This window comes from Anarrhichthys ocellatus, unplaced genomic scaffold, assembly GCF_004355925.1.
Source record: "Anarrhichthys ocellatus isolate YVR2014 unplaced genomic scaffold, GSC_Weel_1.0 scaffold38, whole genome shotgun sequence".
NCBI lineage: Eukaryota > Metazoa > Chordata > Actinopteri > Perciformes > Anarhichadidae > Anarrhichthys > Anarrhichthys ocellatus.
This window is the reverse complement of record NW_022280068.1, coordinates 4,114,702-4,184,074: the sequence shown is the minus strand read 5'-3', so window position 1 is coordinate 4,184,074 and position 69,373 is coordinate 4,114,702. Positions and strand designations below refer to the sequence as shown.

The following is a 69,373-nucleotide window of genomic DNA, read 5'->3' as shown; positions in this document are numbered from 1 at the left end:
ATCAGGTCTCCCAAAGGAAGACCACACACCACGTTTAAATGCTGTTTACAGACATCTTTAAATAGTCAAGCATATTTCCTCATGAATACAATGCAGCACAATCAGAAAGACACTGCCTAACATTTAATTACAGTGCAAATTCAAGTAGGGGCTTACAAATTATCCTAATGATTTAGATGTGTTTAGATAGCTTGTTTGACAGGTTTTTTTTATGTCTGTCACTGCTTGCATATTTTTTTGTACAAGAGTTGTTTGCTATGTACATGAAAATGTTTGTGGTTCTTTAAACACTCTTGCAAGAAGGCTTGTTCTGAAGTACTGGCATTTACTCTTGTCATCAATCCAGCAAAAGCCCTGCCATGCCAATGTGGTGAAATAACATCTATTTATATAACTGCAGCACCTTTGACCTTTACGTGTTAAGGCGGCTGTTGTTTTCAGATAAAACCCTTCCACCTACACTGGTTACTCACCAATAGAAAGCACACACAATGTACTAATCAATCAATGTCAATGTCAATGCTTGGCACTCAGTATAAAGACTTAAATGCTGGATACCGTTTTGTACCAAGAGTAAATGATACAGGACGTGTGCCTGCAGATCCAGCTACAATTTGGAACAAATTCAATTTTGAAAGCGTCATAAATGCTCGTGGAAATGTTTTTGAGCTTGCTCCTCAAGCCAACATACTCTTTTTGTTTTTCTAACTATTTTAATTTTGTATTTGTACTGCAGGACAACAGTGTTTAGCAACACCAGATACAAAATATTCTAATTCGGTATACCTTCATTACATTTTGTAACTTTTCCAGTGTGAATTTGTATGTGTGTACAATCAGGACACGGCATTAAGTGTCTTTCACACACGGCACGGTTTGCACGGCGTGCCCACTCTTTGCTCAACGCAGCGAAAAGCCATTGAAGAATAATGGGCTTCAGAGCGCAGTTGCCAATGTCATATTCTGTGTGAGGCCCTTTTTAGGAGCAAAATGGTGAAAAGCTTCACCCATCTGATTTTATATATTTTAACCACAGACCATTTTGCAACTACTTCCTACCCGCCTACTTGCGGCCTCCTTGCACGGACCACACCCATTTTCGAACATCCTTAATCTCAGCTACAAACCTGTAGTTCAGATTAAAATTAACATGTAGTTTCGTGGCTGCATCTTGCACGGTTTTGACGCTATCACGGTCAGAAAAATCTGTCCACCATAAACACCTGGCAAAGGCTAGTCAAAAGCTCTTCTGTGGTAGCTCCCGCAGGTTTAGTAAGTAAGTACGATTTTTTTGGTCTACTACTATTTACAAGGTCAGGAATGGACTTTTACATTCATCCATTTAAGAAATAGTCCAACATTCTGGGAATTATGCTAATTTGCTTTGCCGCTGAATGTTAGATGAGAACACCACTCTCATGTTTGTATGACAAAGAGAGGACTAGAAACTAGTGGAAATGTAATAAAATGTACCTATATGTCATATCTTCTTTGTTTAATTCATACAACAACAAAAATGAAGAGTAAAACCGACGACCACTGTGACCAGCCAAGATTCAATGTGTTAATTAGTGAGCTTTAGTGCTGCAGGTAGATTTTTATTACCGTTGGACAGAGACGTTCAGTTAACGAAGGTACATGAGAGTCGTATCAATCTTTCGGCAGGAAAGCACATAAGTGTCATTCCAAGAATGTAAAGCTATTAATTTCACTCAACACTTTTTATTGCTGGAATAAAAAAAAAAAATGCCCCAAGTCCTACACACCCTAAACATACAGTATCATTGTGTCTTGTACTTTTAATTACAGTAATTAGTCAGGACACCAGTCTGTATTCAGAAGCTCACAGTTTGTGTGTGATTGTATTTCTGTGTGTACAACTTGGGTCTTTCCTTAAAGGACAGGTGTTTTGTATACAAGATTTCCACCATATAAAGTTGGTTCTGATTCACTGGCCTTTGGCTGGTTTGACTTGTCTCTAGTCCCACGGGAACCACACCGCTGTCCCAGACAAATCCTCCTGCCAACACGCCAGCCTCCAGAGAGCTAGGCCGGCTAAAGCCTCACTTCCCTTCCAGAGGCAGAAAAAAATCCCAACAAAGTAAACAGTGAGCACCTAGTAGTCAACTTCCTTATCCTTGTTAATTATTCAAAATCCCGGGGGAGAGAACGGCCCACAGTTGTCTTCGGACTGAGTCACTTTTTTTCTCATACAGGCACTCACTCACTCACCACGACGGCCCCCCCTCTCCTCCTGCCTCCCCTTTCAACTTCAAACCCAGTCATTTCTGCAAGCTGCACTTTGATTGTACCAAACACCTGTATTTTTCAAGGAGAGACTTCCTTGCGAGCCCCCGCCTCCGATCTTTGATTGTTAAACAGCAGTGGCGCCGTCATTACTGTCTGTGCGACTGATGCCGCCCAGCTTCCCCTTCTGCCTTTTAACCGGAACTTTAATTGCTCAGAGAAAATTTGGATGCTTTATTTTATCTAATTTTCAAAAACCCTTTTGTGTGAAGGGTTGTAAAACTTTAAATGTGCCTTGCTGGATTTACCGGATGAACTGGATCACAGATTTCCTACCAACTTTAAACAGAGAACTCAAACCAGAATGTTCTTTTCGGAGCTTAAAGTTGGTAGTAGCCAGATGGACACAGACTCACTACATACCAGTAATCCTCCAGGAAGACAGACAGACAGACACTTACACACACCTTTGCAGCAGTAATACCATGCTTTATTAGACGGCCTCTCCTGCCATCCTGTCTCCCCCCTCAGATTAATATCCTCTGGGCTTCTCACCAGCTGTTTCCTTCCCATAACACCCCTCATCTTCCTCCAGCCGGCCCTCCACTTCACATGGCAGGGCTTACAAACTGGGCCACAATGCCTGCGTGGCTCTAGGAGAGGTCTTTGGGTTAGCACAGTGTGTGTGTGTGTGTGTGTGTGTGTGTGTGTGTGTGTGTGTGTGTGTGTGTCGATATGTGAGTTCATCAAGCGGGATAAAGGCAGGATCTCTTGTCCACGCAACTGAAAACAGCCACTTAAAGAAGGACAAACACAGACAGCCTTAATTTTATGCATTATCTGGATTTGTTGTCTAGAAGTTTTTTGCTAATGGTGCAGCCACTTCTCCACACTCGAACTGAAGTCAAAAATATGTTTTTACAGAACTAGCAAAGCCCAGGAATCTGTGTTTTATATCCATTTCCATCAGTTCATCACTCAACACCACTGTCTGTTGACAACATGATTTGATTTATTAATGTATTTACAAGCTTTTTTTCCTCCACTAGTCTGTTATAGTTTCACTGTGTCTGTGCTTGTTTCTGTGCTTGAGCGTGTGTGTGTGTGTGTGTACTGTATATGTGTGCGAGGTCTCTTTTTCTTTTGGGTGTGTCTGCCTTTGGCTCAGGTGGGTGTTTACTTCTCATGGTGTTTTTACTGTTTGTGTGCAAGGGCAGACAGGATGTGCAGTGCTTGTCAGCATGCTCTAGGAGATGAAAGGCCGGAGAGGGTGTGGAAGAAGCCGAGTGCCGTTCAGGTAACAGGTTGTCTTTACAGAAATCTCTCAAGTATTTAGTCCTGTTGCCTTCAGCATTCCTAGTGAGCCACGAGTGAGCACCACTCACCACCAAGCTGCTTCAAAAAATAACTCAACACCTCCTACAAATCTGGCCATAACTGAATTCCAGTAAGGTCCAGGTGCTCGATCTCAAAACACAAACATTAGTCAAACATTTGGGAACAGATTGGATGGCGCTCCTTGTTCCATATGCGCTCAGGTGTGCGTGTGAGCTGTTATTACTCTACTGCTATAAAACTGATTGCATCAACAAGAGACACGCCATGAGTCAGTTTTAAGAATGGGGCCTACTGACATGCATATTGATGAGCAATAGCTACTGACACGACAGCAGTCTGATTTGGACGTTGACATATAATGCTGTAAGTCACTGCAATGCAGTCGGGCAGGTTTAGGTTAGTAGAGTTATTACTTACAGCCACCACATCGTTGACTTTCTCTATTGTCTCATCAATTGTTAGCACAGGGGAAGTTATTACTTTGACTCCATGTTGTCTGTTTACTGTTTAATCAATGGAATTGTTGTGAACAACAGCCGTCGCTTTGAACTGTGACCCAAATGACCACAATACATATTATTTATTTGACCAGTACACAAGATTACAAAGTTAGCCAAATAATCGTGAATTTGCTTTCACTTCATAAGTCAGACATCTTGTGTTGGCTTATTTCAGTTTGGGAAGAAGTTTTGCCCTAACCAATCAGTACTGAGTGACACATCTATTCTATGGATGTCATTTTCACACCATCAGCAGCTAGCTTTAGCTAGCGGTTAGGAACAGTTAATGTAAAGATTATTTAGCAATTGTTGGCTACTTGGGGGCAGCTCAACAAGCTGTAAACACAAAATGAATATATAATCTCTTACAGTAAGAGATCAATACAGTTGATAAGACAAACTTGTTCGCAAACAGTTGCCTATTTACACATCCAGAAAAGCAACAAGAGCCTTGTGTTGTGTTTTTGTCCCCTGTCCAATAGTTACCCACCTGCTTTTTAGCTCTGTTTTGGTCTCCACCAACTCCTGAGGGAAATGGTAGTGCTTTAGTAGCTAAATACTCCACTATATTTACTGTACTATCTAGTTTATGGTGACCAGACGTCACGGTTTGTCCAGGATTGTCACAAATTAAAATAGTAATAATATACTTATTGTTTTCAGAGCTTACATAAATGTTTATCTTGTTCTGTCCCACTCATTTATAAGTAATGCACCACACTTCTGAATTCAACACTGATTTGATTACTCAATATGTCGTTGTCAAGGCTGTTGTTATGACGCTCTTTGGCTGATATGCCGAATTTCTCTAAGTCTGAAGAAAAGCATAAGCTTGAAACGTCACTTTTGGATAATCAATTGCACTTAAGGCAGCAACAGTGTGAGGACCTTTATTTCCATTTCCATTGCTCTCTTCTTTTGGTCCACCTGCCTGCAACAAATTTTGAGGTACTTTACTTGAGTATTTCTATTTTATGAACAATAGCAAACATGTTTTACTAATACTTTGTTGACCACTTAAAAGCTATTAATATGAACAACATTTTGGTTGCCAGGTTATGAAAAGTCCTATCTTTATAGACCACATGCTTTGTCTTTTTAGTTAGCTTTTTATTCAATCGGAATAAAGGATTATGATCTACTAATGCAACCGTGTGTAGGATTTAGGGAGATTTATCAGCAGAAATGGAACATAATATTCATAACTATGTTTTCATTGGTGTATAATCGCCTGAAACCATGTTTCTACAGTAGCCCAGAACAGACAAACCAAACACTGACTCTAGAGAGAGCCGTACACATTTTCAGCTCTGGTAGTGTTTCTTGTGAAAATGTGAATGCTAGGTTCAGCTCATCCTCTTGAGTCACACATACATGAACTAATGCTATGATTATATGAAACAATATTTTGCAATATTTATCTTCTTACTATTTCATTTGCATATAAAAATGAATGTGAAAACTTCTTGGTAATAACACTGGGTTATAAAAACTTGCGTCATGGAGGGCTCCCCATGAGCTGGAGTGGATAGTATTGGCTGGGGGTTTGCAGCCCTGACAAACTACATCACGAGTCAGGGAGCCGTTCACAGGTGTGGACTGGACTCCTGTGTGAGACGGTGAGCTGTGCTTGTGGCCAGACGAGACGAGACCTTTAAGTACATACCGTTGGATAGCTCGGTCACGTGACTCTGTATCTACAACCTGCCTTCTCACAGCCGGCCGCCCGCTCTCACCATTGAATAAAAAAGGTAAACAAATTCTATAGCAGCATTCGCAGACTAGAGCTAGTTCACAGACTCATAGCCCAGAACTCCACGGTTGTACTAAACCCCCATAAAAAAAGGCGGAATGACACGAAGCTACAGGCGCGTCGCTGCTCCGGAGAAAGACGGGGAATGGCGGTATGTGTGGGCATTTTGCTCATTCAGGCCTTATCTGTATTAAACACTGATCACAAACCGAGTTTTTAACTCCTCCTCCCAAATTAGCTTCATCCACGATCGGCGCACTTTTTGGCGACATTATTTCCGGATTGTATGCGATTCATTGTCGCAAATGCGCGACGAGAGCTACAATAGACCAACGTGGCGGTCGGATTTGTGAAGATTACAGTCAATAAAGTGCTGTGCACAAGGCTGCGACTAATCCCTGTGTGAAAGGGATGGGCAGTGCACCGGCGGAATCTGACTTTCTGCTAAAAGCTGGGTGGGGAATGGAGGGAGACTTTTCCTCTCGACTCCACACATGCACATTATGGTCAACAGGGTGTAGTCTCACTTGGGTTGAATGTCAAACGCGCTGTCAGACTCGTATGATTAGTTCGAAGTCCGATTGTGTCAACAGTTACTTGGCTGAATCGGTGCGTATTTTATATGTCACCACTTTAAACTCTCCCCCAAGAGCCACCCGGACGTCTAACGGGGGTATTTTTGTGTTGTTTCTTTATTGCAGGATGGCAGAGGTTCCCATGTCATGTGATTGTTTTGTTTCTTTGCCTCCTGGCTCTCGCGATGACCATGTTATTTTTGGGAAGAATGCAGACCGTCCCCGGGATGAGGTGCAAGAGGTGGCCCACTACCCTGCAGAATCTCACCCTCCAGGCTCCATGCTGGAGGTAAAGCAGTCCTGGACTCCTGCAGTCCCACATCACATCTGATGCTGGTACAACAGACTGACAACAGGCCTCATGAATCATTGAAAGAAATACACACGTTTGCAGATATACTGCATACGTCCACAGTCTGGTGTATTGCAGACAATTAATTAATAAAGATTCAAAGCATATATTTGCTCATATTACATTGCTATTCCCAATAACCCTGTCTGAACATGGTACAATATTATACAAGAGACTTGATGGAGAAACATTCATTCCTGTTCATGTTTACGGGAAAGGAACTAAAAGTTTTAACCCACTGATTAAATGCTTTCTCCTTTCCACCTCTCCCTGGTGTTGCACTGTTGGTGTAAGAAATACTGACTGATACACTGTCAGATCAGACATGGTACCGATGTTGGTGCAATGATATATAGGAACATGTTCTGTCCAGATGTGTTAATTGACTTCTAGTTTTTGTCCAACAGCTCTTTTGGCTTTTCTGTTGAGTAAAAAAAAAGGGGAAAATCCCAACACTTTCATCTTTGAATGCACTGGTACTAATAATTTCAGAGTTGATATAATGGTATCTAGTCCTGCAGTTTGGGTTTTAATTGTCCAGGTTTTGACATATCTGTCTCTGAGATTTCTGCCTCAGCCTAAATACAGTGGAGGTAAAGGTTATTATGTTCTATAAACTAAATTAAATTAAAATAGAAAATAAAAAAGACAAAAGACAAATAACATCGTTTTTGCTCTAGTCAATAAAAAAATATTCTAATCACGGGAATGGTTTAAATTTGCAAACCAGTTGTGATGTAAATTCATGCACAAATTCACCAATATCTGTTCTTAAAATGCAATCTGACTTCAAACTTCATAATACCAGGAACCTTTGTCTCCCTGTCTTTTCATTCTGAATGAGACTAATGGATGCCTTAATATATCGTAGAAAGGCCATATACCTGATGGTATTGCTGCATAGAGATGTGTGAAGCAGGAGCTGATAAGATTCATTTATGTACAGCAATAGAAAGTCATTTTGACCTTTGAGTTTCACTGATGTGAAAGTGTTTGTCCAATACATCTGTGTCCGCTTTGCATATAAGGTACATATTTCACTGAAATTGTTTGTGCAGAAAGGGACCTTCATTTAAACAACAGCATTCTTTTTTTCTCAGTCTCCATTTTTTTTTGTCTGCAGTGCACATACATCCAGATCCCTCAAGTGGAGCAGACCCGCGCCGTCGTCCTCAGCAAACCTGCCTGGATGTGGGGCGCTGAAATGGGAGCCAATGACCAGGGAGTCTGCATTGGGAATGAGGCTATCTGGACCCGAGAGCCCGTCGTCCCCGGAGAGGCTCTGCTGGGCATGGACTTTGTCAGGTGAGCACAGAAAACCTTTTTGATACTGTATTGCTTAAAAACAAATCATTTTGGATAAAAAAAAAGCTTACCCAATCTCAGCAATAAAAAAATAAATACAAAAATCTTCAGAGCTGGCTGGAAGCAACTATTGACCGCATCCTAATTAAATACAGTTTGGATTTTGGATTTTCAGTATAAGTATTAACTTAATCCTTTTAGGCTTTGATCGGAAGGGTGTGTAGATTGTCGTGAGCATGTTATGACAGGTATAGTAAATACTGTATAGCACAGTATCGCTTATCTATTCATCTCTGTATATAAAAATAGCAGTATCATTGCCTCTAAAATACATGGCAGAAGAGCGTGTAAGCATTGCCTTCAAGCTTAACTGGTCTACACTGTTAGTTAAAAAGACACAATAAATACATAGATCAAAGTAGATACATGCTTGAAAATGAAAGAATAACATTTATAACTACATAACTAATGCCCTGTAGAGACAGACTTTATTCTTTGAAGTAATCCTGCATGACTTGTGATCATCAGACTGGGGTTGGAGCGTGGTGACAGTGCCTGGTCGGCGCTGACAGTGATCACCAGCCTCCTGGAGCAGCATGGCCAGGGGGGGCAGTGCAAGGAGGACCATGTGCCCTTCAGCTACCACAACACCTTCCTCCTGGTGGACCGCAATGAGGCCTGGGTCCTGGAAACTGCTGGGAGGCTGTGGGTGGCACAGAAGGTCACAAGTAAGCATGGAGGGTTAAAAATCTAGGGTGCAGTGTGAAGGGTACATGTATAGCAGACGTGGGGTTATTCTTTTGCAAGTCACAAGTACGTTTCAAGTCTTTCCCCCAAAATCCCAAGTTAAGTCCTAAACTTTAAGTTTTGAGTCCTAAAGAAGTCATAATGTGCTCTACAACCAAATGTAATGCCATTTGCGTCTCCATCTGTAATTTTCGACCCACACGTTTTGGAATTATTTTTTACCAACTGCCACTCAGTAACATAATGTTAGTTCTTCATGGTTCTCTCCTGCAACTTGATTGGATGCTGTAGCATGCAAGATTTTACAGCACGTGACATCTTTTAGCTATTCACTGAGTGAAACCTCAGGAATAGCAACGGACATAAAACGCAATAGGTACCACTTGTGCAGTAGACAAAAGCAACAAGAAACAAGTTACAATATATAAATGTGAATTACAATATGCAGCTACAAAGCACTCAGAATACAGAGTACACAGTATACTGTACAACCAACAGCTGAAACACTGACTGAGACAGATCAATGAATGAAGAAAAAAAGTAATTTCTGTCTGTGTGCGTGCACTGCCTAGGAAGTAGTTGTTGCAATACTTTGCATGTGCAAACTCACCGATGCCTAAAGGCATGTATCGCAGCTTGAATATGGTTTTAATATTTATCAGTTTATTTTTGTATGCATGTTTCCGTTAATGCCAAGTTAAAAAACGGCAAATGTTATTAATTATACCCTTATACTTATAATTATACTTCAAAGGCTTGTTTTGCATTAGCAAAATGGGGTGACATTTGTAACCCATCGAAACAAGTCCAGAGTCACTGGAGCCTCAAATATGTATTATCCAGGGTTGAAAATAGTTAAAGTAAATGCACTATTTAGTCTTGTTTGAGTAACATTTGCAAAAACTACAGTGCCCATTTCCATTACGAAATTACTGATCAGGCTGTGGCAATAAACCAAAGACAAATTAAAGATTTTCTGGAGTCACAAATCACCAAAATCAGTCATGGCAATGCATCCAGTAGTTGAGATTTTTCAGTCCAGACCTCAGTTGTGGAACAACCAGCAGACCGCCTCTGTCATTCCTACAGCCGCACCACTAGCATGGCTGAAAGCATTTTCAGGACAAAGACTAAACCAGACAAAAATTATGCATGGGGTGCTCGGATGGTCACTCAGCAATTTCAAACACATTGCACTCATAAGTAGGAGACTTGCATCTTTACATGCTAACAGCCACTCTCTCTTCTCAGAGGGTGTGAAGAACATCTCCAACCAGCTGACCATCGGGACTGAGGTCACCGCAGAGCACCCAGAGCTGCGGGGCGTGGCCCAGGCTCAAGGCTGGTGGGACGGTGAGGGGGAGTTCAACTTTGCTCGGGTGTTCAGCCCCGAGAATCCGCCTGCCAGGATGGAGCTGGCAAAACAGCGCTATAAGGGAGGCACAGAGCTACTCCAGCAACATGACGGTGAGGGTGGTCAAGTCCTACATTTCCCAGAATGCTTGTGGACACCCCCCTTTCAACATTACTGTCCATGCAGCATTCAGTGATAGGTATAGACAGCAGTGATTAGTTACAGTTTCTGTGTCTCTCCTGCATTGTCTCTGGTCTCAGGCTCAGTGACGGCAGAAGTGATGATGTCCATTCTGAGGGACAAGCCCAGTGGTATCTGCATGGATTCTGGAGGTTTCTGCACCACAGGCAGCATGGTATCTGTCCTGCCCAGAGACACCAGCATGCCCTGCATCCACTTCTTCACTGCCACCCCAGACCCCTCCCGGTATGTCTAACTAGATTAGAAACATCTGTTAAGACTATAATAAACCATGTATATCACAACATATTCAGGAATGAAATTATAATTAGTCTATTCTGTCACACTTTATAGCCACCTACTGGAAACACAATACTGTAGTAATCCCTTCACATGAAAGCTTTTAAATGTGCTGTTCTAAATAACTTGTGTCTTATGCAACACTTTTATAATATAGGAAAACCTCTTTATCACAAACTGAAGCAAATTGAGCTCTTGTTGAAAGGTTTTAGCACTGATTCATATTGTATTTGCGTGTGCGCTGTTCTGCGTGCTGTTCTTTAGAAATTCTCAAAAATCAGGGAAACAAAAGGGTAAAATATATGAATAACGTATTATTTTATGTTTACATCTGGCCAAAAATAATGATAAACTCAACGCAACTGATTGACCTAACTACAATATCTTTTTCAAAGCTTTGTTCCAATGTTATGTATATCTTTTAAATGTTACAAAATGTGTTTCACGGTGCCTCAGTGGCTGTTTAGACACTGCTGTTTCACATCAGGCACTCCCAACAAAAGTAAACAAACATGTTCTAAATGTTGACATTTCTATTGTTACACCCACTGCATGTCATTATAAGGAATGACAAAAGTAGAATGTTTTTATTACGGAGGTTTATATTCGCTCACCTTAACCTTCTCGCAGTTGACTTTCCAGCTTTCACTAGCAGGGCAAGGACTGGCTTCAAATAGCACGCCAGTGCACATTGTAATCAAAACGTCTACTTAGTGAGTTAACACATTCCAAAGTTTACAGGCATGATTATTTTCACTGGAAACAATTAACAATCACGTCAAACCTGAAACACACCCTGACTGCCTGACTGGGATTTGACCTGAGTAAAGTTAGTTAAACAAAACAAACAAAAAGAAAACTATTTTGCCCCAATGGCAAAATCCATATCTTTTTGCCCACTATTGGCTCATTCAAAAGAACCCTCCCAAAAAACAACAAGCAAACAACAAATAAAGTCTCACAGCAAGAGCAGCTAATGGACCACTGATGCTCTGCAGAGAAACAAATATTAACAATCTTAAAAAACGCTTCATAATAATACATGACATACAGATTAGATGTTAAATATTACATGACTGAACTTAAGAAAACCTGAAACGTCGGTCTACTTTCCTACCAATCGCCTTCAACCCAGCAGGGAAGGCGGGTCTGAAATACATGAATACAATTAACACCAAACATTCAACAGGATTAAACACTGCACAAAGAAAACAGCCTTAAACCTACCAATTTGTTCCTGCACTCTTGTCTTCCCTCCACGCCAACATGACACCCACATCACTCCACCTGCCTGAACCATGCGCAAACTGCGTTCTTCCTGCAGGTAGCACTATATCTGCAAACCACTATTTAGAAAAAAAGTCCCTTTTTTTCACTTGGGGCCACCTGCCACATTGTTATATATTCTAAATTGTGGGTGTATTCCTGGTGTGTGGTGGGTTCTGTCTGGGGAAAAATGGAAGTAATATGTTTTAACTTTATGGCATCAGAAACAAAGCTGTTAGCATAAGCAGCAATAGGTACATAGAAAAGACAGTGAAAGGCTAAGAAAAAAAAACTAAAAGTGGCTTATATGCTGATTGATCAGTTGAAGCTTTAAATTAAGTTTAAATTTCCTGTCATTGAAATGTCATTTCAATTTTAAACACAGACATTGAGAAGGTGTTTCAATGCTTATATTCTTTCCCTCCCCATCTGTAGCTTTTCCTGCATTCTGTCTCCACTTTGGGTCGAACAGAGTTTCTGTATCTGTCTTTTTCACTTCCCTGTCCCTACTCTTACCTTGGTAGGTCTGTATTCAAGCCTTTTATCTTCTCGGACTTTTCTACCCCTGTGCTGAGGGTGGTCTCCCCACAGTTTGGCCCAGATGACCCTGTCAGGAAGCAGCCTCGCTTTCAGAGCCAGGTGGACCGAAGACATGACCTGTACAAGGCCCACCAGGTGGCGCTCAGCACCATGGAGACTAACCCGGTGGGCACTGATGGATGACCTAGGTCAATGATTGTGATGTGCAGATCCTGGCAAAGTTGGAAGCTCATTTTCATTTCAAAAATACATCCAAAGCAGAATCAATTATATTAAGAGTGGAAGTTGGTCAGTTGTTGGTGATAAATTACAGGCGAGTCGCACACTGACACACTGACACTCCCAGAGCAGAGCAAAACACAACAGGACCTCACAGTTAGTGCACACAAGACACAGAGTGTAGACTAAACATGAACACACTACAAGTACACATTCAAAACCAAAGAGCAGGGTTTCAATCACGACTACCTCACGACCTCACGGGAGGTATTCGTACTTCAAAACAAAGTGACAATTTCCATTGAAGCCATTCAGCTGACTATCATATGTTTTAACCAGCGATGCTACATACTTGCTTAAAGCAATGTTTTTTTGAGTATGTTGGGCATTCACACTGAAAAATGTAAAAATTACAGGTGCAGTGTTTAGGATTTGGTGGTATCCAACAGTGAGGTTGCAGATTGCCACCAACTGAAACTTCTCCCATGTGCCAAGTGTGTAGGAGATCTACAGTGGGCGACGTGAGTCAGTGTTTGGTTTGTTTCTACTGGGCAACTGTAGAAAAATGACGGGCGGCTTCGTATGTAGATAAAACGGCTCAATCAACAATTCTTATTTTCAGATGATTATACACTAAAGAAAACATACCATTTCTGCAAATAGATCCCTCTAAGTGCTACACACTGTTCCTTTAAGTACATATTGGCTTAAAAGTTAGTATAAAAGTTCATTATTAACCTTGCAAACAGTAGTCTGAAAAATCAATCCAAAAAAATAATAAAAATATGTTTCTCTCCAGTGTTTAGGAGAGAAGGTGAAGAAAAGTGTTTGCCAAGATAATTTTTCTGTTCCTTAAAAAAATGAATGTGTGAATAGATGGGGAAAAAAACTGCCGGTTAGATTTTTCTTTGTTTGTCAGGATAATTTTCTGTAAAGTGTTTGTTGTTTTAATACTAATTTCAACGACAAGAGGCCGAAGTGCACCTCTACTCCACATTATAAATAGGACTAAACACATTCATGTTTTCCCTAAGAGCAAATACATTTGTAGCGAATAGAAAGATATGACAGTAATGTTACATAACTTGCAAACACGTAATATTAGTGTGAGTATTACAACAACCAACACTTTTTTCACCTGTCAAATGTATTTATTTTCATCTGCTTACCCAGATGAAAGAAAAGTAACCTTTTTTTTACCTGTTCTTGAGTCATAGACAGGAGATAAGTCTATTTAGATCAGACTTATTTTTCTCACTTGCCTCTCAGGGCGTCTGTAATTTTGTAAAGTTAGTGAAGTTTGATTGGCTGTGGCATTTCAACGTTTGCTTGATGTATTTTGGTGCATGGATTTCATCATTTTATATTTTGTACAAAGTAGTTAAGTGGATAGATTTTGTTTTTGCAAACTTACTGCGGAACAGTATACTCAGGCAATTAGTCTATACATTTTGTACATCATCAGTATGGAGGGTGGAATTGAAACACGACTGTTGCCTGCTGTGTGGGTGAGCAACAAGAGTATGTAGACACCCAGATTAGCCTGTCGAGTAAATGGAGGTGTGTGATAGCTGGTGCTCAACTACTGTCATTTAGTCTGCATCTCCCACCACAGACGCCTGGTTGAATTTCACTCAGGACTTTCAAAAGGCTAAGAGTGAGATCTGGATTCTCGTAAATGTACGTGATATTAAATACAAGGACTTGTCCATATTTTAGGATTCAGATCAATGACTCCATTGCTTAAGCATGTTAAAACATACACTATGCAAATACTATTTGACCCAGTTCTTACGGTTATTTTGACATCTCTCTGTCTTTTCCTCTCTGTGTGTCAGGACGAGGGTTCAGCTGTCTTTGAGATTCTGAGGGAACTGGAGTCGCAGTGTCTGAGTGAGATTTCAGCCATACTGAGTGGAGAGATATCAGGAGAAGAACTGGGGGACTTGTTTTTTGATTCCGTGGACACAGAAATAAAGTTCTACCAATGAGGAGGTGGGAGGCTTCAGGAGCTGTATGTGATGTGCATGAATGTGTTCCTGTTGTGAAGGGAAAACTTTAGACTGCAACTTGGGAGCGGAGAAACTCAAACCCTGAAGAGACGATTACTGTAATATAGTGATAAATATCCATGACTATGATAGAATAGACTTTCAGTAGCAATATGGATTAAAGAATACATTGGGTCTGGACATAAACCAGTAAAAAATTGTATAAAAGTAGGAAGAGTTGAGCTAAAGTCAGTCATTTCCATGTGTTGTGTTAACTTATGTAGGGTCCTTGCATAACTTAAGAACACACTAGATAATATCTGAATCAAACACAATTAGATGATGATTTTTAAGATAATTTCTGCTGCTTTAACACCTTTGCCATTTTTGCGTGCAGAAATAGAAGTAGCCCTGTTTGGAAATGTGACTGTGTTCCCAGCAAAGCTCATTAAGTGCTTAACCTGTGTGCTGTGTTCAACTGTTGTGTTTTACAGCACCCTCAGGTGGACATCCCTAACGCTAGCAGAGTTCCAGGAGAAGGCCCCCGGTCTGTTGAAAACCCTGTGTTCCTCATCTGATTGGGCTCTGCCTCACTCACACAACACGCGTCCATGATTAACACAGACTAAATGTCGAAACTGCTCTGATTGGAGCAAATGTATCATCTGTATCAACCATGGAGCAAAGAGTGCACCTTTATTAGTGAGTATAATGATGTAGACTACACAAGCGCCTATGTAGAGCTGTGTGAAGTTGCACAAATGCAGCGTGGCATTTGTTTAACATTTTTTTTGTTGTTGCAAATGAATGGGTTGTCATTTGATGGCTACCTGTAGGGAAATATCTAATAAAGAATGTGGATAGTCTGTTCTGTGTCTGTTGTGAGCTTCCTGGCCACTGTATTTGTACGGCTGTTGGTATTGGTAATGCTGGAGTACGTCTCCTTTACATTTTCTCTGTCTCAGCCCTCTGTCCAGACTCAAACAGCGCTTTTGCAAGCAATACACAGCATTAATATTAAGAATTCAACTTCTGTCTCCATCCTATTTATTTTTATCATTACTCTGCCTTGCTTGAAAGAGAAGTGGATTATGCATTATTTGGGGGATTTATGTCACTACTACCTCCCTGACATTAATTGCAAAGTGATGTAAAGTGGGTTTTTATTTTTTATTTGTCCAGCTGCTTCATGTATTGTATTCAAGTGTCCCATTCAAGCCATGACAGTATAATAGTCCCCCTAAGTGCTATACATTGTTCCTTTATGGACCCGAACCTAAAACTGCTAAAAGGCATTTGGCCATTATTGATTTTATGATTTACGCTTGTGCTTTTCCTAATGTGACATGTCAAAGTGTCTTCTATAAATACAAACAGGCCGATAGACAGTTACGCATTACTTCACTAATAATGTGCAGCTCTGTTTAAATTGTAAAATGTAACACCTTCCTTGAACCATAAACGGTGAAAAACCCTGGAGCTATATGACAACAGCCATAGTGGCTAATTTGCTTTTCTTTATTTAACTTGCAGGGGGATTTTTGGGTGGATTTCCCCTGTAGCATTAGGTTGTTTTCAGCCTATCTGCTGTTTGACACTCCAGTCCAATAGGTGTCGCTAATGCGCCTATAAGCTAGTTTACCAGTCGCCAATGGATGAACCCAAGGAAGAAGAAGACGAAGCATTATGTTCGGTTGTTCACACTCCTTCCAGGAGGTGGCGGCAGTTTAAATCTCTGCGACTGTCTAGGAGGGTAACATAACGGCTTGGTGGTGAGCGAGGTACACCAACTTGGCGACAAATGTTAGCCAAGTGCTAAACTATTTGTTGTTGTCAAGCCTTTGTCATATTGCCGAGCCTAGTTTCAGCATTTTCATCTGTCCATCCCCTTAAAGAAAGTGGAGTCGTCCAACAGAAAAGGTAATTTAACGCCAGGATGCTAACGTTAGCCAACGCTGTTTTGATGATTGCTAACCAAAAGCTGCTCCCTGCACCTTAGCTTCCATGTAACAGTTACACCAGGACGAGAGGGTAAATGTGTTGATTCTAGATGGAAATAATTCCCCTTTTGATGATAATAAATTTCGATTTTTCCTATTTTTATACTAGCAAAAGCTAACTGACGCAAGCAAGATACACTCTGCTACTATGTAGCAGCCTACCTAATTTACTAGTTAGCTAACAACCAGTAGAGCTAGCCAGCCAAGCTCATGTTAACGTTAGATCTGAAGCTACTGAGGCTAACTTCCCCATTAAAATCTTATGTTTCAACACTGGACGGCGGATAATTGTACTGAATTATGCGCATGTAGTTGAAGTCAATCGTTGTTTCTGTAATCTGGAGTGAAAATCTACCCATTTTAACTAGCGTTAGTTCATGACTTGTGACACCTGCTGACGATGTTAACGATCAATGTTGCATCCCCACTCAATATCTTGCCACATTTGAAGATACATTTTACTTTTGGTCCCCTCTATGAATCGCATAATAGTTATATGTGCTTAAATATGTTGTATGACTTTTAGGGATTCCTTCATGAGCAAGTGTGACGGAGTTTTTGGACTAAGCATGGGCGAGAGCAAGTTAGGGTGTGCACATCCGTGCTATGGTGTCACTTAAGGCTACATTAAGTATGATTCAGTCGTATACTGTTGGTCCTCTATGTGATTATTCAATATGCATTATCTAGGTTTGGCATATTAATCTTTCTGAACTCTTTAATTCATGATTTCAAAGCTATTTTTCATTTTATTGTCTTTTTTTCGCTGCAGGCATTGACATCCACTCCGCTGCTGGAGTTGCTGTGAGATTATGCAGTCAAACAGGTCTGAGCACAGTCACGGGCGGCAATACAGCGACAGAAGTTCAAGGCTGTGGGATGACTATGATCACAGACGGGAAGAAAGGCATGAACCTCACAGAGATGTATCGCAGGATTCCTATCAGAAATATGGTGGAAATGCAAAAAGAGGCAAAAAGAGGACACGCAGAAGTATAGAGTACAGTGAGTCGCTTAGGATGCTGTACAGCAAAGACTCATTTAACAGAGACTTGAGCAGAAAGAGCTCAGCGAGGAGACTCATGTCTTCCCCTGATTGGGGTACTTTTGAAAAGAAAAGGCAAAGGTTTACAGAGGATGATAGAGATGATAACAGATACAGGCCTGAGGATAATACAAACAGGCTGTCACCCGACAGTTTTTCACGTGCACACGTGACCAACGACTTTAAACAAATGCTACCACAGGAAGAGGATTTCAAATACAGGAAAACACCTCAAGACTCCAGACACAAATATGTGCATGAGGAGTTCACCTATAAGCAACAACATGACAGACAATCGTCTGGATATTACAAAGATAGAGTGGGTCGTGAAAGGAGCCGAGACTGTTCACAAGAGAGGAAACGATCGCGAGATCGCTCTAAGGTTAGTCACAATGTATTGGTGTCACTGTAAGGACGGTGAAAGCTTATTTTTAATGTAGTTTAATAAAATGTTCCTCTGTGTCAAACAGAGTTATGTCAAACCTAGAGAGAGGAATGACAGCCCCTCTACGGATCATGAGGAGCATCTTCAAAATACAGCAAGGTTTCCATTGAATGGATCTTGTGGACAGGTGGGTTTGTTACCTTTATCCTCAGTGACATGTGCACCGGATTTCACTTGGGGTACAAATAATAATAATAATGCATTCAACACACACACACACACACACACTTTATAAATTCATAAGCTACCCAGCATTAAATACAGTAAATAAAACTAAGTCTACCTTTACCAGCTGCAAAAATAAAGTGAACACATTTATTAAATAATATAATAATATGATACATGTTATTCTGAAATGGCCCCTTCCAAATAATGAGTACTTTTGGTACTTTTAAGTATATTTTGATGCTAATACTTTTTGTACGTTTTACTCAAGTAAAATCTTGAATGCAGGACCTTTACTTGTAACATCTCTATTGGTTATCTGGTGATACTACTTTAACTTAAGTAGAAGTTCTGAATACTTCTTCCGCCACTGCCTTTAAGTTGAATGTTTTTGTGTTCCACTATTGATGCCTCCACTGTAGGAACTGATTTCGTAGTTAAGTGAAGGATTGAAAAACAATTGCAGTATTTGATTTTTGTAGCATCTCCACACAAGATAGGATGGATATGTCATTGTTAGACCGTGATGTGTGGTCATAATCTACCCCAAATATTAATGGTAGTGTCAAAGAGAAGGACGTCACCGTAAATGTCTTTACTAACCGGATCACTGTGTCCTCCAGCTACTGGAGACAGTTCCTGAGCTGTCAAATCATTACATAGTCAAAGTGATTTGTGTGTGTTTTTAGTTTCTCATAGGTGGTAGTTCCATATTCTACACATTTATTTGTCAAATAAATAATGCAGAGTGTGTTTCCATAAACTGCGGTTGCTTCTGTGTGTTTCCCATCAGTTTTTTGAGAGTGACGTCACCAACCAAAGTCCTGCTGTTCCTGAGCAGAAGTCCCTCATGGGTTTCCAGCGCTTCCTCAATGTGCTCAACAAGGGTGTGAACGTCGAAACGCTCACCAAGATAGTGACTCAGACCTCCACAGAAGTGGGCGATCCACCGAGTTCTACATCTTCTTTCGTGAATACTGATCATCCCTGGTCTCCCGGTTATGCCGGAGGGCAACAGGGAAGCCACCAAAATACCAGCCACTGGAGTGAGAGTGACGGATTTCAGAGACGGGCTTCTTCACAGCTTCGTCACAGGTCCTTCAGCCCAAAGGGGCGGTCTCTGTCTGATGAGAAGTCTCTGCAAAAGAGAGACGGAGAGCAAAGCTACTCCAACAGTAGATCCAGATCTCCCTCAGAAGAAGAAAAGACAACACTGACACCTGAAGATGAGCACAAGCACAGGCAAATGCAGGATGTTTTGCAGGCCATTGGCATGAATTTAGGATCCGAGGAACTGGGCCAAATGTCCAATCGGATCCAAGAGCGGTTATATGGAAAGAAGGAAAGTGACCGCCATCGTAGAGGAAGCAGGGAAAGAGATACCAGGCAAGCGTTTTCACCACGACCGCACAGTAGATCATCATCATCATCATCCAGCAGATCTAGTTCCAGCCCGTTAAATCAGGAATATTACAAGAAAAAAGACTCCTATAGCACTCAGAGTGATGTAACCGAGGTACACCAAGTACAGGTGCACGAGGGTGTTGAATATGGCCAGAATAGCACCAGTATCACTTTACAGGAGAGTGACGAATGTGAAACTTACTCCAAGGAAAGCACGGCTGCATGTCAAGCATTTCCTCAAAATTCAGTATACACTTTCTTAAAGCCATCTCCTACACCTGTAATGCCGATGTACCCTCCAGTAAACTGTTCATCACTGCCATACCCACCTCCTCCTAACTTGCCTCACCTTGGACCCAGGCTTTTCTGGCCTCCCATGCCTCCCTTCTTCCCCTCCCCCCAGGTCCCACCTGTAAGTATCTTTCCAGCAGTACTGGCTGAAACACAGCACATGAGTCATCCCTATTCTTACTTCCCGGGTATAGACCCAGCACTGTACCACTCGGAAAAATGGAAACCACTGTCAAGGCCCCGCTGTTTGCAAGTCATTAAAACCAAACAGACCAAACAGCCTGGATGAAGACAATTGCATAGGTTAGAAATCTGACTGATATAGCAAGAAAAAATTGTGTCTTCTCTCTGGGGAATAGTAAAATATCTTCATAAAATAAACAGCTGGGCCTTCACAGAGTTCACCAAAAAAACAACACGAAACACCCATTGATAAAATGAATATTGAACATCTGCAAGCATCCTGTCCGACAGCAACAAACAAGGCAATACATAACACGGACAAGGAAATGAACAGGCCTCAGGTTTATTGACATACCTGGAACTCTGTCCATTGCCCGCCTATTGTTCTTACACCCGAAACACAATGTCACTCCAACGAGAACCACTGTGTGAAGAAAGTGTTTATTGATCTCTGAACATTTAGTTTTCTTGAATTTGTTTTTAAAGCCATGATTTGATACATTAGAATTTTTGCTGAGGTTATATTTGTCAACAGAATTCTTTTTGTCAGAATTATCATGAAATGGCATCATGATATTTCGATCTTCAGAGGGTTTTGGCCAACACATGATCTATAAAATGTGCTGTGCTGTACTCTTAGTTAAGCTATTTTCTTTTCTTTTTTTTATACACATGCAGAAAATGATGTAAATATTTGAATAGCATAATATTAAATGCAATGATTGTAAGTAAATTGCTGAGAGATGTTTAATTGCACCAATTTTTGTTGACTATATTGTGAAGAAAAAAGCAGTTCTCAGAAGAAGGAAACGTTGGATGGGACCGTCACGTACAACATTTAAAACGACCCTCCATGGCAGGCTGCACAGTACATTCAGTTATTGAGAAGACTGCAACATCAGAGTGGGACCAATCAGGATCTTGGAAAACAACACTGCATGGTTTGGAAAATTGTTTAATTTTAATTGATCCATTTCTATACCAAGCAGGTTCACCATACATTACATATATTATCGCATAGTTTGTATAGATACCATTCTAGACAAACGATGAATAGGACATGTTAATGATTTTAGACTTTGGTGAGAGGAACATGAGAACACACACCTCTCTACATGAATGGAGCTGACGCGGAGCAAGTGAATAGTTTTAACTTCCTGAGAATCGGCATCACAAACAACATGACATGGTCATCACACAAGAAGAAAGCTCATAAATGGCTGTATTTCTTAAGGAAACTGAAGACGGCAAAGCTCCTGTGCTCCAATTCGTGTTAGCTTTTACAGAGGATCAATAGAAAGCATTGTTGAGGTATCCACCAATAATGTCCGAGACACGCTACACCCTAGTAATTATCTTGGTGTTAAAATAATGAATACATCAGTTGATTTAATGTAACTATGATTAAACAAATACTTGTATCGAGGAGAAGGCTGTAGTGCTGGTGAAAACTGCAGATGAACTCTGATACTCTAAATGACACTTCTCAGCCTGGGGGGGCGAGAGACAAGACAAAGAAAGAACGTAATGACGGTATCATAGAGTTTGAGCATCTGGCTGACACTTGCATCGGTCCATGTATTCCCATACTGTGTTGTGATGGTTCAAGGATGATTTTGATTTAATGTGTGACTTTATATCCTTTATCAAAATATAATGTGAGAATTATAATGCTGAATGTATGTGTAAGCAAAATTAAATTAGTCAGAGAGACACCCTGTTCAATGGGGCCTATGTATTGAAGCATCCTTCGCCACACCGGGCAGGCCGTAAAATTAGTGAAGTATAGGATAAACTATCAGGGTAACATCAGGCACATAAAATGTGCATTGTATCCTTAAGGCATAGACCATGGGAAGATACGATGAGTACTTGTTGTCGAGGTCATAAAGAAGGGAGGCAGGCGGTCAGAAGCATGTATCACATGTTCCCATTACACCCCTTCCTCAGAAAAGAGGGGTTAATGGGGAAGTTGTCTAAACTTTAAATTAGGCCTGTCAAAAGTTAATGAATACTTGTACTGTTTCGTTAAATGATCCGAGAAGGACCTGTTGTCTACCATATATGGACATGAAGGATGGAGAGGAGAGGAGAGCGAGGCTTACGTGAAGACCGAGTTGATGACTCCGGTGAGGTGCATGTTCTAGAGATTTTGACATTTTGTAAGAACTTTTCCGATATTCAATTTTTGTAATTCGATATTTTACTTTTTGTGAAAACCAAATAAAACCGGTCTGTATTTTGTGCATTCCGACCAAAGTCCAGTGTTGCTCATCTCTGTTGGGGTTCCCGTAGTCGCCTAAAGGTAAGAGTGCTCTTCTCCTGCAATAGGCTGACAGTAAGAATTTAGATTAGACATAGAATGTAAATGTTATTGCTGTTAAAACATAGGGATAAGATAAGTGTTGTGATTTACTCACTCGGTTGGCTCAGACCGATTTCATAGCTCTGCTACCTCCAAGCGAGGTTCCCAACCACACAGGGTTCCTCCTCCAGGGGTGACCCAAGAGAGCGGGTCCACCCTGGTGTACGTCCAGTCCTCCCACACCTATTGCACACACACACACACACCCCTAAATCCGTTGATATCCGGCTGTCGGGGAGACCGACGTTTTTAGCCTGAAATAAGTGATACGACGGTGGCTAGTGGTATTTAGTTATCCTGGTTGTCGCCCCTCTAAGCAGGCTAGGACGGTCTCGCGTGTAATTTTGGGGGGTGCGTTCGGTTACCTAGGTCAGAGGTTATTGGACAAGCCGTCTCCCAGCGCTCCGTGCGGAGGTGGGGGAGGGTATCGGTTACGCAGCTAGGCTGTACACCTTTTCAGCATCCTGACTGGAAACATGACAAACTGGCATGGGATGTGCACATGATGGTACCCATCTACCGATTGGTGTCAAGAGGTGCCAGCGAAGAGCCCAAAGGATATTAAGACATTGCCCACCTCAGCTACAACGTGTCCACCCTGCTGCCGTCTGGCAAGAGATACAGAAGTATCAGCAGGGATACCACCAGACTTCAGAGCAGCTTCTTTCCTTTAGGCTGTTAGACTCCTAAATTCAGCCTTTACATTTATGTTATTTCTACTTTTTAAATGTTTTTCTTAGGTAGCAAAATTGGACTACAAACTGCATGTCGTTGCACAACAATAACACCTTGTAAATGGCCTTTACTCATTAGCCGAGTTATCACTGTGGTGTCGGTACTCCCTCCAGCAGGGGGCGCTGTTAACATCCACTTTTCAACACCACTGAAGCAGTAACAGCATTCTTAGCCACTCTTCCTTACTTCAAGCTAATTTTCAACACTAACGAGTGTCCTTACCTATTCCTGAAGCTTACTAAAGGTCAGTTTTGACATTTCGCTTTTCAAGAACATCGTTTTCGAAGTAACACCCCCTAAAATAACAACCCCTTTGTCCGCGATTGGACAGAGGAACGGGCAGTTTGAGTCGCAGTAGTAGGTAAACAATCTGTTAGCTGCGAGCCTAAGCTATCTAAACACAGTGTTTAACTTATCGTTACCTGTTATATCACACCATCTTACATAGAGTTTGGTTTATGCACACACAGGTCTGTTGTGAATATCCCACAGTGATCTCTCCACACTGTTTCTACTCTGCAGAGTGCACTGACTGCATACACCGTGACAGAAAGTGGCTGAAGGATGAATCCACTCGACTGGGATCACGGTGCTGTTCGCTCATTCCAGAGAGGTCTGAGTCCAAATCACCAGAATGATGTCTACAACAGCATGGAGGATGCTTCAGTCACCAATGAGGAGTGGCACACTTTCTGCAAATATGCAAGACGGACTGCTGATGAAACTCAAAGCAGCATGGGATGGGAGGAACTCAGTCTTCCCCTGCACAACGTTTACACACAGGACTCAGAAGTTGAGGACGCAGATGGAGAAGCCCTTGAAATGGATGAAGAGGATCCAGAGCTGGCAAGAAAGCGGAAAGAGCTGAGAGAGATAGAGGAGCAAATACTACTTAAGAAAGCTGCTATTGCCTTGAAAACAGTTGAACCGTTTGTGAAGAGCACAACGTCTCCAGACTTTTCCTGTAATGAATCAGCATCATGCATCGGTGCAACTCTTAGAGACAGGGTGAATTTGATTTTAAAGCAACAACATCCTGCCAGCTGTCTGTCAAAGGTGAGTAACGGATTGTTGGATCAGGTAACCAATCTGCTGCTTTAGATCATTATTTTACTTTGAGAATCAGTGTTTACAGCTTCAGCTGTTTTCCAGATAATATTATAGTTTATTGTATTGCCTCGTTTTTTTTTCTCAGGTCCGTTCACCCAAAGAGAGAATGAACTCATCCCGCCTGAGCAAAGACGGTCTGCTGCAGGACGACCATCCTCTGAAGCTCAGAGTGAAGGCACTAATGAAGCGGAGATGTAGCGATCCATTTGTTTTGCCAGCAAGCATCGCGGTTTGTAATGTTATTTGCAATTTTGGTTGGTCTTCTGTTTGATTAAGCACCCTGGTGAACCCCTAGGTAAAGAGGAGGTAGAGGGAGCCTTTTGACTGCTTGCCGGTGGGCCTTGCCTCAGACTCACATCTCCCAGAGTAGCCTTGATTTTGATGTGGCTGTGATCCCTCGGCAGCCTACTTCAACTCCATTCAGACCATTGCTTTCCAGCCATGTTGTTGAGCGTCGGCTGCAAGCTCAGCGTATCTCAGTTTCTTGCGCTCCTAGGCCTCCTCCACTGCATCCTCCCAGGGCACCGTAAGCTTGATGATGTAAACGAGATGGAGGGTTTAATCCCAAATTGTAATTTTTGTGCTAGCTATACCTTCCGTCCAAAAGGACCAAAATAATGGATGATATTTGATGTCATAAATAATCTCATACTGAAATCAAGATTTCTTAACAGACGGTGCCTTCTATAAATCAAAAAAAGTTATTGGGTTGTTTATTTTAGTGATGCTACAATAGGAGGTTTTGATTATTTGATTAATTATTGTTCTTTCAGTATAAAATTGTTGTTTGGTAAGAAACTTGGAAAGAAAGTGGATAAAAACATACAAACTTTCAGCAGTTGATCGTCTGGTTTTAATTAGTTTATGTCTTCATGAATTGTTTTTAACAAAGACTAATACTTCTGTTTATCTGATTTGTCCCAGGTCCCTGACCTCACACCACCTCCTTCCAGCCCAAGCATTACTTCACCAGACAACGAGAACAGCGTCAACGAGGGTTTCCTGCGCTTCCTCAGCGTTCTCAACAAAGGAGTGGACATGGACTTCCTCAGTAGGATTGTCAACGATGACAGTGTGGATCTTCCTTTGGGTGAGGAGCTCCTCAACATTCCTGTTCCTGGCGTAGAGAACAAGTCAGATCCAACCCTCAGGAGAGAGAGCCAGCAATCAGATAGTGGAGCCTCGCTGCCGGGCAGCTGTGGAGAGAGGAAATCTGACCCGCCCAGTCAAGAGAGATCCCTCAGTGAGAGACTTTCCCCACCTAATGATGACGAGAAGAAGAATGACCGGAGTCGATCCAAGTCTCCCTCCGCAGTGAAGCAGAAAGAAGAAGAAAAAACAAAGGTGGACGAGCAGCGTGAACAGCTCCAGAATATTCTTAAATCTCTGGGGTTGAGCCTGGAAGTGGAAGAGATGAGCAAATTAGCAGACCGGACTCAGGAGAGGCTGTATGGGAAGAAGCATGAAGACACAAGAGTAGAGCAGGAGAGTCGGCAGAGGGGCTCTCAAAGACATTACAGTAACTGCTCCTCCTCCTCAAGATCAAGCTCTAGAAGCAACAGTCCAAGCCCCTCTCGCCGTTGGCGCTCGCTCAGCAGAGAACCGAGACGAAGGTCTGAACACAGCGACAGAAGGGGAGATGGACTGACACGCCATGACGGTAACGAGGACAGCAAGGAAGAACAGAGGTACAGGGACGAAGGCGAAAAATACCCCAAAGAAATCTCTTCTTATCAACATCTGTGTCAACAAAACCATACGAATACCCAGCCAGATAACAGTTTACCCCAAGACTCACTGTACACTGCCGACCACAGTGGCATCAACAGCGCTGATTTAAGTTCTTACTGGGCACCTACTCAGGGTGCCATTCCTCCCTTCTTTTATACTAGCGGGCGTCCTATTCCACAAAACACCTACCAAAGCTTTCCTGGCTCTGTAGTGGCACCTAACGTGGATTACCCACATCAGCGTGGCTCTTTTGACATCAACCTATTTGTGAATCCAGATCTGTCTAAGAGTGAAGGCCAAACTGGATCTGCTTCAGGCAGTCGCTGCCTGCAGGTCATCAGCACTGAGCAGCCGCAATTCAATATATGGAAGAGACAACGACAACTGAGAGAAATCCAGATGGTGGAGAAGGTGGAGGCTCCACAGCTTAAAGAAGATGACACTAAAGCCGAGCAGTCGGAAGAAAAACGACCGCCAACGGACAAGGAAATTAAAGCGAACTTGAGGAAAAAGGTTGGTGGAATGTTGGTTTTATCAGCTTCCTAATGCATCTAATTTTGTGATGTTAGATAATGGAGGTGTTGTCCCGTTCGTCTGTATGCTTGTTATCAAGATATATATATAAGATGTATTTCACTTAAATCTGCTGAAAAGTTGGGCCATGATGAGCTGAACAACAATTGATGCGTTTCATTTGTGGATCAGGGCCCATATTTATCAAGTGTCTCAGAGTAGGAAATCACCAATGATTCTTAGGGATGTAAATGTTTTTCCTATCTTTAGGACCAGGGGGCGTATTCATAAAGCTTTCTAGTACAAGGAGCTGCTCCTTGTGACAAAATGCTAAGAAAAATCTTAGAATCTGAGAATCAAAAGAAGAAAGAGAAAATGGTGGAAAGTCACAGATGTAGGAGAAATATTCTCTAAAACGCTGAATAACAGTAAATTAATGAAACGCCACAGATGACATCGTGCAGGGAGAATGTTTGTGGTGAATTTCATTCGAGGTTCGCTCACTTCTCCAACCCATCGCAATAACGCTGTAATACCAGAAATAAAAGTGATCACAACACTAAGATATCTGGCAACTGGATAAATGCAACGTCACTACTTATACAGGCTGTCCAGCAATCACAGAAACGGGTGAAAGCTGAGCCATTTTCCCCCAGTAATATTAAATAAATTACTAGAATAACCAGCATGGTAAATAAACTGTCAGTATATGAAGAGGCTACTGGGAAAGTAGGCCTAAATGTGTTCATCAGAGATGTTCATTTCATTAAATAGTATTCAAATTACACCATGTCTGAATAGAGACTAGCTTCTATGATTACGCCTATTTTTCACTTTCCATTCTATGACCATTATCATGAAGAAAGCTTTTAATGGCGATGTGCCCACACTCCCAAGCAAAACCATCGCTGTGTGTGCAATATGCACAATACATGCAAAATGAAGTGCTGATATAGGCATTGTAAAACTATATATACATTTATATATGTAAAACTATGGATAGAGCTGACTAGTGTATTTTACTGAGCTGAATCAAATGATTGAGTCTACAAGTTTATATTGTATACATTTGTTTAAATCATGAACACTTGCCAGTGTTACAGCCTCAGATGTATTTTTGGTTAATTTGATAATGTTAGATAAGCCACTTAGAAAACGTGGCATCATTTTATTGCATACATAACCTAAATCACTCGGTTATCTATTGTCTACAATATATTATCATAGATAATATCTACATATAGAACCTATACACAAAAGAGTGGTGCTGTTTTCTGCATATCAAATGTTTCCGTTGGTATTTGAAATTGAAACTGTCCGAACACTACAACATGTGATCATATTTTTAACTTTGCTGCTAAAAGTGTTGTAAAACGGCGATGTCACAGAAAGTCAGTGTACGGTAGGTCCTACTATGAGGCAGGAGGGGTTTTTCCTTAAGAATGATTCTGAGATGCTTGATCAATCTTTAGGATTTCTCAACATTTTCAGAAAGGGAATTTAATGTTTTCTCATGGAGTACCGCACCTACGTATGACATTTTTTTTTTTTACACATTTATCCTGCTCTTGTATATGCCGGTACTGCTACAACAATGTAAAACATGAATTATGTTCTGTATTGTTCAACCACTTCTATTCTTTTATTTCAAGCTTGAAGCGTTTAACCAGAAGATGAAGCAGAAAGTCACACAGCCAGCCAACTCCCTCTCCCCTCAGACTGGTTGAAGTAAGTAAATCACAGTGTGACGTTACAGCGTGTGTCTTCATCAATGAATAAATGTTCCCGCTTTGGACTGCTTCTGTTTCGTAAGCACTGATCAAATACAATGTTTTTCCTCTGCAATGATTCATCGGTACCTATTTATGATTCTACCAATTTAACATGAAATACGTTAAGTTATGTTATGATGCACCAGTTGAGGGATAAAAACAAATTCCAACCAACAAAACATCACAGAATGTCTTTTTCTTTCTCACTTAAATTATATTGTGATAATATAGAATTAAATGTCCATTAAAAATTAAGAAATTAAGTCTTTATTAACTGCACAATGAAAAAAGGGAATTTTGTCAGCAGCATTGAGTAACTGTCATTCGGTCTCACGTCTTTTACATTTTTTTCTCCTTTCTCTGTAGACGTGTGGATCGTCATGACGGATAATTTGAACCTGCTGTGAGCCCCGACGGACCATGTGGATCATGTTCAACATTCATTATTTACACATGCAGTTAATGGTGTTACAGCGCCATTTAGTATTTAGTCATTTCCAGTTTTGTACTGAATCATCCTCAAACTCTAACAAGTATATTTTATCTTTCTCAAAAGAATATTTTTGTGCCATTAATTGCCGGTTTGGGCTGAGACGGGTATTACCCGTGTCAGCTCCACATTTCTGTGAATATTACTACTTTGTAACTCTGTTTTTAAACGACCGTTTTTTCTTGGTGCTGTATAGGCTACATTTGATTAAACAAAGTATGTTTTGCAGGCTTTCTTAATCTGTTGATGAATATATATTTTTTTATATTAAAAGTGTCAGGTGCAGGTGTTTTCCATTCAAATTGCTTTTCCAAGTGAAGTCTTAAAAAAATATTGAAACGTTAGTAGTCGATACTAAATCGGTGCAGTTCTCTTTCGAGGTCATTCTGACCAGCTCAACACTGTAAGTTCTTTAACATTTAGCTGTACGTAAAGTTTAGGCAGACAAAGGACCACTAAAACAAACAAAAACAACCTCAGCTTGCAGATGTAAATGAAGCCAATTGTGACAATGGAGAGCTAGAAGCTGAAGTCTTTATTTGTGAAATGTTCAGTGTACAGTAGATGAGCCTTTTATAGACCCTTTGAGTCAACACAGCCTTAACTTTCTCACCACTTTGGACTTACCCTTCAAAGGCTTTGAGACTCAACGGCAATGTCTCTTTCCAGAAATTGTGATTTCAGTTTTTCAAATGTGTCTTTTGGAGCTTTGAGCACCACAAGCCGAGTGCCATATAGTCCCTGAAAGAGCCATTTTGTTGTTTTTGTTTTTGTACAACCTCCCACCACATGGGGGCGTAGTGCCGGTGTAAATCAGAGCACAGGTAATGTAATCAGTGGGGTCATTGGACACAGTTTGTTGCTAATGGGCAGAAGCAAACAGTTTTTGACCGTGCACATTTAACGAATGTAAATGTTATGATTTATTGGTTTATGGAGAAAATGGATAACTGAAGAGAAAGTGGTGGAACTCTGATTATGTGAGAAATAAAATGCCTATATTGGAAACTGGACTTCGTTATTTATGGCACGCGTCAGAACAAACATTTCAGCAACCGTAGTGACTTTTATTGGGAAGCAACGGTCACTACAGTCCCATTATATTCAAGAGAAGGCAGACATTTCTACAGCTGATATCTCCAAAACAAGGCAACTAACACTAAAACAATCTATTGATAGGAAGAATATGTATTTTTGATTTTGGGGTGAACTGCGCCTTTAAATTACAGTAGATTATAAACTGACAGGAGATTCAGTGTAACTATACAATACGGTAAGTCTATATCCATTTTTAGGGGCAAAAATATAGTCATTTACTTTAAAGGAAAGTTTTCAATAATCTGTTTAAAGTGATTGTGTACCAAAATATGAATCAATGCTGATACTACCAATAGAGTGATGACCCAGTACATGCTCTGACTTCCTTAGATATAGCTATGCTGTGTTCTAAGCAGACTTACATGACAGATTGTTTATGACAACCATAAGAGACTTGAGACTTGCAAAAAATACTTTCGACCATCTCTGCTTGTATTGAATGGTGTCAGTAGTGTACCATGAAATGAAATAATCACGTCCATGCATGTGTCCATAACATTTATTCATACTGTATACTAAGTATAACATGGTAATACATACCCAAAGGTATGAAGCACAAGAGGCCATGTGCTGTAAGGTTTAGTTCACGCCACAATATTTTTGCTTTTCCAAAATCATATTATGCCTTTTGCCAACTGTATTGGTGCTAATACACAAACACTATTGACAAATAAACAAATACAGTTTTGGCTTGCAACAAAGTTGAACTTTTAACAATAACATCTACATTTTGATGCAAAGTAATGTAATGACCAGAACAATAACTTCCAAATAAATTACTCAAGTAGTCCACACAGCAGTCTTTGCAACAGCTGCTCTAGTTGATAGTGTTATAAATAGCAGAGTGTTTCATGCTTTAAAGTTCATCCTTCTCCTCTCCCTGACAGAGGCATGACGCTCTCTGGCCGTTCATGTAGGGTCTGCAGCCCAGAGTCCACACTGTGTTGAACAAGGTGTCTGCTACTGCTTCACATGCTGAGGAGAGAAAGTGACAGAAGCAGGAATGTGCAGTCAGCACACAGCAGTATGTAAGGAATAATAGGTCATATTTCACATTTTCTAAAATACACTCAGCATACAGTTAATGTCATAGTCCTCTGAATTATCAGTACTTGGCAGGTTTTAAGCACTTGAGCATTTTAATCACTTGTATTGTATTTGAATTTCTTTCTTTCTGATTAGCCGATTTTTGGGGGGGATAGTAGGAAATAAAAAAATACTAGGAAGTATCACAACTGGTCATATTTTTCAGCTGTCACATACTGGGTGTATTTCAGTCCCCTCAGAGACCACAATTGTAAATATTGTATGCAAGTAGAGAGTGTACCTAAACCAGCTGCTGCATTATTAAAGCTGAAGTTGAGGCAGAATGGTGCTGAAAAACAGGGATGGGCTCAGTAGCTCAGTCCTGGGTAAAATATGGGTTAAAACAACCAACCTTCAACTTTTGACACAAAGCCAAGACTCTTCTTGAGGTCCGAGCAGATGCTGTGGAGGCACCAGCGGAACTTGGAGTCACAGCGGTACTTGTTGGAGCCGCAGGTGTCGTAACACATATCCAGCTGATTGCAGCACTTGGTCATGGCAGGGATGCCCATATCCATCTGGTATACAACAGAGGTGATGCATGTATTTGTATGTGGCATTCACATGTGGTTATTTTTGCTGTAAACTCAAAATGTATTCCACTATGCAGTCAAATAAAGACGTTTATGGACTGTATGATAATTATTAAGGACGAAAGGTTATATATTATTTTCTTTTTGCTGAAGGATGTTTTTTTGCTCCACATGTAGTTTCAGCTTTGTATATACGTATCAATCAAATTTCCAAGTTCCATAAATCCCCATGACTTTGTCCTGAACAGACAGAAGAAGCATACCCCCTCTGGAACAGGAAGACCGAAGAAGTAGGAGCTACACCCATCAGGCTCTGGCATCTGGTAGCCAGGACGAGGAATAGGATCTTTACCTGAAAGGAGAAGCAGACAAAATATCAGATGTAGGTCATGTATTACAGCAGTTAGAAAACCACATGGGTTTAAAGTTGACCCATGCACATAGAGAGATAAAGGTTACTTATTTGGTTCACGTGTTATTAGTAACCTTCCCCAGTCACTGCATGAATCATTATAGGGTCACAGTCCATTTCCAGATGATAACCGCTATGATAAGTACAATGGTGATATGATAAGTATCAGTGCATTATTGTTATTGGGTTTACATTGTTGCATTGCTGTTCCATACAGGCAATGTTCAGACTACTAACCACATTACACAGTTTATAATGTAATGTCAACCTATTACACTGTCACTTACCATTTATAAGAGCAACAGAGGCGCATTTGGGCAGAGATAGATTAGGTATTGCATACACTGTCAATAAACTGCCTGTCCTGGGAAATGGTGTAATTGATATTTTATTTGTGTTTCAAATAGTAATAATGTAACTAATTTTAACACCATTGTTTGGATAAATAAAAGTAGTTTAAAATGTGAATATTTAAACCACTTAAAAATCTAATTTCAAATCATTGCTAGATATAAGATATAATTTACAAAAATGATATATTCAATGTGGTGAAGTGTAATCAAATGAACACTCTTATTGTGAGAAACATGGCAATTAAAAGGCTTTCATTTGAGACGTATATGTTCTGTTTATGTATTTTTTTAGGTAAAAGAGGCAGATTTTTTGCAATTATTCAATATCTATGAATTTAACAATTTGATTCCAAAAAGGAAGACATGTTTTCTTTTTCTTTTTCTCTTGAAGGACTTTATTGTTATTGGGGTGGAAACACTATCAACTGAAGCATAGGACACCCAACCCTTAGACTAACCCTTTCCACTGCACATAATCAGTATTAAGGGGATAGTGCAGTAATACATTTCCTCCTTTCAATTAAAATTAAATTGTAAAATATTTTGAAGCTCTAAAATGATACATCAGTGGTGGTCCACAGCGGCTGATCAATATCAGTATCATTCTAACGCTAAACTATACGTACTCATCCATTTAACCAACTTACCATATCGACAGCGGTATTGGCACACTCCATCACGTCCACCCATGAACTCCAGCATTGAATCAAAGTATCCGCCGACTGACTCAAAGCTGTCTCTGAGGGAATTCATACCCCACTCTGCGTCCTCGTCCTCCGCCTGTGTGCCATCAGAGGCCTGGCCCTGTGGTGGTAGTGCGGTTGCAGCAGGGTCCTCAGCATCTTGACTGACAGCACTGTGGATGAACAGGCCCAGCAGGAGGGGAGCAATAAGAGCCCAACGGGTCATTCTGTCGCTCAAACAGCTCAATATGGACAGTTAAGAGTTCAGATACTGAAGGGAAACACAAACACACTTAGAGGCAAAACCAAAGTGTCTGTGACCTGAACTTTGAGCCCGACACAGGGACGTCCTTCTATGTGGAGGAACAAAGTCCAGCCTCTATCGCTATCTCTTTGATTAACGAGAGGCAGAGTGTGCTTGTTCACCATACAGCCGAGGGGATTCAATTACATTTAAGATTGAACTGCTCTTGACAGTAACAAAGAGAAGCAAACTGGGTAGAGTGGATTTGATTTATTCTAACCCAAAACCATAGACCCAACTTTTTATGTTAAATATACATCAGTGTATTTGCTAAAGCATTTAAATGAGAGACTGTGTTGTGGGTGTTGTAGTACAGACCACAGTCTATTATATTTTCAGTTCAGTATATTAGTCTATCAAATCTGTAGCCAAACCAAATCTTAAGGTACAGTTGCACTCATAATTATTCAACCCCCATGGAAAATTAGGTTTATTGGCAAAATTGACAAACTTTCAGCTGTTTTCAATAAACAACTCAAACAAGGACAATTTAAATAGCTCAACACAACTAATACTACAAGTGGTTTCTTCAAATTCAATGGCGGTGGCTTCACCGAGCCACATGCTTCACTGTAGACAGGGTGTTCTTCTCAGCGTATACTTCGTTCTTTCTCCTCCAAACGCCGCTGATCCATAGGCCCGAAAAGTTCCAGTTTTGTTTCATCGCTCTACAGAACAGAATCCCAAAACTTCTGTGGCTTATTAATATGGTTTTGAGCATATTGGAGCCTATGGATCAGCGGTATGTTTGGAGGAGAAAGAACAAAGCATACACTGAGAAGATCACCCTGTCTACAGTGAAGCATGGTGGTGGCTCGGTGATGTTCTGGGGCTGCTTTGCTTCTTCTGGCACTGGAAACCTGCAGTGTGTGGAGAGCAAGATGGATTCAATCAAGTATCAGGAAATCCTAGTAGAAAACGTCATGCCATCTGTGATGAAGCTGAAGCTTGGGCGTCATTGGACATTCCAACAAGACAATGATCCCAAGCATACCTCAAAGTCCACCAAGGCTTGGTTTCAGAAAAGGTCCTGGAAGATTCTAGAGTGGCCGTCACAGTCGCCTGACTTGAAAATCCACAGAAAATCTCTGGTTAGATTTGAAGAAGGCGGTTGCAGCACGCAAACCCAAGAATATTCGAGAGCAAGAGGCCATTGCCCATGAGGAACGGGCTAAGATTCCTGAGGAACGCTGTCAGAACTGGTGTCTGGCTATGCATCACGTTTGCATCAGGGCATGACAGCAAAAGGGTGCTCTACTAAGTACTAAAGATGCTTGTCATGAAGGGGTTGAATCATTTTGAGACTGCAGTAGTCATGAAAAGTGGCATTTTGTGTTGAATTTGGAGAAACCACTTGTAGTATTAGTTGTGTTGAGCTATTTAAATGGTCCTTGTTTGAGTTGTTTATTGAAAACAGCTGAAAGTTTGTCAATTTTGCCAATCATTTTGAGTGCAACTGTATTTCATCACAGAACAACGAGAAATGATGATAATTGTAATGTGACAACTCACGGGACAACAAAGGTTATATTTGGGCTAAATTTGATAATTGACAAGGAAGACAGAACAGCAGATACTTCTCATGTACAACCATTGATTTTCACAAAGAGCATGGTTTATGTTCTCAATGGAACATGCACAATTCAAATTGGGGAATACAATAATAAACATAAAATAATCACTTAACTCAGGTGGAGAGTCAGAGATAGGAATGGGAGTCGAATAAAGGCTACAAAAAAAAAGACGGATAAAATAACATGTAACATACTCATCAAAATAATAAAAACTGAGATATAAAACAATGTAGTGTCTTGGCACTTTTGTTGGCTACAATTTAAAGTCATTATTAAAGTGTGTACAGTTTAAGTGAGTCTCTTTCCATTTCCTAGTTGGATATGATATTTAGCTTATAAGTAGCCCAATAGGCCTACTACAGGCCTTTTTCACAGCAGACGTTTTGACTCATTATAGTAGGAAAAGCACACGTGTTACTGATAATATTAACAATTATAATGGCTCTGTTTAGTTCAAGTGTCCAAATAAGCCATGACAGTGTGACAATGAGTCAGCACACATTAATACCAGGGCCCTGAAACTGGAGCAGATAATTAGAACTCAGCCATCATTAATTTTGTTATTTACATTTCTGCTTTTCCTACTGTGACATGTCAAAATGTCTTCCGTTAACAGACAGATTTTCGTGGAATTTGCCATTATAATAGACCATCAAGTCCTTACATCAACCCAGCCCAGAGCTGCATCACAAAACACATTTTGTTCTAAAAATCAGCAACAGGGTATATGTACTTGTTATAATCCTGAAGTTCATCATACATTATGTACCAAATATATCCTGCGATACATAATTCTACCGCTAGATGTCTTCAAGTATCAGGGTCTTCGGTCTACACCCCCCTCTGTCCGTATTTGGTAGAGTCCAGGGACATGACGTCTTTCTCAAACACGGAAGAAGAGGTGAACGATGCGGCAACGATGGAGTGAGACATGTGATACACACATTTACTGGACCGCAAATCAAACTTAAACGTATGTTTGGCATTTCAGGCCTGAACAGAAAAGCAGGGTAGGATAGGTGATACCTGGGGAGACTAAAGCAGCTTTGTTGTAGTTCTTGTTTTATGGGCGCGAGGCAGCATTCCCCTCTCTGCAAGTGGCTGTTAAACATTTAGATTTTTACTTAAATAACTTCTGACTAGGTGGCCACATCCACATCTTGCTAGTCTTTCCACCAGAAGAAACAACTAACTAATGACGAGCAAAATAAAATGGCTTTCGCAAACCTGTTCACGGGTCTAGCTGCTGTCGAAGAAGGTGTCAAGAGCCCTGGTCCACCCGCCTTTACGCACAGGTGACAGTATTTAACTGTAGTTGGCCATTAGCTGTGATTTGCATGTTATGGTCATTATTAATTAAATATTTATTTTGTTTTGCAGGAACGAGACTGGGAGTGGTCAAAGAGGCAATGCTAGAAAGAGGAAAATCCAGGTTGAGCATACTGGCCCTTATAAAAAGGTGAGATGAACTTTAACTAATATTAACTTAATTTATTGTCATTGTTTGTAGTGCCATTTTTCGACATAGGAAAAACAAAAACATTATATGTGGAGGGTTAATTAAGGGGTCTCACATTCTGAAGAAAGAAGCTGCCTTTTAATATCTGTTGGGCTCTTCGCAGGCACCTCGTCATATCAGTGATGCTGGGTAGATGGGTACCAATGATGTTCTGAGCAGTTTAAATCACCCGCAGTAGAGCCCTCCTGTCATTTGCTGTGCACATCTCATGCCAGTTTGTAATGTTTCCAATCAGGATGCTTTCTATTTATTATTTTCTACTATTTATTAAAGTTAGGTCCTTGTTGCAAAACTTGCAAAAGATTTATGTCGCATTTTGTGAAAGTGATTGTGTTGACTGCACCATTACATCTCGGGGAGAATTCTAGGTTTCTGCATCGTTGTAGATCCACTCAGTTTCCAGTTTATGTGATGCACCCAGCTAATACTAATGCAGCTTAATTAATACAACAGCCCTGCAATAAACCTGACACCCGTGAAGGTTGTAATGCTGTAACATTTCAGTGTTGGCTAATGCAAGAGAAAGAGTTGAATTCTTGCACACTGGCGGCATAGTTTGTTGGAGATTTGTTTCTGTAATGTAGGTTTTTGTCATCCGTCAAATTCACAATGTGAAAGATCAAATAAACACTTGAGTCAATTACAATAATCAATTATTTTTTTATTTTTAAATGAGACGAACAGCAGAACTCAATAGAACACAAATGAAAGAGGAAAATTTAAAAAAAAATGAATAAAGATGAGATTGGCATTTTAAACAGGATTGTTGCAAAAAGGCAAAGCGATATGGCCAAAATGAAATCATTGAATTGATGAGAAAAAAATAATCAATTACTATTAAGGAAATCTGATGTTCATAGTCAAATAGTACACACAACTTTATTTAGTGTTCCGTCAGTGATATTGTTTATTGGACAAAATATTTGTAACTCCTCCCAGTATGATGCGATGCAATGCCTCACAAACTGTAGACTTCAAATTTTAATAACTACATCTTTTAGTGCAGAAATGTAATATTGCAAGCATTAGTTTCCTCTAGGTCTACTTGCGCCTTTGTGTAAGTTATGCGGGGTTTGTGCTGCTTGTCTGCACAACATGTATTTGTACTTCCCAAACTTAAAAAGGTTGTCTTACAATATTAACAGGCATGTCCTTGACATTTCATTTCTTTGCATTTTCTTTCCACAGAAGCAATGTCACGAAGTCCAGACAACCAGAAATTCTAATGGTGCATCCTTCAGAGAAGATGACTCCAAGGCCATACACTACAATATCTATAACACTGATAGCAGACATGCAAGTGCTGGCTTCACCAAAGAAGTGATACATAATCATAGTTATAAACCTGACCACAATAACAAAGGTCAGAATTACACAACTAAAAATAACCGTAATGTGAACAAGCAGCAGAAAAACAAGCCGGAGTGGCCGAAAAATCATCATCAACAGAAGGATAGATGGAGACCTGCTAATAGAGGTGGAAGCCATCAGACTCAACCTACTTGGGGACAAGGTGGAAGATACAGACAAAATAGAAATGACAAGCAGGTAAGCAAGAGTGTCAGCCTTGCAGAGTCCTTTTGCATGCCTAATGAAAACAGGGCCGACTGTATATTGTCAAAAACAATGCCAAAGAACTTTTTTAAAACCGGGTCAGATGATAGGATGAAAAGTCACAGAGCTAAAAGGCTTTTGATAGCCAATCTACTTGCTGATGGTCTTGTTCACTTATGTAGGTCATATATAGAGGCATCAGTATAAAAGTGAGAATGGTTCATAACCAGTTAAAAGTTCTGAAGTGTAACTTTAAGTAATTCAGTAACTGCCCCAAACAAAAGCTTGAATACACCACTGATATTAGTTCAAGGGGTCAAAAAAAAAGCTACCTTGAGAAAGTTTTAATCATGTATTGATTCAAAATGTTTGTGAATCTTAACGTTATGCTCATCTTTCCTCTCAGGGCGTCCAAGTGAAACGTCCAAAGTTAATGTCACAGGAGTTCAAGGACCAGAATGGCGTGTTGGTGGATGGGCGGTTAATTTGTCGACATTTCCTTTGGGGAAGGTGCATCAAGGCAGGTTATGTTAAACATGTGTATATATATTTAAAAAGTTATATAATACCAAAGTTGACATGTCTAAGTAACTTGTAGGATAGAACAGTGTCTCATTATTCTGGCCTTTATTGAGTGTCATTATAACTGCACACAGGAGGACGACTGCCAACTGGAACATGTTAAGGGATACAACAATCTCGTCAAAGAAGTGTGCAAGTACTACGTTCAAGGAGTCTGCACAAAGGAAGAGAGCTGCCCATACATGCATAATATCCTTTGGTTGAACAGCAATGATCTTTAGATTTTTCATAAACCCATTGCAGTTATAAGTCTTGTACTATTGAGACTCAGGGTTGTTAAATATCTAATATTTCCTTTACTAAGCTGCACAGTCATTTCCTTGCAAGTTCTTCCACAGAAAAGGAAAATGTTCTCAAGGAGCGGATTGCAAGTTTTCCCACGAGCCACTCAATGACGTCACAAACCAACTGTTGCATGAGGTGTGTATGTAAGAATCCACTCATGAAAATGTTCTTACAATGTTTTATAGGCATTGCTGTGTGCTGAAAGCAATCGCATGTCTTCCCTTCTTCTCACTGCAGGTATTCAAACGTGATGATGACCTCTATGCACTTTCAAAAAAAGCTGAACAGGAGTCGTCCGGACAGCCAGAAAACACAGATGAGCCAGAAATTACAGAAGCAAGTAGGACTTCTGATACACTCCTGCAACCACTCAGGTATGCACATACAAACGTTAACTTGTCATTGTGATTCTGTAAATGCATCAATGTAATTCTTGCATTGGAATTCATATCAATCAACCGGTATCAATCATTGATACCAGTTATGATATGAGTAAGAAGCATGCTGATTTTCTTTTCTTTTTTTTGTAGGCCTATCTTTTACAACAGCGGAGAAACGAATGCTGAGAAGGACTGTCGGACTAAAGAGCTGGCTGATATCATGGAGGAAGCTGTCCCACCAAATGCATCAGATGCTGCCCAACCTCACCTCCCTCCGTCAAGTGACCTTAAACATGAGGAGCCAGTTTGTTATTCAGTTGCAGCAGTGCTTGGACCTCAACTATTCAAACCGTTCCCTAGTTTCTTTACAACTCCAGGAAGTCATGAGTCTGGCAGTTCAGTCTCTGCAAACCAAAGCAAAGTTCCCTACTCTGTGGATGCTGTTCTCAGGTCTTGTAAATCAGTGGAATATTCTACCTTTAGACACTCACCTACCCCTCCTACTGCACAAACTGTGTCCTATACCCCAAAAACTGACTTTGAAGAGTTTACTGAGCCCATGCTAAGCTCAGAAACCCAAGATGAGAAGGTCTTGCGTTCAGTAAATACCAGAAATGGAGTGAACAATTCCCAGGAAAAATTATTCAAGAGCCTGTCATCCCTCCAAGTGCACACCAGTGTGCTTTCAAAGAACTGCCCTAGTCTTACTCTGGCCTCCAGGGATAACAAGACACGAGGTGGCAATATGCCAGAGTCGATGAAACCTGCTCAAAGACCTGCTCATGAAGTCAAGTTGGAGTTCCTGCAGTCTCCTGTTACTGTAGCAGAGAAGTCTGTGTTATCCAAAGGAGATATGAAAAGATGCATGTGCCTGCCTTTGGATATTACATGCTCTGACACCTGTAAAAGTGAAGGTGTTCTTCCTTTTGGACGCACTAATCGCAAAAGCATTTTTTCAAGGCCATCAAGTCAGAAATCTACTTCCAAATGTCCTACAGAGTTGAGGCCACATCTCTCTGTTCTGACGTCTGACTCACAAGCCTCAACAAAGCCTTTTTCTCCTTCAGGTTTCACCGACTTTATAGTTGGAGCTGCTGTTCCTGTTAAACCTGTCACCAGCTCCTTTAAGACAAGTGCTTCTGAAAACTCCGGCAGTCGTCACTTTGTAGAAAAACAACCCACTGAGATCCACCTGCACTCCAAAAAGACACAATCTGTCCTCAACCATGACACTCCTTATTCAACTGCCATCATAGCAGAGTGCAGCAGTAAAACGGCACATTGTGGTGATTTGGCAGTTGGATGTAAAAAGACCCTGAAAAGACCCTTTCATAGCCTTTTTGCAAGCCCCATTACTGACAGTGTAATGCAGCCAAAAGACGATTCTGGACCAGATTCCCCTTGTCCTCAAGGCTTCATCCACTCTTCCTGTCCTGCTCCACAGCCTGCAGGTTGCAGAAGTAATCGTGTTCAAAGTGCAGTTGAACCTGACAAAGCCCCTGCCAGGTCCTTCCTCGGCCTTTTCGCTGCCCCTCCCAGTGCTGCTCCTCTCCCGTGCATCCAATCTCAACCAGATTATTCAAGGCCTTCCTCCTGCTCTCAACAGTCAAACCAGTCAGTTGATAATACATTTCCTTTATCAAACTCCAAACCAAGAGCTTCTGATTTAGAGACGCCTCTCCAACACCAGCTTAGAACTGTCAAAGAAATCTCTTGTGCAACAAGATCCTCCTATTTCTCTCCTAATCCTAAAATAGAGAATGAAGACAGCTCAACAGAGCACATAAATAAACCTACAAAGCAGCTACTTAATCCTGTGAGTAGCTTTGATTCTCTCTGTGAGGTATCTACCAGTATAACCCCTTGTGGTAACAGTCCATCTAGAACGCATGCTCATCAGCAGCTGCCCGACATTACATCCCACAAAGGTAAGGACGTGCTCCACACTGCTTACAAATACCGGTGTGAAATTCTGACTTGCACTACTGAAATATGTTGTTAATGCCTCATTTCGTTGGATCTGAAGTTGCTGACACTGCAAATTCAGTTCTGAAGACTCTCTTCCTGTGCCTGAGCCCATACCAACAGGATGAAGAGCAACAGGACCGTTTTCAGATCGGTGTCACTTCAGGTATGCTGTTTACTCATTCCTGTTGAAGAGATTTATATTAACTAGTGCAGGGCCCTTTGAAAATGTGCCCGTTCAGAACCGGCCGACTGCTGGGCCTGTGGTGTTTCTGCTCATACAAACAACGTCATACTCAGCACTGTGCTCTGCTACTCACGGTCAGAAACGACAGGGAAATACACTCTGGTGCAGGAAACAACACCATGGGCAGACTTATCCGTTAATGTAAGCAACCCCAAACTAAAAGGGCCCCCGACAGCTATTGATTTACTATGGTGTTTAGATATGAAAAATATGAAATTATTATTATTGTAAGTCAATGTACCTTGAAATCAATTACAAAAAAGGCTCTTAATACAACTCAAAAATATGCAACTCAACTGTATACGACTTACTGTATACTTCTACTAAGTATTGTAGTACTAAATTGAACTGACAGAAATGTTACTGGTTACGTTGCAGATTTAAATGTGACTCGCAAACATGATGCATCATTTATTTATTTAGCTAGTGTTATATTAGAATTGATAAGTGACATTAAGTACATTTGAGTCCATTGTGCTGATAATGCCTCTCTCTCTCTCTCACTGTTCACTTCAAATGTTTGAATGCATGACATTTACTGCATAGTATTAATAGTTTTACTTCAGAAAAGAAGTTTTGAGTAGCTCTCGTCTTCTACCATTCCCAGTTAGAGAAAGGGTTGAAAGTAAATCCAAAGCACAGGGTTTTCCTGGGACCCCAAATGACTAAATCTGCACCTGAAAAACACACCCAAGTCGTGGTTACTCGCGGTCAGAAACACCGGGGAAATACACTTAATGAATTTAAACACACTTTAGATGCTTGGGGCTTTATTTTTGGAATTTCCATTGGTCACTGTCAAGCTCTATGCTTCTAGTTGTGTTGTATCCCACATTTCTCCGGATAATTTGTGGCTGCTCATAACGTTGTGCCTCTTTCTCCTGTTATTGTTTGTAATTTGCAGACTCAAGACTCCCAGTCCACCCGTCCACTGAGAAAACAGTTGCACACTCAACAGAGCACCGGCCGTCTCTCCAAACTCTCCAAATCCCCTTGGAGGCAACAGTTGGATCTACCCCCAGCAGTCCAGGAACAAATGAACTTCAGGTGAGAAACTCAGGCGCACACAACATGCCGTGCAAACAAGTGGCGTCGCTGATGCAGCATCACACCCGCCCAAGACCGAAGCGCGCATCAGAGGAAGTACTGTGGGTAAATAGGGACGTGGTGGTCACACCACTAAAGGACCTTTTCAAGACTTTAGAAACCACTGTTTTCCATTTCGGACATTAACGTTGGATTACTTTCATGTTAAATCTTACTCATGATCTTTATTAATTTTGCCTTGTGGTCAGTCATAACAGCCGTGTTATGAGAGCGCACATATTTAAATCTTGTTCTTTATTTCACATCTACAGTCTTCTTTGAATTTATAGTTTTGTGCAGCTTTAAGACTTATTCATCTTTGTGTAGTACCAACATTGTAATAATTAAACATTCAAATATTTTAAGTTTATTTTACATTTTACTTACAATAATACAATATTTCTACAATGGTGCTACATTAATAAACTTCATGCAAAAATTGCCTTCTGATTTGTCTTTTGAAGTTTGTGGTTGTACCACAAATTGATGGCACAATCTTCAACTTATATTTGTTTTCAATGTTCATGTTTCTCAGGTATCACAGATATAAACAACTCTAGACTTAAATAAGGATTTCTGCTGGTTTATTAAACAGAATTTTAAAAATAGTACTCACAACTTCAAAGATTTTCCTTTTGATACCATGTATTGTTTTACATCAACAATGACAAATACATTTCATCAATACTATACTACAAAATGTGTATGCTCTGCTTGTGTACAGGAATGTTTGTGATATACACTGATAATATATCATTGCACAGATTTGTTGATATGAATATGTTGTAATAACTAGCGAGTGGCCCCAACATGTGAGAGGGGAGGGAGCAGGTGCAGTTGGGCGGGGGGGGTGAAGGGAGCTTCATCATGAGCAACCGCCTTGATCATAAATCACAGAAGTTGGTGTCGATGTGGAAGAACAATATACTCATTATTTTCGCTTCATTTTAAAACACAATTATGATTTTATTATGGTAATTTCAGTTCTTGTCCTACTGACTCATTCTTCCATGCATGTTTGTCTCTTATTGCTTTTCAGATGTGCATATTTCAAATTCATCTCAAGTTCAGTAATACCAGCTCAAAGTTACTTTTAAAAGGTAACCTGTGAAATAGTTATCGTTTCTGTTCTGGTCACTTGAAAACAAAGTCAGAATAAATGGCCTTGCACGCAACAAACAAAGTCACTTTTGGTAAAAAAAAAAAAAGTTCACACGGCTTTTTACAATTGTTTTGCTTTTTTTTTTGTTTCAATTCATCCAGAAAAATCATATTAAACTGAGAAAAATGTAATCATCATCTTAGTGTCTTTGGTTGCATGGGCCAAAGATCTTGACGTAGCCAAAGATCTTGACAGGTGTTGTGTGTCCGTAAGATTTCTGTGACCGGAGCATTTGATTAGAACTCTACAAAAAACCAACATTCAACTACAGTAAGAAACATGGCTGACTCCAAATGTCTCGACTTCACCGATCATGCAGACTTTTGGACCCAACAGGTGTTAGCATTGTGTATTCTGCCGTGAACCATCAAGAAAAACGCCCTGCGATTAGTTACAGGATCCAAGATCAACCTCTCAGCATTGATTGTACGGTAATGATTAAGGTGTGAAGTCTCGCCTCATAGCGTGTTTTACCCCCTCATAGTCCAGTGCCTTTGCAGACCTGATACGATGATGGTGAGCACTTCCAACATGTCACAGTACTTATGATCAAAGTCTTTAAGTCCAAAGGGTGGACATTTGTATTTATTGTGTAGATCATTTTTTATTTTATACACATGGGTGACAAATAATGGAAATCCTGAAATGACAAATGCATGAGTTGAATGAGTGAAGGAAAATGATGAGATCATACACTTTTTTTGGAGTGACGTCTTACACTGCACTCTCCACCATTATCCTCATGGAAAATCTTTCTGAGGAACGGTTCATCCCTCCAGTTAGACATCAATGACGAGGAGCACTGAAGCTGTTCTGGAGGCTCACGGTGACGCAACACAATACCCAAACACTTTGTGTAGATTTTTTTTATATTTATTGTTCTGATTAATTGTGTAATATTGATCTCACAAAACATATTTGGGTTTGGTTTCTATCAGAATTGTGTGTTTCTCCACATACATTTAGCTGCCGGAGGGCAGACTCAAGTATCCTGTGTAGTAAACTTCTGGGCCCCGTTTAAAACAATTACTGGACATATAAACAATGCATATACACATAAATCATACATGGGGCATTTATGAGGCAGTTAATTATATTATAATTGTGGAGCACTTAGATAAATAACTACAATATGAGTGCTATAAATGAATAATTGATCGCCTCTCAGACATTTAAAATGTATTCTCTGGATATCGCAGCCAAGGACACGTGATGAATTAATGGTTCAGGCCCAATAAAAAGACGGTTGCTGTTGAACTTAGGCAATTTGACACAATTGGTAAAATGCAAACCTGTTATTAACGGCTTTTCTACATCCACTTGTGACTAACTGGAAATTGGTTCCCCCGAGTTCCACAATGATTGAGAAATGTTCAGTTCAGCATAATGTTGTCTGCGCAATGTGACGACCCGCTCTGCCTGTTCGTTTGGCTGCCTTCCTTGCAGGTGTGGAGGTGGGTGTGGCAGAGGGTCGTCAGGCAGAGTGGAAACACCTGAGGCCATTTGCAACACTGGCCCTGTGTGCCAAAGTACTCAGTACAAAAACCCTCTGGATTCTCAGTTGGTCTCTCGCTCCTTCCTGAGACACCCATTTTGGTTTCTGTTGCAGTTATGGTTTGTTTCTACACTATACAACACTGCATATACACTTTACACGCACCCACTCACTTACACTGCTTAAATGACTGACTTCACATGTCACTGTTAGTTTATGTTTGTCTTTTATATTACTTTAAACCTAATAAATAATTAATCAACTGTTTCATTGAATGCGTCTCCCTTTTTTGTCATGGCCGTTCCGCCTGGTTTGTGACAATCATTATTTTTCCTTGTGTAGTGTTAGTGTCGGGAATAAATTATCTTATTCTTTCAGTGTAAGTAGTCACTGAGGTTGTAGAAGTAGTCCAGGTTATGTTGAATTCTTCTTTCAACCCATAGACTAAAGTATTCCCCTCAACAACACAGCAGTTTTATTATTACTTTCTCAATGTCAATGTATCTTATGCAACTGATGGCACGGCCAGCATGTGTGATGAATGAGCTGCTCTGGGGCTTCGGTCACACTGATGCCAGGGTGCAAAGTGCTTGGTGCTTTGCCAACACACTGAAAGGCAAACCACAGCTAACTGAAGCAAATGTCACAAACTCATTTAAAGAAATCTGTTTAAATCATCAAGATATGTTTAAAGGCTTCCTTGCATTTATTTTCAGTTTTTTTTTACTACTTGTTTTTCTGCAGCTGCATTTCTGTATAAAAATGACAACATATATGAGATGCCATTTTTCTTGGCAGGTTGGCAGTGAAAAGATAATATATTTTTACTTTATCTCTTGCAAGTAAAAGGGTGTTTTGTGTGTTTTGTTTAAAACTGGCGCATCATAGAATGATACATGACAAACACAAGATAATACTTTAATACAATATTCAATCTCTCACAGACACAGTGGGATTGTTGAGGGTTTTTATTAATAGAAAGCATAAACACTGCCCCAACAAGATAATCTAAGGGCATAAGAAAAAAATATATATATACGTATATACTGTACAGACACAATGGAAGGCCAAAAAGTTCATCATACTGCTCCTGTTAACACAACATTATACTTGTTTTTTCCCTGTGGCCTGAAATGTAAAATGTTATTTCGTAAGTAATTTGAAGGTTTACTTTACACGAATTGTTGCTTACTTTTTGTAAACACAACATTCAAAGACAAAGTTTGATTAATTGTGACTGCCTTTCAGGCTAGAAGATACCCCTTAAGCTGCTCCTCCTTTAGACAGACGCAGCAGTTTCTACCATTGATTTTCTCTGCACTCGCTTGGCAACTATACACACAATTTTGTGTACTTTGTAAAGTGGTACAAACCAAATGACTGCTGCTTATAAAAACAATGTTTTGCAGGCTCACTAATTAACAATGCATTAAACTACCACTGCATTCACACAAATTATCAAAAAGTTATACATTTTCAGAAGCACTCGGCTATAATACAAGTAGAACTCACATTTGCTCAATAAATACTGTGCAGGGGGGGTTCAGGGCTGATTTTAAACTGTTGCAGTGTTGAGCCATTTTCAACACATGAAATGTCAATTGATGTGAATCATCACAGCTCAGTCATATCATTTAGTGAATAGCTCAAAAAAACATGCCTCTTTAATATTAATACTATATATAAAAGCATTTCACCATGTTATGATTTGACAAAAAAATGAACAAAAAACAGCTTTTTCCAGAGATTTAGTTTGATCCGGTGCCTCTACCTATACCTGCTGTAGCTGTGGAACGTCGGTCACATGATATACAGTTTGCTGTATGTAGAGGGGAGATTATAATCTTTGTCTCTGTTAAAAGTCTGGCATGTGATGTGAATGTCCACTGACCCCTGGTTTTCCCAGTCGACGCTGTGTGACCATGTTCACAGACAGCTGATGTTTCTGGTGTTCATTCAGTCACTTGTTCAGCATCCTTGCTGTTTTACTGTTATTGCGTGTGATGAAATACATCATGCATTTTTTTTTCCCCCAGGGGAATCTTGTCATAAGGGTTTTGATCTCCCCCATGATACCAGACCAGCACTTACCATGTGACCAAAGTTTCATACTTAGTCACCTCTATCATAACTGAACAAATGCTACTTGCTGAGAAAGACTGAGATGCAGTTGACAGCACTGGAGAAAGCTAATAATCTCCTCGCGCCAGCTCTTTTTAAAACCCTCAAAATTAAAGAGTGGAGTATTTACTTACATATTTTATGCCATAGAACAAAACGTTAAAATCTCTTAAGCTTGTGTTGCCAACAGACCTTATAAAGCCCATTAAAAAAAAAACACTTTGAGATGAGGGAACTAGAAGTGCAAAAATTCTAACTGATTTCCTGGCAACTCATTCCTGCATGCATTATAATTCAGTCAGCCCACTAATCCAGTCCCTCCTCTGTATCAGCTGGTGGGGTGCTGTCGTTTGCCTCACCATCATCAAGAAGCGCATCTTCCTCTGAAGGTTCACATTTGCCGTTAGTCTCCGATTGGCTGACTATTTCCTTGGTGGGGGCAGATGTGGACTGTGTAGGGGTGTCCACCTGAAGAGCAGCGTCGTAGTCCTGCTCTTGATAATACTCAAGCGTTTTCCTCTTAAAGCAACCCAACTTATGACAGACACAAGAATATCATTAGACCAAACGCCACAGAGGCACATTTTGCAGCAGAAAAGTATAATTTAAACGTTATTTGATCAGTTACTAACATTCAAGCAACAGCTCGAAGTTTCTCTTGGATAGAAGTTTTTCTTGTATTAATTAAATTTGTAAATCGACTCTCACCTTAAACATGATGACAGTGATTATGATCAGAAGCAACAGTCCCAGTCCAACTCCAGTTGAAATGATCAGCAGTTGATCCGGGAGGATTATGAACTCAACCCGGACTTCAGTCTGTTAGCAGAGAATATACAATTGTTCAAAGTGGGGCCTCTATATATGTGAATGAGGATCTAAAATGTCTTGTATATAAAATAGTTGTGGCTGCTTATTTGTAGACTGAATGTACCCATTTCAGTGTTGGATCGTTGTTGGACTTCTCCTGCGTAAAACCATATTTATTTTGTTAATATATACAGTATATTATCCTGAAAAACAAAAAAAGCAATATCTTTAAAATGGCATAACTGTGGTCAAACGTGAACATACCTGTTGTTTATGAGAGTCCAGCACATATCGTCGCTTGTCATAGTTGACATGTATAAAGCTTTTAAATTTAACCTCTCTGCCATCTCCAGTATATCGTTTAAGAAAGGCAATATTCTGCAAAGTAAGAGTGTGTCAGTTCATGATATATTCACCACTTTCAATGGTATATGTGGTATGTATACTCTGTGTGTGTGTGCGTTGCTACGTACTGCTGCATGCTGTTTGAGATCCCTGAATTGTATGTCTCCTGACAATGTGAACTCAGTGGGTGATTCATTCTCCAGGACGAAACTGTCACACACTATGATTTTACAATATTTTTCTGGCGAACAGTACTGTAACACAGCAACAGTTAATTTTATTAAGGGATTTGTAATTCCACAACATGTTCAGTTAGAATATTTTGATACTGAATATGTTTTACTTACTTCAGATTTTGTGTCAGTAATGCCTGTGCATTGAGTTTTGTTCTAAAAAATAAAAATAAAAAGGTAATTAAGGACACATTAAGGATTTGTAATTCTATAGTAAGCAGCAGTATGATCAAGTAAAAGTAGCGTTCTGTCAGTCGCTAGTTACCTGCTGGACAAAGACTTGATAGTTTGTCATTTCAAAGTTATGTTCCAGTTTAGTTGGGAAGAACAGGGACACTTTGACAGGAAAGTTCTTGAAACCAATATTTTCTATCTGCAAGAGTGAGAGACAGTTGCTCCATTTTAAAAGAATAGTTTGACATTTTGGGAATTACACCCTCTTGCTGTGGCAACAGTGCTAGCCACTGCACCACCATGCAGCTCCTCACATGTAGCCAAACAATCAGCAAAGGCAGGTCTAAAATTGCAGCATGATCAGTAAGCTACTTAGTGATTAGTTGAAATTTGCTTTGCTTGTTGCACAGTAATTTACTGCCTCACCTTGTATATAGCAACTATTTGTTTTGTTCCAGTATCCTCTGTTGTGAAATTCAGATAGTTGATAGGGTCTTCTTTCCTGTAAAGTGTACAGGATAATCACAACATGCAGGTAGCTGTAGGATATTATTACCACTGACTGGATAATAAATGTAACAATTTAAATTATAAAAATGACTAGGCATATATAAGAACTACAGTTCTGAACTTACACTATTACTGCCATTTTTATTTCAAATTGCACTGGGATGCTTTTGGTCAGGAAAGCAATCCTGGTGGAGTTTGTATTATCGCTGAGGATGTAAAAAGCATTTCTTGTGAATATTAAACAGGCAATATGTAATGATATAGTAATCAATCATATTTTAGTAATACATAGACAATGTTTGGCTACGGTCTGTGTGTTGGATTGTATGAGAAAGCCGCTACCTTTCACCAGTAATGTTTATCGTAATTGTGTCATCCCACTCATACTCAGTCATGATGTGGAAAGCAGTTCTGAATGTTGCCTTCACAGGAAAAAAGAAAATGATGTTAGATGTGAGTGAAAGAGAAAATATCTAAATGAGAGAAGTTGCCTCGGTTGTAACTGTCACAGGTTCAGGCATTTGGTCACAGTTCTTGATTTCTGAAAATAGCGAAACTTCTGTCTGGGATGAGGGCGTCCGGGTGCAATATGACTCACGGCTGATCTGCTGCGAAACACAGGGCGGCTGACACCACATGTAGTTCTGTCAAGTACTCCTTCTAGATCGTGACAGCTGTGGACTGTTGGTCGTGTTGCCTGTTTTAGGAAAAAAATATGAACTGAGACACTCTGGAATAAAAGCTTCTAGTTTGAATTCAATGCTGTCACGTTTGTGATGTTTTAGTTCAAGCTTTCAGGCAAGTCTAAAGATTTCAAACAACATTCGTTCTCACGGTCTGATGTTTTAATTGGTAACACCTCTGACAACCCACACATCCTGACACATACTTTTTTAGTGGCACAGAACTTGTGAAAGAAAGAATTGCAGTAGTTTTGCACTTGACATCAGGGGAGGTTAATTAAATGAACGTCTTTCTGACAGATGTTATTTATGATATAATTTAAAATTAGTATCATAACTTCTAATAAGCAGTAAAGTTGGAACAAGCAGATGTACAGTTGTAGACATAAACGTTTAACTTTAAAGTTACCTCTATAAGAGTCATCCTAGAGAAGGAGAGGCCTCTGGGATAGTGCATTGTTAGGCTGGTGTGGTAGGAGTCATCACCATGATTGGACAGTTTAACAGACACGTTGAAGTAATTATCTTTTGCCACCAATAATGTTGGAGTCCTAAGAGAAAGAGAGTAAATGTGGTCATATGATGTTAATGTTACAGTTGTGTGCTGTGTTTATAATTTATACATACGTGAAGTTGAAATCCACATCAAGTTCGGCAATACAGGTGTCATTTTTTCTACAATGCTTTTCAAAGGGAATCTGTAATAAAAGGAAATGTCTGTTCAGGTCATTGTTGAAAATGCAGAGCCATTCAGAAAACAATGGTAACAAAGACACAGGATTCCTTTGGAACACAATGAAGAAACCAGACCTTGTTACCAGACAAATTAATTATTAGTCACAGGTGATTTTGATGATGATATGACTGAAACGTAACAGGAACGCCCTGACAAGCTGATCTGCACTTTCCATCTACCACCACAATTAATGTGCCAGACTCTAAGGCTGGCAATGGTAGTTTACTGCTCCACCACTTTGGTCACAACTAAAATTTCTCAACAAATTTTGGATGTACATTTTGCACATTGTTTGAATTAATCAGAGAAGTAATTTCAAATTTCTTGCCAATATAACCACAAAAAAGTAAGATACAAAAGTTTTACGTTTCTAGCTAGCCTGGAAAAAATACCACTATTTGGCTAATTCAGATATTTAGTAACTCAAGGCAGTCTTTGCTGTCTGTGTCAAAGGTAAATTCCGACTTGGAAAAGTGAAACAAATTGACAAAGTCATAGTTGCATCCGAAAAAAACAAATTCCATTTCACCTCCTAGATCCTTTTCTTTATGTTTTCACAAATGTCTCACAGATTGATTTTGGGACATGTAAAGAGAAAATCAGCAAGGATTCAAATGAATCTGACTGCCTGCAGCCTTTTGCTGAAGTCACTGTACATACCTCAACAATAGCCGGCTTTTTGCTGTCCATATTCAGGACGGCAATCGCACTCTCACTGTCAACTTGGGAGAATTTTAATTTGATGAGGATGGGTGATAATGTGTCTTTCACACATTTCTGCAAGAAAAAGACAAGTCATTGCTTATTGTTGAAGCACAGACAAAAAGCAGACACTTATATTTTGAAAATTGTGTTTCAACATTAAGCTAAAGTACTAAATAATGCATTAGTGTATTACAATTATTATTATTACTGTTTTGTTTTTTGGTGATTAAGCTGACAAATAAGTCAGCATCTGATTTTACAAACTAAATTTCTGATAAAGAAAGAAAGGGCATTGCTACACGGGCAGGTAGGTTGGTATGAATATTTTCTATTTTTATATATAACAAGTGTAGAAGTTTTAATACAAGTCATTATCAGAAAATGTTCTTGTCTTTGAAGACAAAATTGAACACAATTTTGAGGAATCTGTACCATAAAGAGTCCTTAGAACACTTGCCCAAAGCATATTAATTTTGGCATCTTAATCACCGTAACCAAAAAAAGTGAATCAATACATTTGACAAAACCTTTGTGGATTTAAAGTGTGTTGTGTGGGTTAGTGGAAATATCTAGGAATTAACTAGCTGAGGTATAGAGACATGGATGAAATTTATAGATGTACAGTTGGTCATAGCTGCATATGGGAGGGTGAATATTATCAATTAATCTTCATACTGGCATGTAGACAGAGTAGTTGAAGCAGGTATCCTTATCCCTTAGTTCGTAGGTAGAGATAAGATTTCTATCTTTCTTGTTGGTTTGACTGAAGAAACCTCGATTTGTTTGTCTCATTGGATCCACATTGAGCATGTACGAGATGTTTAGGCCGGAGCTCATTCCTGCTGCAAAGGCATACATCAGGATTAAAATATTGATAGGGTGTGCTGTATCAGCAGCTGCTAATGAATCCCATTATTGGGTCAGGCCCGTACCTGGTTTGCTCTTTGTTGTTTCTACCATTTCAAAGCAGGCTGTTAGGGTAACCATTGGTAAAGTTTCATCTGTGTTGCTCAGACAGTCAATTTTGTCAGTACTTATCTTATTAGGTAGAAAAGACAGATGGGCAGTGACATTAAAGACGGTCCTGGACCTGAAAGAGATTCATCAAAAAGATGGATAATCAGACTTTGCACATGATATTTTCTGTAGGCTGATTGTTTACTTATGCGTGAAGGATGGTTTAACAAGATCTCAGTACATGAATTTGAATTGTGGCTTCTGATTCATCCATTGAGTCAGCCATTTAAGTTGCTTGTATAGTAAATGATTGCCAGTTCTCTCCTTCATTCAGACATCAATAAGAGTCCTTCCACCTGATTGGTTGAAAACACCAAATATCATCTCAACTTTATTTTGGAATCCGGCAAAAAATGTATTCTTCTTTTGTTTAGTATACAATCATCTAGTTGATGTTCATGAAGTTCTACGGTTTCAAAAAGAGGCAAGTCACTTCATGTAAACACTCATCATGTACCATTAACAGTACATGATGATTGTTCTGGTCCGTACATTGTCTCATGGTGCTTGGTAGATTCTCGGTCAATGTGCTCAACTCTTTTGTTGTGAAAACTCAGCATTGAGATGTAGTCAGGCTTTGAAAGGGAAGGAGTTTGCAATTGTACAACATAATGTTCACAGAATCCATACCTTAAGACAACAGCAGAGCCCTGTGATCCGACTACAATATCTGGGAGTCCATCCTCTCCAAGGTCAATGTCCCCATCAATGGCTTGTCCAAAGAATCTCAGCCCAGGCTTTATTTGCTGTCCCATGATTCTCTGGAATAACATGGACTGGACAACTGAAACAGTGCATGATTTGCACACATATGAAAATACGTTCATTGGAGAGGGGGTTGCGTCAAATGCTGTGTGTTTAGTTATTTTGGTAGATGCCCAGTGTGAGACAGATACAGGTTTTTAAAGCTAAATACCAATATCACTGAAAAATACACTGATGAGAATTTTATTCTCTACTAAGCCATATTATTTAAAGGATGTCTTTGTTAGTTTTATTCAAAAGCCAGTTTATGTCTGATGTATTGGCAAACAAACTCATTTGTCAAACCCTCATGATGTTGATGCACTATCAATTATCAAAAATACACCTGCTCCAGGCAGAGTGACCACTCACCAAATCTGTGGCTGTTTTGTTCATGAATAGGGCCAACTACGTTTGTCTCAAAAATACAACAAAACAAAAAAGACAATGTTTTTCTCTGTCTCACCTGGCTGAAAGTGCTGCGTATCCCTCTGTGTCTGTCACCCAGGTAGATGTACACAGTCCCGGTGTTATCATCCTCAAGGGGGGCTCCAACAGCTACGTCTCGGAGTTGATCTCCATTTAAATCTGCAAGACTGGATATGGTGGAGCCAAATCTCCCCATGGATGGTGCAGTCACATTCAGTTCACTTATCAGTTGCATCTGTTGGAAATAAGAGCATATGTTCATTTGTTAAGAGAATAATGCATTTATTAGCTCCCAGGAACCTCATTAATATTCAAACACTGGTTCTGAACCATAGACTGTATATAGGAAGTAGCTGTATTTACTGTGACCTCACCCATTGGTTTGAGGACTACGTGCTGAACAGGGCCTTTTTTCGGCAAACAAAATGTTAAAATTTACTTTCATGAACTGAAAAGACACTGTGAAAGGGTTAAAGTTGTAATAGCAAAACATGGTGAACTCCCAGATCGTGCAACGCCATAGTAGCGAGCTGTCAATCACATAGTAGCCATTTATCACTGCTCACCTCATCAGTCAGTGTGTAGATGTAAATCTGGCCTTCTTTCTTTTCCTGATGCTGGTAAAACAGTGGAGCTCCCACCAGCAAGAAATCTGTGTTACCATCTGAGTTGACATCTACTGAGCACAGCTCTGCACCAAAGTAGGAACCAATCTGAAAAGTGAAGTTTATATCAATTAAGTTAAAAAAAAATGTATGTCCCTTAACCATTTTTGAAAAGCCTACATGTATAAACATTTATTGTGCTTCGAACAACTGTTATTTTCTCACAGTTTTTCTTTAAGCAAAACTAGGTAGTGAAATGAAGTGCTCTGGCTTCCTCCCTGCAACCACAGAAATAGGCCTTTGCACATTTTCATAAAGTTGCAACATCTCTAAATGCATTTTATCAAACAAATATACATGATTACTGTAAGGCAAAAAGAAGCCCGTCAGTTTAGTTTTCTGAGTCTGGGGTTTACAAGTTTTACCGAGTTATCTCAAAGGTAAAAATATGAACCTTCCTTTTTGCGACAAGCTGCTGTTCTTTGTGTACAAAGTAGGTTCATGAGAAATGTCCTAAAAAGGAAGGACGCTAGCTCTAATGGGATAACAAAAAGGCAATGGCAGATTCAGGAAAACATGCTGAGCATAGCACCCTTAAAGCTGAAAACTTTTTTTGTTCGGAATGTGTATAGTAAACCAGATTTTTAACAATAAATATAATTCTCAAGACAGTTACCGACCTGGTCCCCATCTATTCTTTGGGCCGCGTTCCAGTTCTTGCCATCGTGTCTGAAAAGTACGACCTGTCCTATGTGCTCAAATCTTGGTGCCCCCGTGAAATATAGAGGAACACTATTCTTCTCTCCAACAGAAAGTGAGTATCCTGCAACAGTGTCAGTCACATATGGTCAGATTGGAAACTGATAGAGGTAATTTACTGAGGCATGTGTTTTTGCCAAGCATCACCTCAAAGCATCAACATCTTTAACCAAATAAAATATATTTTTTGAAATAAAGAAGCAGGTAATCTGAAAAGAAACTAACAACTGTATGTTCAGTACCCATGTAGGAGTCCATCAGCATTTGTGGATCTTCAATTTGTGTTTCTTTTTGTTCATGAAGTTCTTGGAGAGAACCACGCCAGCTGTTTGATCCCACTGAACCCAGAATCAATTTGTCCTGTTAAACAGAAATGTGCAGGTCCAGTCAGAGCACAGAGAGGAGTGGAATTACCAACAATAATTATGTTCGGAGGAGACAGATCAACTGTGTCAGAGAAGAAATCATTTAACAGACATCCAAAAAGCTAAGAAACCAAATAAGCAAAAAACATGTAATCTCCATGCTAAAGTGGAGCATGCTAACTGTACATATTTAACTGTCAACATTGAATTGAGGGGGTTATGAGCAGTTAACATTAAGACGATGTCACACTTATGTTGTACATGGTATTTAATGTTCATGATTTGTTTGCTTGTTTAGTTTGAGGATTAAGCAGTTTTACAGATTTATAATGGCGATCTGCTGTAAAAATACTTTTGGGCCGCAGATTTTCTTTGGTTGTTTCAGTATCGCAGTTAGCCCCAACAATAAATCAACAAATAGTCTCTTTGTTTTAGGTAGCTAGCATCATTCTCAGGCCACTATTTACCTTTTATTGCCACACTTCTGCTGAGTTCTTCCATTGGCCCAAGGTTTACCCAGTTAGGGTACTGGATGGATGCTACATGTGTCAAAGAAGTCTACAGGATACTGCTTTTTAGCCTTATTTTAATAACCATTCCATGTATTTCGATTCACTAATTACGTCTCTATGTATTCTTTTTATGGTTATCGTTTCTACATAAATAACACTCTCCTGGAAACAAGTCTGACTTATTCTGTTGCATTTCTGATAAAGTAAGCAGCTCAAGGCATGTTTGCTGCCAATACTTTTTTGATAACGAACGTAAATCTGAAACCTGTATTATCAAAATTCCCTTGTGGTTACTACCAGTTTTTATTTTCAACTTAAATTGTCTGTACCAAACATCACTAGTTCAATTTTACCTTGATGGTGCGCTGTAATTTAAAACTCCTAAACCATTGATACCACACAGACAGGTCAAATGATTGTCCTGTTGTCCTCCTTGCAAAGTACAGTACACACATTGGAAAGGGGATACTACAACTATCCTACTTTTTCAGTCCTCCGGTTGTTTGTTATAGAACAGAGTTTGTAACAGTAAGATTGCAAGCTATTGCTGAATAGCTGAGAATCCTTCACTTATGCCATGAAAGTAGAAGATAACAGGCCATTCAGGATGTGGCACAGCAACTTAATTCATATATTATGAGACAATTGTACAAGATGCAGTCACCAATCTCTACAGGTGTATAATTGAGTTTAAAATGAAGGCAGATTACAAGATGGCTGTGGTCAGATCAAGGGCGCCAGAAGTATGGGGGAATAGGAAGTGGGGAAGGGACCACTGGGCCCCCACTTTGTGTATTGGCCCAAATTGGTATTGCAAGATGGTCTCTAGACATAAATGCTTTTTATTAACTAGACCAAATATTGCTGTTTAAAGATACTGTTTACCTGGCCCTTTACAGATTTTTGATTTTACTCACGTTGTAGAAGGCAGCACTGAATCCACTCTGAGACATTTCATTGGTCATTTCGCCTGCCCGAGCCACTTTTGAGCCTAAACAGAAACCATTAGCAATTCATGTTGCTATTGCAGAGGTTCACCAGGGAGATAAAAATGATTTTTGTAACACTATTGTACGGGAAGAAAATAAACTGAATAGAACATCACCTTCCATTTTAAAGATCTTCTTCTGAAAGTTTTCCAGTACTCCTTTCAGTCCGTCATAGTTCTCAATTTTGAAGGCATTTTTGTGTTTTGGTTCTGAAGCAATGGCTCTGAATAATTTCATTTCAACATTTTTGACCTGAAACCAGAATGCTTCTTGAAAAAAATGTAGTATCCAGAGTACAATGTCAGCTAGATAAACAATATGATTGTGTACAAATTGAATTCGTACAAGTTTTACTCGACAAAATATTTTTTAAAAGTTCTGATGTTGTGTGTTTCTGAGAAGTATGACTGTGTATTATCTGCATAGTGGTACAGTCGTAAGACTTGATCCCTGAGGAATTACAAGTGTGACTGTTAAATAGATTCATCAGACAGAGTAATGAGACATGTATATCACATCACAGCTTACCCCAATGACAAAGCGAATTATGTTTTTATCATCATAACTTTTAATAATGCCGTCGTTTGAATCGCTGGGATCTCCATCCGTAATTAGTACCAGAACTTTAGTTGCATCAGGAGAAGCACCTGCCTCTGGGTTTTCCAAAATATGATCCCTGAAACAAATGTAAAAGTAGCATTAAGAAAATAAATAAATAACCCTTCATCCATAAATTAACATTTATTATTTCAACAAATAAGATGCTCATAAGTATAGTTATACTGTGCAAGTTCTTTAATGTTTTTTAAATGTTATTCAGTTAGAATTTGAAAACTTTTTTACATAACTGAACTTACAACACAAATCTGAGGGCTCCATGTGTATTGGTGAGAGACCTCATATGGAGTTCGTTCATAAGTTGTTTGCGATCAGTACCAGCTGTGTAGTCGTTGAAGTCAAAAACTTTTCGAGGTGTTTTGGAGAACTGAACTGCTGCAAACTGAAAAAAGCAGACAAGATCATATAGTATGCAATGTTATGTGCATATAATTCAACAAACAAATGCTATTAACATTTTCATTTTGCTGTAGCACACAGACCTTGATTGATGAGTTCTTAAGGCTGTTCATTATATCCACTATAAAATCTTTATTTTTGTTGAACTCTGCTTCGGTCATACTCAATGATCCATCAAATAGAAAGACAAGGTCCACTGTCTTTTTTGTGCATCCTGAAAAAAGTGAAAAGGATATTTAGTCAGGACAAGGGCATTGAGAATGTTATTTCAGTGCAGGAAGAATAAGTTGTAATAACCACAGAGTTGTAGAAGTTTACACTCTCCAGGTGTCTTTTACCTTGGAAAGTAGGTCTGAAAGAGGAGATTGCCTGAAGTTGATTTGTGATGTTGTAGCACTCGCTGTTCACATAGGAGTTCCCATTACATTCATGGACTACACTTGGACTGCACACCTAGATCCGAACATATGAGGTGAAAGAAATTGATTCATCATACAGATTTTTTTTGCTCAGAACCTGTCACAGAGTAAGTGTATTTGCGATTGAGCTTTGTGATTTTTCTCACAGTGAATCCGGAGCGTTTGGAGTCTTCAGCTATCGACAGGCCAAAGTGCTTGACTGGTATTGTTGTCTCTGTTAGAGAAATATCGGCGACAGTAGCATTTCATTTGGCATCTCATATTTCTGCATTGTTGGACACTGTATGTTTTCATGTTTTTTTATTAAAGGATTCATTGTATAATATTGAAAAAAAAATAGGGATTTACATACTTTCAGGGTTGAAGCACTGCATCTTGTGGTTTTGGTCGGGTTTACATATGCTGCCAGATCCATTTAGCCGCAGCGGTGCAGTTACGATTATCCTGTGAAGTGTTTAATCATTTTAGTGGCCAGGCTTACATGAGCGCCCACAGTTTTAACTAAAGGCAATACAAGGCTTCTGCTGTTGTCAGCATTATCTCTTTGTAATGCAACAGGAAGGTGAGTCACAGCAAGCAATATCATTCAACTCCTCTGAACTACATGTTCAGAGGAGCTTCTGATAAAGTAAACCAGAATGATCTTCCTTACACTTAAAGTATATATATAAAAGGAAACCATGGATGGCTTAATAGAAATTTGATGACTTTCACTTTATGAGTAATCACGATTTTGACAATTTCAGGACAGCAACACGACATATCAACTGAACCACCAAGCTGCAAATGGAAACTTACCCTTTGTTCGTGCCAGACATGAATTGAAGCACTTTGTATCCAAAGAAATCCTTTTGTTCCCCAGTATAGATATCTGGAGTTTTCATATCAATGTTGAACGTCAAAGAGACAGGGATGGCTGCAATTTGTGAGAAAAAGACCACATATCCAAGTTTTGGTAAATGGACTTGATTTGTTTCATTCTATCTTAATCTAAATAGGTGGCAACTAATTTGAAATTTATAAACGATCAGAATTTGAGAAATATGAAATAACATTACTGTTTTAGAAATAATGTTATATTTCAAAGATTGGCTAGTAATCTAACGTTGCCAAGCATTCATCATTACAGTTGTTCTTTATGATAATTAATAATTAATAAATTCTTTTGGTCTGCACAACCCACTTTTTACATTTAAGAATATATTTCTAGAAAAAGAAAATTATAAATTCAGTTCAAATATAGGAAATGTAGCTAATGTGTAAAATAATGCCAAAGGAAATCTGAAAATATATATAAAGTATATCTTTAATCCTGCCTTTTTCATGGTGCACTTACTTTATACATGTAGACATGTGGCTGCATCAAGAGCGCCATCGTTCACATACATAATAAACATATCTAACTATAGGGGACAGATCAGGGCCAAATCAAGCCCAGTTGACACCAGAATATATTACTTGAGAATGTCGGATTTTACAAAGTTAACATAACTACACATCGTGACACTCAAGGTGGTTGCTATAGTGTTATTCTTAACTCCACCGATCTAGCATTGCACTCCTAATACATTATCAGCTTCTGGATGGACTGTTTAAATAAGGATCAAATTTGATGCAGCAAAATTGAAATTTCCTTGTGTCAAAACCCATAGATTGTATAAGAAGTGGACGTAGGCACAGTGATGTCAGCCATTGATTTATGGACTGCCGCTTTCTCATAGACTTCTATACAATCAGACATCTTTTTGTAACCAGATAGTCGCTCCCAGGTGGCCAGTAGAGGGAATGCAAGTTTAACAAACTTCTGCATTGACTTTACCTTTTTTTACCTTTTCAGACCAGGAGGTTGCCACTTGACAAAACCCAGCGACTGCATTACCCACAATGCCACTCGTTTGCAACAATTCGGTCGGAGATCTGTGTGTGATGTGCAGTAGTGGCTATTGCTTAAACTGCTAGCCTTAAGCAAAGATGAGGAGTGGGTTACAGAGGTCTGGAAAGCTTACTTCTTTCTAAGTCCACACATCCAGATTTTTGAAATTTTCAATCTTCAGACCCAACCGAGTTTATCAGATGTCACACACACAAAATATACTACACAAAAAAAATATCTCACTTAGTTTCTCCAATAACCTTTCTGCCATTGTTGTTGAACTTACTTCAAATTCTGGTGTGCTACGTACATTCAAGTGCTTAATTGCATTATGCAAATATGTGGCATTAATTCTGAGGGAACACATAACCACAAATCTAAAGAATGCCAGATGCTCCGTATCTGCTGGATGTGTAAATAGCCAACTTTACAAACAACTTTGCCATCACACCCATATAGTGATTTTGTGTCAATGTTGTAATTACAGCCTATAAAAAAGTCACTTAATGCAGGAAAAACCTTCAGTATGCTCAGCTCTTTCAGCCATTATATGTTGTTTTTTTAACATATTGTTTGGATTTAGAGGGTCAGTTCACCTAAATCACATAACAATTCCTCTTGTATCACTAGTTGTATTGATAGATTTGTTTTGTTTTTTTGTGCTGAAGTTTTGAAATATTCCCGAGTGCTGCTCATAAACATTTTAAAAATTACATTTTAAAATCTGAAAAACAATTTGTTTCTTTAAAACCACGGACCTTTCAGTTTTTATTGGCACCATGTCTTCTGTAAAAGTAGTTTCACCACGATGGATTTCCTGAGCTTTTGCACTCAGCACACATCAAACTGAGTGTTGAAACTTAAATGATTGAATATGATAAAATCTGTATCGTGAACATTTAAGTAACATTTAAGTAACCCACTATAAGGTTTTCCAATGTTGCAAAAAAAATGCAACTATTTTTTGTTATTTTACCCTCCCAAAAGGAGCTCACACAACATCAAACATCTCTCAAGGGTTTTAGCCTCAAAATCACCTTCAAGTCTTACGCATCAAACATCCCTATCTTTCCTTTGGTAGATAAATATTGTTTATCAAAATTTGAGATCTTACCAACAGCCACCATGTAGGTGAGCAGGAAGATGCGACGCTGCCCATGCATCATTCTCTCTAGACTAACAATTCTGCTACGACTGCTTGAGACATGTGACTGTGCAATACTTCCTGTGTTGTTTTTTTTTAAATTAGGGTGTTTCCGTTGCAAGTGGTTACGACATTTCTGCTCGCACAGCAATGTCTTTTTCCTCATTCTTCCCCTTTCTTTTGTAATTCCTAAATCCCTCATTTTGCACCTTATTATTATTGGTATTCTTAGCACAGGCGTCTGTCATATTGGTTTAACATCTTTAAATTAGCCTGGACCCCAAAACACACATTTTGGTCAACCTCCACAACATGTATACACTATAATAAGAAGGATTTACTGAGAACAAGACTGCTTCACTGAGAACAAGACTGCTTCACTGTAATTGTTGTGCTTAGGACAATTAAAGCCTTAACTCCACCGCCATGCAGTTCTAACCAGCGTTGCACCAACGTGCTGAAGACATATTAAGAGCAAGAGACTCTAAACGAAAAGACTTCGAGATGAAAGACTTATATAATATTTTCTTTATAAATAACTTGATCATTTGATTTGTGTGTGTATATGTACACCTTGAGAAGAACTCCTGAGATTAAGATTAAATAGATTAACATCTAATTTGGAAGTTTTCATCCAAAATGTTATTTTATGTTAAATTCTGTTTGTCAAACTAATGGTGGCTTATGGCGTAAGCTGGGTACGATCATTCTTTTATAATAATGTATGGGTTCATAAATCATAATTGAACTACTAATAATAGTGACATCAATTTATATTAATTAATTATTATTTATTAAATCTGTTACCAGCAAAAACGCTACAACATTGTAGCGGGAACAGGAATTAAACCACCAACCATTCATTCCTATCCATAGGTATATACATTTTTACAGTTTTCTTTTTTACTATATCATTCATAGTCTGATTTAGAGAACATTGTACTCTTAAAAAACATGGCAAATATTTATTGTTTTTAATGCTGTTGACAGTATTTTCTGATTTATGGAGTGAAACAAAGAAATCCCAAACTTGAACCTGGCTTTATCCCATTTTCAGATTTGTGTTCTTGACGTGTAATCAAATTAGCACACATTTGATAGGATAATGCCTTATTTGCATATTTAAACATACACCAACAGCTCACAACATACTTTGAGTAAAGTTATCTTGATTTTTTACCTCTGGAAAAGAATCTGGAGGTTCCGGTTTCACTTTGGCTGCCTGGGATGTCTGTAGATTATACAAAAATAATCTGGACATATTTTCTAGAAAGAAATGAGGCTGTTGTATTTTTCAATGATGTGAGCACTATTCACCTCCATTGTGTGTGGGGTGGCAGCAGATGTTAAACCTCAAAATGGGGAAAACTAAAACAAAATGATATGCATGGCTAGACACCACTATTAGAAAATATTTCAAGTGAGAAGAAAAATGTTTGGTTGGGACATATAGGTTGCCTGCTAACCTATAATTTTCCTTAATTGTCCTTTTATTCTGTATGTCTTTGATATCTCTGCTGATTGATTTTAACTTATAACTGCTGTTTCTCTATGGCAATGCAGCTTTGCATATTTTGCTTTTCGAAGAACTATAAAATCTTCATTGAACCTACACGGCCCTGGCAAAGAAGCAAGTTCAAGCTTATTTCTGTTTTCATTTTATTAAATGACTGACAACACAGTGAGCAAACAGGATGTGATTTGTTTCTTGTTTCTCATGCTTTAGAAGCAGAAGATAACTGTAATCGTAGCTGTTCTGGGAAAAAACTGAACACACTAAAAAGAAGTCTACTCTATTTATCAGAACAATATCTCACACCATTGTCTACATTGTTTACTGTATCATCCTTGCAGGCTTGAGTTAACAACAGGCTTTTGAACCTTGAGAGAAAAGTCCACAACTGGGCATCCCTGTGTTATGCAGCCCAGAGAAATGATGTCCACATATGGGGACAAATACAAAGCCAAGTTCTCTGGAGTCACTCCTCCACTGGCCTCGATCAGTAGTGTTGGGAACTCCTCTTTCAGTGCATGAGCTGCACCATGGAGCTCCTATGGTGAGAGACACGTGGAGAAGGGATGTATTGTCTCATATAGTGGTTAAGTGGCAGGGCGAGTTCAAACCAGGCAATTAAAAGAAGCGATCGGGGCTTGTGTTATTTCCATAATCTTTACCTGAGGTTGAAAGTTGTCCAGCATAACAATGTCTGCTCCAGCTCCAGCTGCCTCTCTGCCCTCCTCTGCAGAGCGGCACTCCACCTCAATCTTACTGCTGAAGCCAGACACTGACCGGGCAGCTTTCACAGCCTGGAGAACAAACATGGTGGATTTTTTTGTTGTACACATTGTATTGTAAGCACATCTGACTTTAGGACAGATGTCATTCTTTGTCAAACATTGACTGTCGACTAACTTCCTAAAAAAAACTTGATTGCAACATACCATACATATACATAAATACACTGTAAAAAGGAAGACTATCTGTGACTTTTTTACCTTTTGCCAGTTATTTTGAAGTATATCAACTTTCAGATAGTATTTATTATTTTGATAGAATGGTTTAGTCAAAATAGTGTTCTGTCAAAATAATAAATACTGGCAACATGTGTTTTCATTTTGTTGTGTGACGAAAGTTACTTTATGCTTGTAAAACAACTTGAATAGTTTTATACTGTACAATTTATTATAAACATAATTTGTGAACTTTGAAAGACTGTTTAAAATTAGACAACTTTTAAAGGAGGATAATTAAAATAGCATATTCAGATTAATGGTCTTCAAAGTTAAATATTTTAATGCTTTTTGAAAATGTATAGAAGTAAAGAAAGATTATACTTTTATGACCATAGGAAACCCTATTAACCAAGTTTTTTTTAATTGCCCTTAATATGTGGTAAATGGAACCCACATAAATTAAAATAGATCATTTTAAAAGTAAAATTTTTGAATGCTATGAACAGAGGGGTAATATATTTAAAATTTTTCAAGTTTTTTTTTCTTTTGAACATGCTTAACTTGTAGAGGTTTGTGGTGTTTCTTTTTCAATGAGATGTGAGAACAAACATTGTACGAGCCATTGTCCGATCTCTGGTGCAGCTGCCCACCTGTGTGATACTTCCTGATGCCCAGACATGGTTGTCCTTCAGCATCACCATTCCACTCAAGTCCTGTCTATGCATGGACACACTGCCAACCAGCATGGCGTACTTTTCCACCAGACGAAAGCCCGGAGTGGTTTTGCGTGTGCCAGCCACTTCTCCATGCCAGCCTCTCACTGTTGCCATTGCCTGGAGCTGAGAACAGCGTGTGGCGATCCCCGAGGCCCGGGCCAGGCAGTTGAGAGCCGGCCTTTCCCCGAGGAGGAGACACCTTGCAGGGCCTCTCACCACAGCAGTCAGCGTGATGGCATTTGGACCTGTTGAGGGGAGACAAAGATATTGGAGGATTCAGAGTTCAGAGAGTTTGACCATGACTATAACCATCGGATTCTAGCAGCCACTGGTAACCAATGCAGGGTACGGAGTAACGGTGTAGTGCGGGAGAACTTGGCTAGGTTGAAGACTGCTGCATTCTGGACGAACGCCAAAGGTTGGATGGTGCCTCCAGGAGCAAGTTCCAGTAATATACTGCCCACATTCTGGGTGGAGAATTGATCTTAAGTGATGTAAATGACATGAACCTTAATATGTGCAAGATGAAGGAGCTAGTCATTGATCTTTGAAAAAGAAACTAGACGCATCTTGAGTTTTCACCACAAGTCAGCAGGTTTCCACTGCTCTTACAAATATCTTGGGGCCAGTTCCTTGTTTTATGCTGCAGTAAAGAGCATAACAACCAATGATAAGAACAGGATTAAAGGGCACTCCAACTATTTTGTGCTGCACTGTCATTAAGTTGGTAGACCCACAAGAGACATATTTAAAAAAAAAAAAAAAAGAATATTTAAAACTGACGCAGCAGAAACTGAGATATCCCGACTTTTTAGTCAACACGCTGGATAAATTTCCATAATGCAACTCGGTACTGTAGCATCTTTTGTTGAACTCTGTGCCCGGTCAATCACCATGATGATATTAGTTTAATTTCCTCAGACTCTAAAACGTTCTGAAGGCAAACTTTTTTTCTCTGGCTGAGTTAACTGACCTTCATGTGAAAATTGTGTCTTGTCATATTTGCTTGTTTTCTGAGATAATTTGCCACCTGCAAAAGTTCTCAGATGACTCTGCAATCGTCGGCCTCATCACAGACGGGGATGACAGGGAATACAGAGAATTGAACCAGGACTTTATAGGCTGGTGCCAGCAGAACCGCCTCCAGATCAACTCAGGGAAAACCAAAGAGCTGGTGGTGAACTTTCGCCCCCTGCACCAGTCAACATCCAGTGAATGGACATTGAGATGGTGATATCTTACAAGTACCTGGGTGTTCACCTGAAGAGTGAACTGGACTGGACAGACAACACAAACACTATACAAAAAGGGACAAAGCAGACTCTATCTGCTGATTGTGCTATAGTTTGTGATTTATTGTTAGTAGTGGCAGTATGTCTTTGATATGTGGACTGCTGTCCGACTAGTGCATCTTTTGTCCAAACGAGCAAACTAGTTTCCACTCTAGGGATTTATACATTTATCTAATCTAATATCTTGGTGCTTTGGAAGACAATACCTACCAATCTCAGCTCCCTCTGGATGAATCCAGTCCACGGTGCATCCGACCTCAGTGAACACTGCTGTGAAGAAGGGGCTCCCTGCCAGGACACTGTGTGGTGTTTTACACAGCAACCGTGCCTCGACCTCCTGTGACCCCACGCACACTCCTGCCAGGTCAAAGTTTGGTGTGTCCTCTGCCAGCCACTCTCGTGCCAGCCGGGTCAGCGTGTGAGGTGGGATGGAGTGTGCTTCTTTGTGCGAGGGCCGAGACATTCTGATACATGCGTAAATGGAGGAAACTAGTAACTTGTTCCACTTGACATGAAAGAGGAAACTAATAGATAATAAAGTGAAGTAACTCAAGGTGCTTTCTTGTCTCACAATGACTGTGAAATTCTGAAAATTCTGTGCTATGTGCTGTAGATGACATTTTAAAAGTTTAATGATAAATTTGTATTGTTCCTCTCACTCTGTTTCCATAAGAGAATGACAGTGGAGCAAAGCAACAACTCCAAGAACACCAAATCCAACTTAAAAAGTATTTTAAAAGCTGCACAACACTGCACACACTGACCTCAATTCTTGTGGTCTTTTCTGACTTGATTTTATTGACAAACATCAATTTTTGATGTGCTATTTGTGTGTCGCATTGTATTGGGTGTCTTGTATGTTGTTTATGGTATATCTTTGTATTATGTCTTTTCCTTTTACTATGTTATTGTCTTGTCCTTGTTGACCTGCTAAGGGACTGCAGATGCAAATTAGCTTAAGCTACAATCTGGTACAGTGCATCGAATGGTGACATATGTTTAAACTGTACATGGTCCCTTTTAAATAAATAATAAAAAAGCAGATATTACACTTATTATAAAGTCTCATAAGCATGAGTAGAAAAACAAGAAGCCTGTATGTTGAGACTACATTCAACCAATCAGTTTCACAGCACCTCACCCACCAAATTCCTTTTTTATGTTAAACTATACTGACAAATTATAGGAAAGCCCTACATTTTCACTTAAGAAGTCAGTGCTGTATCATAACCTACAACTAGGTAGAGTTTAAAAGGAATTATTACAACCACAGCATATTCTTTCACACATGGACTAGTTCACCAGTCCAAGATTGAAAAGCACAAATAAATGCAAATGAGATATTTACTTACTTCCTTCAATGGCTGTCCGATTTCTGTTCGTTCACAGACTGTAGAGTTGTACTACTGAGCACAAAGAGCCATTGGAAAAAACGTGACATGGAATTTGACCCTGTGTTCACATTGGAATGTTGACAAGCTATCTAAGAGTTAGGACTTAACATTGATTGTTTAAATCAATGCTGATTCACAGGTCAGAATGCATATTTGGAAAAATGAATGGAAGTAAATTCACATTTTAAGTCCATGCAGCTGAGCAAAATATATGCTTAACTTGCTGTAGGCCTGCTAACCCACAGGCATTGCATGACAAACTACAAAATGCAACTCTTTTGTATTAGGGATACATGATAAATTGGATATATTATGCACAACTTTTTTTGTCCATGGCACTTTGCATAAAAATCTTTAGCTGCTTCTTTTCTAAAACAGGGTTTACACCACTGATTATTTTTGGGCCTCTGTTGCTCATTGTGTGCCCCACGGATGTGGTGATCAGCAGCATTGTGCTAATATGTACGGGGAAGTTATTGCAACACCAACTACATTATACAGCAATAAAAACAACTCAACCTGCAGCACATCAGATTAACAACTGCATTGCTTTTACTGAGACAGACTGCTTCTTTCTAAACCCCTATTGTGGCTTGATGAATGCTGGTTATCCCAGCCTCAGGCTAGCAGCCACTGCAAGGTAGACAGCCCATGAGGATGAGCACTGCTGGATGGAGACATGCCCAGCAAAGTGGGAGGACTCGCACATCACTTACTGCCTTAAGGCAAAAGGTTGCATATTTCATCTTCAAACTAAATGGTGTACAGGTTGTGCGGCTTATGTAATCTCAATAAATGGCCCTACTGTCTCCATATGGGGAAGCGGACAGGAGGAACTTTGAATAGTCATGCTTGGTCAATATCCTCAAAGCTTAAGGCTTTTTCAGGTCCTTTAATAGTTCAGTCCCACTTATAGGGCACCATTTATAAAGGGGTAAAAAGTTGTAGTAGTGGCTCCTATTGTCTTATTATTGATTCGCTTTGGACCTTCTTAATTACCTTCATTGTGGATATAATTTCAAAATACAACTGACCCGAGTCTCACAATAATCTCAATGTCAGGAAGTGTTGTGCACAATTCGCAGACATGGAGCTTTACTGCATTTCCCCTCCACCCTATATACAGGTCTAATGGTCTAATACTTCCTAAATTCAATCAGTGGTCTACTCAATACACAGTCTATGGTCTAATACTTCCTAAATTCAGTCAGTGGTCTACTAAAGAACGGTGACGTCAGACAGACGACAAGCCTGAGCAATTTTGCGCGCTCCCGACGCCAACGAACACGAGAAGAGGCTTCCTCCACATCCAGAGCAAGAACCAGGAAGTATACACATGGAGGGTGTGTCGTTCCCTGCCAGTGAATGTTTTATTTTTAAAAACACAGTCCTCCTCCTCGGATAAATAATGGGAGACTCGGCGAGGACCAAGCGGCGGGAGCAGCTGAAGCGCTGGGCCGGCTCATGCACCAACAAAGCGTCGGCCGTGCCCAGGCGGAGGTGGCGGGGCGATGCCGAGAACGGAGCAGGGGAGCCGGAGGCCCAGTTTAGCGACCCGCCTAGGGACCAGCCAGTGTGTGTAGGCATAGATGAAATCAGTCCCCTTCTCAAACGACGGTGAGGAAACGTCTCGTCGAAACGTTTTACAGTAACGGCCCGGCTAACACCCAGCTAGCTTAGCTTAATATCTAAAGATATGCTAAAGGAGGAATGTTGTGCTTTGGCTTGGACAGGGTGGTGGGCAACATAACCCGACCCATATGTCTTTAAGTACAATATTCTAGCCCCCTTCAGCTAAATAACATCCACTCAACTGTCAGTGGCCAATGGTCATTATGCATGTGGCCATAGTTTGTAGTGTTTGTGTTAGCTATCTAGCTAGCTAGCTAGCTAGCTAGCACTTCTTAACAGGTCTGCTTGTCAAGCACCGTATTGCTTATTCACTTTTCATTTGCAGTGCTGCCAATACAGGCAGTGGCAATCTCTTTTAATGCTGTTCCTTTTTGTCTGATTGTCAACAAATCCCACGAGAAGACCAAAGCCACCAATGAACTGATCATAAAGCAAGTATTGCCTTTGTATTTAAAGCCTGG

The 69,373-nt window shown here is 39.8% G+C and overlaps 7 protein-coding genes across 19 annotated transcripts in view; 4 read left to right on the top strand and 3 right to left on the bottom strand.

The window, feature by feature from the left end:
- Positions 1–5,657: 5,657 nt before the first annotated feature.
- Positions 5,658–15,533, top strand: scrn2 (secernin 2). 4 transcript variants are annotated; one of them, XM_031867126.1, is made up of 9 exons: positions 5,658–5,836; positions 6,540–6,702; positions 7,889–8,070; positions 8,599–8,798; positions 10,069–10,284; positions 10,432–10,597; positions 12,442–12,622; positions 14,515–14,671; positions 15,162–15,533. In XM_031867126.1, exons 2-8 carry the CDS (start codon positions 6,541–6,543, stop codon positions 14,665–14,667), a joined length of 1,260 nt encoding a protein of 419 aa, XP_031722986.1. In that variant the 5' UTR covers positions 5,658–5,836; position 6,540; the 3' UTR covers positions 14,668–14,671; positions 15,162–15,533. The 4 variants fall into 4 exon arrangements, 3 of the variants coding, with proteins under 3 accessions (XP_031722986.1, XP_031722985.1, XP_031722987.1); XR_004213443.1 differs by lacking the exons at positions 5,658–5,836; positions 15,162–15,533 and adding exons at positions 5,848–5,989; positions 13,093–13,197 and having other exon boundaries at positions 14,515–14,599; XM_031867125.1 differs by lacking the exon at positions 5,658–5,836 and adding an exon at positions 5,851–5,989.
- An 843-nt stretch (positions 15,534–16,376) lies between these two features.
- LOC116394208 (cyclin-dependent kinase 12-like) lies at positions 16,377–29,641 on the top strand. 9 transcript variants are annotated; one of them, XM_031867115.1, is made up of 9 exons: positions 16,377–16,587; positions 17,440–18,094; positions 18,183–18,284; positions 19,116–22,505; positions 23,823–24,356; positions 24,496–24,639; positions 25,335–26,654; positions 28,307–28,382; positions 28,793–29,641. In XM_031867115.1, the coding sequence occupies exons 5-8, from the start codon at positions 23,865–23,867 to the stop codon at positions 28,379–28,381; spliced, it is 2,031 nt and encodes a 676-aa protein (XP_031722975.1). In that variant the 5' UTR covers positions 16,377–16,587; positions 17,440–18,094; positions 18,183–18,284; positions 19,116–22,505; positions 23,823–23,864; the 3' UTR covers position 28,382; positions 28,793–29,641. The 9 variants fall into 9 exon arrangements, with proteins under 9 accessions (XP_031722975.1, XP_031722976.1, XP_031722977.1 ...); XM_031867116.1 differs by having other exon boundaries at positions 17,194–18,094; XM_031867117.1 differs by having other exon boundaries at positions 16,377–17,298.
- Positions 29,642–30,497: 856 nt separating this feature from the next.
- On the bottom strand, positions 30,498–33,408 carry LOC116394210 (group XIIB secretory phospholipase A2-like protein). Its single transcript, XM_031867128.1, has 4 exons — positions 33,046–33,408; positions 31,897–31,985; positions 31,453–31,618; positions 30,498–30,989 (listed from the first exon to the last, which is right to left on the bottom strand). The coding sequence occupies exons 1-4, from the start codon at positions 33,305–33,307 to the stop codon at positions 30,871–30,873; spliced, it is 636 nt and encodes a 211-aa protein (XP_031722988.1). The 5' UTR covers positions 33,308–33,408; the 3' UTR covers positions 30,498–30,870.
- Positions 33,409–35,837: 2,429 nt separating this feature from the next.
- On the top strand, positions 35,838–45,204 carry LOC116394276 (uncharacterized). The gene is made up of 10 exons (XM_031867254.1): positions 35,838–36,254; positions 36,340–36,418; positions 37,667–38,026; positions 38,439–38,552; positions 38,689–38,803; positions 38,925–39,034; positions 39,137–39,273; positions 39,430–41,207; positions 41,306–41,410; positions 42,396–45,204. Exons 1-10 carry the CDS (start codon positions 36,172–36,174, stop codon positions 42,722–42,724), a joined length of 3,210 nt encoding a protein of 1,069 aa, XP_031723114.1. The 5' UTR covers positions 35,838–36,171; the 3' UTR covers positions 42,725–45,204.
- A 983-nt stretch (positions 45,205–46,187) lies between these two features.
- LOC116394229 (integrin alpha-L) lies at positions 46,188–61,470 on the bottom strand. 2 transcript variants are annotated; one of them, XM_031867180.1, is made up of 31 exons: positions 61,395–61,470; positions 59,206–59,323; positions 58,760–58,851; positions 58,554–58,621; positions 58,327–58,441; positions 58,072–58,202; positions 57,829–57,971; positions 57,500–57,647; positions 57,088–57,223; positions 56,900–56,973; positions 55,348–55,465; positions 55,027–55,169; positions 54,308–54,454; positions 53,779–53,976; positions 53,199–53,329; positions 52,484–52,641; positions 52,227–52,393; positions 51,507–51,623; positions 50,738–50,808; positions 50,520–50,661; positions 50,026–50,124; positions 49,770–49,849; positions 49,553–49,633; positions 49,344–49,419; positions 49,009–49,116; positions 48,858–48,899; positions 48,639–48,764; positions 48,430–48,543; positions 48,290–48,322; positions 48,064–48,174; positions 46,188–47,889 (listed from the first exon to the last, which is right to left on the bottom strand). In XM_031867180.1, the coding sequence occupies exons 1-31, from the start codon at positions 61,444–61,446 to the stop codon at positions 47,662–47,664; spliced, it is 3,567 nt and encodes a 1,188-aa protein (XP_031723040.1). In that variant the 5' UTR covers positions 61,447–61,470; the 3' UTR covers positions 46,188–47,661. The 2 variants fall into 2 exon arrangements, with proteins under 2 accessions (XP_031723040.1, XP_031723041.1); XM_031867181.1 differs by having other exon boundaries at positions 52,227–52,390.
- A 1,157-nt stretch (positions 61,471–62,627) lies between these two features.
- On the bottom strand, positions 62,628–67,318 carry LOC116394264 (nicotinate-nucleotide pyrophosphorylase [carboxylating]). Its single transcript, XM_031867227.1, has 5 exons — positions 67,239–67,318; positions 66,097–66,350; positions 64,529–64,839; positions 63,600–63,731; positions 62,628–63,476 (listed from the first exon to the last, which is right to left on the bottom strand). The coding sequence occupies exons 2-5, from the start codon at positions 66,347–66,349 to the stop codon at positions 63,267–63,269; spliced, it is 906 nt and encodes a 301-aa protein (XP_031723087.1). The 5' UTR covers position 66,350; positions 67,239–67,318; the 3' UTR covers positions 62,628–63,266.
- Positions 67,319–68,550: 1,232 nt separating this feature from the next.
- ppp1r12c (protein phosphatase 1, regulatory subunit 12C) overlaps positions 68,551–69,373 on the top strand; it is a 40,213-nt gene continuing 39,390 nt past the window's right edge. The window contains exon 1 of the mRNA XM_031867109.1: positions 68,551–68,897. Coding sequence (XP_031722969.1) covers positions 68,689–68,897 — 209 coding nt within the window. The 5' untranslated portion in view covers positions 68,551–68,688. The remainder of the gene's footprint in view (positions 68,898–69,373) is intronic.

Coding starts and splice junctions, on each gene's coding strand:
- scrn2 (XM_031867125.1), top strand. CDS start 5,937: ATGACACGAAGCTACAGGCGCGTCGCTGCTCCGGAGAAAGACGGGGAA. Junction 5,990..6,539: donor GAGAAAGACGGGGAATGGCG/GTATGTGTGGGC, acceptor TCTTTATTGCAG/GATGGCAGAGGTTCCCATGT. Junction 10,285..10,431: donor GCTACTCCAGCAACATGACG/GTGAGGGTGGTC, acceptor CTCTGGTCTCAG/GCTCAGTGACGGCAGAAGTG.
- LOC116394208 (XM_031867115.1), top strand. CDS start 23,865: ATGAATCCACTCGACTGGGATCACGGTGCTGTTCGCTCATTCCAGAGA. Junction 24,357..24,495: donor CTGCCAGCTGTCTGTCAAAG/GTGAGTAACGGA, acceptor TTTTTTTCTCAG/GTCCGTTCACCCAAAGAGAG. Junction 26,655..28,306: donor AAGCGAACTTGAGGAAAAAG/GTTGGTGGAATG, acceptor TTTTATTTCAAG/CTTGAAGCGTTTAACCAGAA.
- LOC116394210 (XM_031867128.1), bottom strand. CDS start 33,307: ATGACCCGTTGGGCTCTTATTGCTCCCCTCCTGCTGGGCCTGTTCATC. Junction 31,986..33,045: donor CCAATACCGCTGTCGATATG/GTAAGTTGGTTA, acceptor TTCTCCTTTCAG/GTAAAGATCCTATTCCTCGT. Junction 30,990..31,452: donor CTTTGTGTCAAAAGTTGAAG/GTTGGTTGTTTT, acceptor TTCTCTCCTCAG/CATGTGAAGCAGTAGCAGAC.
- LOC116394276 (XM_031867254.1), top strand. CDS start 36,172: ATGGCTTTCGCAAACCTGTTCACGGGTCTAGCTGCTGTCGAAGAAGGT. Junction 36,255..36,339: donor CCACCCGCCTTTACGCACAG/GTGACAGTATTT, acceptor TTTGTTTTGCAG/GAACGAGACTGGGAGTGGTC. Junction 41,411..42,395: donor TCAGATCGGTGTCACTTCAG/GTATGCTGTTTA, acceptor TGTAATTTGCAG/ACTCAAGACTCCCAGTCCAC.
- LOC116394229 (XM_031867180.1), bottom strand. CDS start 61,446: ATGATGCATGGGCAGCGTCGCATCTTCCTGCTCACCTACATGGTGGCT. Junction 58,203..58,326: donor TTTCAGACCTACTTTCCAAG/GTAAAAGACACC, acceptor CACTTTTTTCAG/GATGCACAAAAAAGACAGTG. Junction 57,648..57,828: donor GGAGCCCTCAGATTTGTGTT/GTAAGTTCAGTT, acceptor CATTTGTTTCAG/GGATCATATTTTGGAAAACC.
- LOC116394264 (XM_031867227.1), bottom strand. CDS start 66,349: ATGTCTCGGCCCTCGCACAAAGAAGCACACTCCATCCCACCTCACACG. Junction 63,732..64,528: donor CATCAGGAAGTATCACACAG/GTGGGCAGCTGC, acceptor TTTGTTCTCCAG/GCTGTGAAAGCTGCCCGGTC. Junction 63,477..63,599: donor TGGACAACTTTCAACCTCAG/GTAAAGATTATG, acceptor CTCTCACCATAG/GAGCTCCATGGTGCAGCTCA.